Source organism: Notamacropus eugenii, chromosome 5, assembly GCF_028372415.1.
Source record: "Notamacropus eugenii isolate mMacEug1 chromosome 5, mMacEug1.pri_v2, whole genome shotgun sequence".
In the NCBI taxonomy this organism is placed as follows: domain Eukaryota; kingdom Metazoa; phylum Chordata; class Mammalia; order Diprotodontia; family Macropodidae; genus Notamacropus; species Notamacropus eugenii.
Genome location: NC_092876.1, coordinates 278,568,053 through 278,640,141, shown reverse-complemented (window position 1 = coordinate 278,640,141; position 72,089 = coordinate 278,568,053).

Genomic DNA, 72,089 nt, shown 5'->3' with positions numbered 1-72,089 from the left:
AGAAAGTTTTTTTATGTACTCTGAATAAAGATTTTAAAAGAATGATGCTCAACCAGCTGTATTGAAGTGTTTTTCCTCTTTATTCCATAACCACCCCTCCAATCCCTCCTCCCTCACCTCAACAACTCCCATTAGCCTTCCTTCTCCTATTTACCAGAGTGAATGGATTTCAAATTGCAGAGATAGGTCTTGAGTGATGAAACTGCAGAAGCTCAACATCTGTGGTAACACAAAGGCGAAAGGGTCAGAAAGGGTTTTCTGTCAGTAGAGGATATGCAGACTCTAATTATTTCTTCTTAAATGGATCCATCTTTATTCAAGTGCCACAGGAGATAAGCAGGAGAAACCTGGGTAGAAAGGCAAGCAGGATGGTGGGAATCAGGGTTCCTGCATTGTGAGCCTATTTCCCCAAAGGAAAAGTGTCATTTTTCTTTGGTGGCCTCTGTTTGTATAGTTGTAAAGTGGAGACATGGTTTGTACACCTCTTGATGAGCTGTATGTACTACTTGGTTTCCTTGTGCAGTTGAGGTCCTCTGATGAGGTAATGTCATCTCTCCTTCTGGCTCAGGGCAAGACATTTTAGGCATGTGGGGATAGCCTCTGCAAAAGAATGGAAGCAGAAGGTGTTATGTTGTGTGAATCCTCACAGAGCATGTATCAGTATGGATGAGCAAGTGATGATGAATTTCTAATATAAAAACCAGTCTGGTATTGCCAATATAAATTATGCCACTGAGTTTGGAAATCACCCAAAGTTGGAACAGGTGGCTAGGAGTCATTAGTGGACTCCCCCTTCCCTAAGAACTTTAAAAAATGGGATAGATTCCATTTGTCTATCCTAGGAAGATTTAATAGGGTTGAAATTCCTTATATTTTTGTCATCAGATAATGTTATTATTCAGGTATCCCACCTCCTCCAATGTCAACTAGTTGGTCAATCAATCAAGTATTTATTAAGTATCTACTAAGTGACAGACAGCCACTGTTTTAGGTACTGAGAATACAAATACAAAAATGAAACAGGTCTTTCTCTCAAGAAGCACTACATTCTGTTAGGAGAATACATATCTATAGGTAAGTAAGTAAATACGTAGTGTGTGTGTGTGTGTGTGTGTGTGTGTGTGTGTGTGTGTGTGTGTGTGTGTGTGTGTGTGTTCGTGGAGCAGTTCTCTAGCCACTGGTGGCAATGGGATACAAGGCTGGAGAATACCATGGGGCGATTGTAGACTGCCTGATGATCCCGGGTATCTCTCCCACTCTGATTCCAGCCTTTCCCAGAATGTTGACTCAGCTGCTGTGCCTCTGGTTGCCATTGGCCTCTTTTGTCTTTTTTTGGGGGGGTGGGGTTTGCAGGATGGAGGGACAGCTCGATGGCTTAGCGGATAGAGTGCCAAGCCTGGAGTTAGGAGACTCATCTTTCTGAGTTGAAATCTGGTTTCAGACACTTACTAACTGTGTGACCTTGGGCAAGTCACTTAACCCTGTTTGTCTCAATTTCCTAGTCTGTAAAATGAGATGGAGAGAAAAATGGTAAACCACTCCAGTAACTTTGCCATGAAAACTCCAAATGGGGTCATAAAGAGTCAGACAAAACTGAAATGACTCTACAACATCTGTATCTCTCTCTCTCTCTCTCTCTCTCTCCATATATGTGTGTGTGTGTATACATATATATATACTCAACAACACATATAAACCCACATATATATGTGTATATATAATATTATATCTGTTTGCCTCAGTTTCCTGTTTGTCTCAGTTTCCTGTTTACCTCGGTTTCCTCACCTGTAAAATAAGCTGGAGAAGGAAATGGTGAACCACTCCAGTGTCTGTGCCAAGAAAAACCCAAATGGAGTCATGAAGAGTTGTACACGACTGAACAACTTCCTGACTCCAAATCCAGCACTCTATCTATTTTGCCACTACCTGCCTATGTATGTGCATAGATAAGTGTATGCATATACATATATACACATATGTACCTATATGTAGATATAGGTATAGAAGATCTAAATAGAGATATAGGTATAGATATAGATACCAATATGTATATGGATACAAGTATGGAATGTATATGGATATGGATATAAATATGGATATATGAATACAGATATAGATACTACTATAACTCCAGCTACATATGTAGGCATAGCTATCTGAAGCCTACAAGCAAATGAACTCCCTCTACTCTTGCTGCTCAGGTAGGATGGAAGCTCCACATGTCTAGGTAGCAATACAATCCAGTGGTCACTATAATTATCACTATAATTGTCACTATAATTAATTATAATTATTCTGATGCCACAGTATCAGGAAATTAGGACTCTGTGGGCCTGGGAGATGAAAATTGAGTACAACTTCTGCCATGCACAATGGGAAAGAAGCTGCTTTTGAATATCCCCATCAATACTGGAAGCAGCTGAGGTGAGTGGAAGCAGCAAGCCAAGGTCCTCCCACTCTATTATTTAGAGATGTAAGAGAGTAAAAAAAAAACGCTGGTGCTTAGATCCTGCAAATCATGGTCTGGCCAACATATTGGAAGTACAGAGGGGTGAGCAGAGCATATGGTAATTCTTATGAGAACAGAGTAGATTCTTTTTTGGGGGATGCTCTAAGAGTGAATACTAAAGGAGAAATGGAGAAGTTAACAGGTTTTGGGTGAGGGCAGCATCAACAACAGAAACCCTAATTTGGGGTCACCATTGTGAAAGTGTGTGCATAGCCACAGATGTGAATATCAGTCCGGTTCATACTGCCCCCACCTCTACCCCAAAGTACACATATGTGTGTGTGTATATATAATATATAATAATATTTATAATATATAATATGTGATAATATATAATATGGGGGAACAAAGATAATGAGCCTATGATATCCAGATCAGTTCAGAATTGCCCATATGAATCTTGTCCATAGAACAGGATGGAGCTATGGCAGTAGTGGCACTGGGCAGTCATCACTAAGTCTGTCTAACAATAAGCCCCACCAAGGCACACCTATAATGCTTCTAATTTTTGCTTATTCTATGTCCTCCTTTCCCCAAGCCTCAGCTCAAGTGCCACCACCTACCTGAGGCCTTTGTTGATGCTCCCATTTCTTAGGAAACTCTTCACTCCACAGTCTTTACTATATAGAGATATTTGGTATTTGCTTATCTGTGTACAGTTTCCCCCTCCCCCCAGGAGAATACAAGCTCTTTGGAGGGGTGACTTTTTGTTCTTGTCTGCATCTCTAGTGCCTAGTAGAGTTCCTGGTACAGAATAACACCTAATAAATGCCTACTGGATGAGTAAGTATTAAAGGGTTTTCTCAGAGAGGAAACTTGATAGTGTCTAGGGCTTTGTAGGAATGAACCTTTTCTTTCCTTGTATGAGTCACACATCCTGTATGCTCTTTGCTAGTAGCCATGCTCTGTCCTATTTTGTTCTCAGGAGACAAGATTCCCTTGAAGGGCCTGGATAGTATATGTACATTAGTGGAGGGGAGGGTGCAACTAGGTTGGCACAGTGGATAGAGCATTAGACCTGAAGTCAGGGAAACTCATCTTCCTGAGTTCAAATCTGGTTTTGGTCACTTACTAGCTGTGGGACCCTGGAAAAGTCTCAGTTCCTCATCTGTAAAATGAGGTGGAGACGGAAATGGCAAGGAAATGTGCCAATAAAACCTCAAATGGGGTCACAAAGAGTTAGACACAACTAAACAACCAAATGACAACAATCAGTAAAAGGCTAGAAGGAACATACTCCTGGTCCTGGGTTAGTTTGAGTCATTGGTGATCTGGTGGCTTCTGATGAATAAGGGTTCTCAGATTAGTCTTCCTTAGCTTCCTGTCTGAGATATAGTGTTTAGAAGATCTTTCCTCATATATGAGTAGAGAGAGTTGAATGAGAAAGAAGCTGTCACGTGCATAACACAGAATCCTTTTAAAATTAAGGTAGGGGCAAGTCTGGCTAACGAGGGTCAAACTACCCCATAACTATCCCTTGTCTAACTTGGAGAGCCTCTGTCAGGTTAGCCCAGCCCTCTTTTAGAAGCTCTTGGCTATTGTTATAGATTTTGTCTCTACTTGGTACTTTGCTAGTTATTTTCCTATCTGTTCCCCATCCCAGCTCTATCCTTTGGTCCTGTTAAGAAGCCTTATGTCATATCTTGACCTGAATCAAACTTGCTGCCTCTCTTCCCTCATACTCCCTATTCATTCAGCTTGAACTTCCTAGGTTTGATGCACAGATACAGAATGTTCCCTTGTCTATACCCTGTAAGAACCATTTACTGGTACCCCAGTATAGAGGATACTGGTACTCTTGCTCCATCTCAACAGCCCTTTCAAACCATGATCACTAATGTCTGAATGTTTTGCCAGAGTAGAATTCCTTAGGGATCTTTTCCTACTCAACAACTTATTCTAGGCAGGTGGTGTAAGCAAAAAGGTTGTGCAAAAGAAAAAAGATAAATATATAAAAATAATTTTAAAAAACTTCAATGCCACCAGTGGTCAATTCCTTGGGAAGGGCACAAGAGCTAGCAAAACAAATGTGGCCTGAAAATAGTAGTAATGAACCAGATTGAGAAAGGGTAAATAAAATGCTGGGGTAAACATCAGTAAAAGAAATGAAACCAGAGAAAGCAAATAAGAGAGATGCTGAGCAAGGGGTCTTTGGGGAATGAATACACCCATGAGGAAGCCGTGAAAGGAGACTTGGCTATGCATCAGAATGGCAATTAACGGAACTCATTCAATATGCCACAAACACTCATTAAGTGGCTACAATTGTGATACACTATACTGGATACTGGAGGAAACACAGAGATCTATGAGAAACAATCCCTGTATACATGGAACTTACACTCTAGTAGAAAGATGTGAAGCTTATGGAAAATGATGAGATAAGCTAGTGATCTCATTCCCCTGGGTGGAGATGGGAGTGAAGAAGGGGGACAAAATGGTAGATAGATTGTAGGGATGGAATTTTGTGAGTGGGAAAGAACATTGAATTGAGAGTTGGAGGGCCAGGATTTCAATCTAGCTTTGGTTCCTTGCTATTAAGGCAGTTATGTTGCTCAGTGGATAGAGCACTGAGGAGGAGACAGCAAGACCTCAGTTCAAATCTGATCCCAGACACTTCCTAGCTATGTCCTTGGGTAAGTCACTTAAGATCTGCTTATCTCAGTTTCCTCCTCTGGAGAATGGTGATAATAATAGCACCCATTTTCTGAAGGTTGTTGTGAAGACCAACTGAGATATTTGTAAAGTGTTTAGCATAGGGTTTGGTATGTGGTATGTGCTTAATAAATCTTGGTTCCCTTTCCATAAGCCTTTTTTTTCTCTAGACTAAGTATCTCCAATTCTTTCATATGTTATGGTCTGAAGACCCTTCACCAAATAGTTGTGTCCTCAGCCCCATATCATCAACTGACTTATTGTCAATAGGTTGTTTTTCTTTAAAATATGGTTTTAAATAAACACAATACCTGAGATATGGTCTGATTGTCAAAATGTTCAGTAGGAGTAATCACTTCCCTCATTCTTATAGGAAATTAAAATTACTTCAGGAAATCTGAGGGTTAAAGTTCATAGTGAAAATTTAGGGACATTGTCATCATGAAGGGCAACCCCCTCTTGTACAACATGCCACTTACATGTACCTCTATCAGAGACACAACCCTATTCTAGATGTACTATAGGGTCAGTCCCACATGAACATATGTCCTTATACAATTTTTATGGGAGCATGGATACTTAGGAAGCAGTTAGTCTCTTGAGAAGATGTTAAGGAAGGTTCTCTGTGCCCTAACTAGGGACTGCTGATTTGATACCACCAGTGGCAGTGATCCATGTCCCATTGAGTTGAGATCCTGGAAAGAAACATCCATCTGATAACTTGGCTGGCTTATTCGTTTCCATTCAGTGTCCTCCCTGGAAGCTGGATTTTATCTTCATTAGGGAGGAAAAGAGACATTTTGTATTCTGGGTTGCAGGACACCTTCACCTTCATCCTACCTTTTGTCATTCCATGCTCACTATTTCTAGGACCAAGGCATGAGGAACAGGGTGGTAAAGGGTAGGCAGCCCAGGCTATAGGCAAAATGTGGTGTGTGTGTGTGTGTGTGTGTGTGTGTGTGTGTGTGAGACTGTGGGTGGGGGAAGTGATAGAGATATTATTTATATCACAGATGTTTTTACTAAGTTTTAAAAGTAATAGTTCCAAAGAAGAAAGCTGAGGAGAGGGCATGTATGTAGAAGAAGGTGAGGAAAACCCTTGGAGGAATGGTCTTGAATAGTGATATATGATCGGGTCTTTATGATTAATACGTGAATAAGGGTGACTAATGACATTGGAAGCAGAATGAAGCCATGCCCCCTTGGCCCCTCACTGCTTAGCTGAAGACCCCCCCTCCCAGGTCTTTGTACAGGGGGTGGGGGGGCTTGTACATGTTGTGAACTGTTTCATGTGAGTCCTCAGTTGCTTTGGTGAAAACATTCTTCAAAGCCCCTAACCCTGGGAAGGAATCATAGGAGTCAGAACTTAGGGTGAGAGATCACCCAGTTAAACCCTGAATTTGGCAGATTAGAAAAGTGAAGTTTAAAGAGATGAAGAGATTGGTCTGAGGTCATCTAGCTAGTAAGTAAACAGTTGATCTTTGATTTCGAACAGAGGTTCTCCGTCTCCAATCAATCAATGAACAACTATTTATTTAGTGTCTAATATGTCCCAGGCATTGTGTTAGGCACTAAGGATACAAATAGAAAAATGAGACAGCCCTTGCTCCTAAGGTTCTTACATTTGACTGTCCTGAGCCAATGCTATCCTCCCAGGCAGTCAGATTATTGTTACCTTGCAATAGGCTTCTTGGGAATCCTAGTTTCTATTCATAGGTTGTTGTTGTGTTCATCCTTCATTCTCTAAGAGGACCACGACATCAGAGAAATGATGACACGACTTGCACTTGACTTTGTTTTGAGTGAGGGAGGGCTGTGCAAGGTCAACAGCCTCAGTTTCTCCTTTTGAGCCATCTGAATCCAGTGACCAGATATTCCTCAGGATGACTGGAGACAGCCCAGGATACAATGGGAGACCTTGGCCTTTTAGGCTAAGGCCTTTTCAAGTACTCACTTAAAGTGAGGTAATGTCTATTCAGTGAATAGGCCTCTTTAAAAGGTAGTCAGGGGGATGACCCCTTTAATAGAAAAAAAAAAGATAAATCACTCTGGAAGGGGCGGGAGCTTCAGGGTTGTTGTTTAGAAGAGAAACTGTTACTATTGACATCCACTCTAAGCCAGGAGGGTCCAAAACCAGCCACTGAGTGGAGGTTGGGAAGGGACCCTTTGCTGTTCAATCCATGGGCTTCAGAGTGGACAGGGAAGACAAGATATAGTAGTTGCTTAATCAATGCTTATTTCTTACCTTGCTCTCTAGGATATAAGGCTGAGATGGTGGAAGGACTTCGCCTTGCTTTTGAAGTCAAGTGATGCTGATCCCTTCCATTCCCTTATTCTGGTCACAGGGAATGGTTTCCTTTGTCTTCTCCAGGCTCAAGCTTGATCACTCAGCCTGCACTGGGGATCGCACAGGGCCCTGGTTTCTGTGATGCTGCATTTGTTAATGTATGGAATATTAATGCTCCAGCAGAAATATGAACTTAAATAGCAATGAGAAAGAATTGCTGAATCGCTTCTTTGGTGACCCTGGTCATGCCAGTCTTCTGGTGAGCAGCTGGGCTCAAAGCCAGTGGGAGGGGAGCTTAGTGGGTGAGAGCAGTGTGGGGGAACAGGCAGGGCTGAGCTGTGGGGTCCAGAGCACACGCTAGGACTATGTTCTCAACTTCATTCCTAGGAGCTATCCCCTAACCAACCCTTAACCCTCCCAAGGACTAACCCTTAACCCCAGGGGATCACTGGGTCTTTTAATCCACTTTCAGCTGAGCAGTTACAAACAATCAAAGGGCTGAAATATATCCAGTACAAGAAAGAGATCATCTGTCTTTAAGCTCCTCAATGCCTAGCCCACCATCATGGTCACTACAACCACATTTGTGTTATGGACCTAGTTGTGAGGGGCACTGGAGTCAGGTGGTAGCTACCTGGGTGACTGCAGGGCACTGAGAGAGGTATGTTAGTGTCAGAGAAACCTGGAAGTGGCGCGGTCTTAGAATGGAGAAAGAACAGAGTCTTAAGATTCCAGAAGTTCTCTTAACCTTAGATTTCCTCTGCTCATCTTCCTGATGTTTTATTGCTTCCAGACAGAAATGCAGTAAGGAAAGAGGACACCCTGAAGGTCTAGCTCTTAGAATCTCCTCAGGGAAAGGAATCTTGGAAGAAAACTTTCCTTGACCTGTCCCTTCTCCTTATCTCCTATTGGCTTCTTTTACTTCCTTTGTGAGTTCCTTGGCTCATGTGATTGGTCTTGTTACATCCTTCCCTCACCTCACCTTTTAGCCTTTATAGTTATCTGTATGGGGGGGGTGGTATTAGAGGTGGGGAATAACAGGGAGCTCATTGGGTCACAGAATTAAAGTTGGAAGAGTCAGAAGTCACCTAGTCCAGATACTTTGTTTCCCAGATTTGACCAAGGAAGTTCAGTGACTTGCCCAAAGATCAATAAGTGACAGAGTTGGTACCTAAATCTAGACCCTTTGTCTCCAAATCTGCCACTCTTTCTAAAGGACAGTCTGAATGCCACAACATATGAATACTAAAAGGCCAAGAGAAAGTCATGGAAATCGCATGGAGGATTGAAAAGAAGACAAGAGCAGCATAGTATGAGAAGGCATGACCACAGGGTCATGGGTGTAGAGCTTGAAGGGACTTTAGGGGTCAAGTCCATGTCCTTCATTTTACAAATGAGGAAACTGAGTCTCAGAGTAAATAAGAGCCTTGCCTAAAGTCAAACTAAATATAAAAGTCTAAGACAGGATTTGAACCCAGATTTTCCTGACTCTGAGTTTAGTGTTCTGTACACTATGATGCCTATCAATAAATTGTGGATGGGTTGTTATCTGAACCATATATCAATGAGACCATGGAACAATTGAAAATGTTCATAGATGGAAAGAGTCCACAGAAGTAACTAGTGGAACTGGAATTTGAATTCAGGTGCTTTGATTCTAAATCTTGCACTTTTTCTAATGAAATTGATTTAGATTTGAGAGACACCATGTTGCTGTTTGGTCAGTCATTCAGTTATGTCCAACTCTATGTGACCTCATGGGCTTTTTTGTACATGGTGTTTTCTTGGCACAGACACTGGAGTGGTTTGCCATTTCTTTCTCCAGTATGTCCCCCTTTTACAGAGAAGCAACTGAGGCAACATTAAGTGACTTGCCCAGGGTTACACAGCTAGTAAGTGTCTGAGGTTGGATTTGAACTTCGATCTTTCTGGCTCCAGATCTGGTGCTTTATTCATTGCACCACCCATCTGCCCTGCCTGGCACATGGCAAATGCTTAATTAATGCACATTGACATGAATGGTCCTGCACTGTAGAACTCCAGAAGACCTAATGTACCTACTAGTCAGAAACCTAGAACCCAACAGAACTGGTGTATTTTAGAGCCATGATTCTTTGCTGACTCTTTATCCTCTGTTATCCCCTTCCTTTTTTCCATCATCTGAGTTCACTGAAAGGATGTGCAGAGGATCCCAGGGGCTGCAAAGAGCCAGGCTTCTCAGCCTGGAAGAGAGCCTGGTTCCCTCCCCTCCTCTCCCCTCTCTGCTCTCCTTTCCTCCTCCTCCTCCTCCTCCTCCTCCTCCTCCTCATTCCATCATCACTTGCCTGGACACAGCCACTACCCAAACTAACCCCATCAGGGAAGGGTTGATGAAATGGCCCTGCTGAGTTAATACAAAACCTCACATCACTACAGCACAGGGCAGAGAGAAGGAGGCAGCAGTAACAAGAGAGGAAATTACAGATAAGAGAGGAGAAACAGCTCCAGCAAGATGAAGGGAAGGCAGAAGCCCGCAGAAAACAAACCAAGGTGTCAAGATGGAATCAATAACCATCAGTGACTGGGCGAAGAAGATGGGATTCATTAGAGGGAGGGTAAAACAGACATTCCCCAGACTGCCGAAGCTGCTTGCCGAAGAAGTGGAGAAACTTTCAACTCTGGCAAGTGCTGACAATGGAAATACTTGACAACATGGCAAAGTCCAACTTGTCAGAGAGAGTCTTTGGAAAAGAATTTGTGTCTTCTTGGTGGATAGGCCTTGATCTGCTGAGCCAACAATGTTGGCTTATGGAGGCCTAGTGTTCAGGCCAATTTACCCAGCCCACAGATAAGGGTCAGGACTCCTGCAAACATATAATGAGGGGAAGAGGGTCACTTATTCCTTCTGGGAACCTCCTTTATTTTCTGTCGCATTCATCCCTGGGAGATAGGCAGGGTGGAGGCAATTATTCTCATTTGACAAATAGGGAGATTGGGGTACACAGGTGTTGAATGACTTGGTTATAGGAGACCCAGTGATTCAATGCTAAAAATATGACCATAGCCTGTGGTGAGGAAGAAAGAGGAATATTTTTGGAGTCATAAGTCCTGGGTTCAAATAATAGTCTCTCACTTACACCCCGTGTAATTTTTAGGGAAGTTGTTTAACCTTTCTGGGGTCTAATTATCCTCATCTATAAAATGAGAATGTTGGGCTCAATGACCTCAAAGGACCCTCCCAACTCTAAATATTTGGGAGTAAATGTGTTCTTATGACCTTGATTTTTAGTTCAACACTTTTTCTCTGAGTCCTTTATCATCATTCATACCATTGGCTGGACTGTTGGTTAGTGCTTGGGGATCATCTAACAAAGGTGGTTAGGATCATAAAATTAAAGTATTAGTCAATCAACCCACATTTATTAACCACTTACTATCAAACAGGCCCTATCCTAGGTACTAGAGACCAAGAAAAACATGAGAGTCAACTGCATGTTCTATTAGGATATGGGGAATGCATTTTATTGGATACTGGTAACAAAAAACCAAAAAAAAAAAAAAACAAAACAAAACCAAAAAACAGTGGAAGGAAGTTGATTGCAAGGTCTCCAAAACACAAGGGACAAAGTACAAAAGCCCTGAGAGGTGTTTGCTTTAGCTGAACTTGCCTGAAGGGTTCTGAGAGCAGCACTTTTCATGGGTATTTAAACCATGTACCTGTCATGGTCAGTCTGGTATGTGAGGCACCAGCAGGACCAGGGAAATTAACATATGGTCTTCTTAATGCTCTGATCCCATTGTGTCTGCTTTAACAAAGGAAAAAGGGAGCTCTCAAGGCTATGAGATTTCCAGTTTCAGCATTGGGTTCCTTTCCTCAGGAGAATTTCATATCCTCCCTGACTTGACAGAACTGCAACTGAACTTGTTCATCCAGTCTTGAACTCTGAACTTCTTCTACATGTGTAACCTGACTTCTTGCTCCATCGTAAGCCTTTGGTTTTCAGTGAAGATGGAGAATTTAACAGATTTCTATGTGGTATTAGTATCATTGTTGTTTGTTCTTCATTCTCAAACAGGATGTAACATCAGGAAGGTGATGCCATGACATGCAAATGAGTTGGATTTAAGTGAGGGAGGGCTGTGCAAGATCACCAACCTCATTATCTCCTCTGGAGTCATTTGGGTCCAGTGGCAAGATATAGATTAGGATGACTGGAGATAGCCTTTCCATGTGGTATGGACGTAACACAAGGAATACTGGACTTGTAGATTCAGATTTAGAGCTGGAAAGGACTTTAGGGGCTATCTACTCCAGCACTCTCATTTTGTAGATGAGGAAACTAAGACCAAGGGGATTAAGTGAATTGCCAAAAGTCTCATATGCATTAAACGTCAGAAGCAGCATCCGAATCCCGGTCATCTGGCTTAAAAATTATGATTCAGTCTCCCCTTAGATCTCTTTTGAGTTCCTCCTATGTTATATCCCAGCTTACGTGGCACAGTTATGGTGCTGAATGTTTCAGTGGAGGATCAGGGAATTTTCTGGGCAAAAGATGAATGAACCTTTGTTTGAAACTTTGATTTTCTTCTCTTTATTTCCTATTTTCTGTTTCTCTGTGTCCTTCATGTTTCTCTGCACCTCCCATCACACTTCTCTCTCTGTCTCTATTTCCCTATCTCTGACTTTTGCCTTTTCTTTGTCTATTTCTGTGTGCCTCTATCTCTCTATCTCATTGTCTCTCTCTGTGTCTCTTTCTTTTTTTCTTCTTCCTGTCTTTATACATCTTTGTCTCTTTCTCTGTATACCTCTCTGAGTTATCAGAGGCAGCGTAAAATTCAGATGATGAGGTCTTTTCTCCCTGGCCGTATAGGAAGACTTTATAGTATACAAACCTCCCAGAAAGTCCCTTTAAACTCCAGTATTCTATGAGTTAAATGTTCAGTCACTTTTCAGTTATGTCTGACTCTTCAGGACCCCATTTGGGGTTTCCTTGGCAAAGATACTGAAGTGGTTTGCCATTTCCTTTTCTAGTTTGCTTTACAGAAAAGGGAGTTAAGGCAAAGAGGGCTGAGTAACTTGCCCAGGGCCACACAACTAGTTAGCATCTGAGACCAGATTTGAACTCAGGAAGATGAGTCTTTCTACCTCCAGGCATGATACTCTATCCATTGTGACATCTAGCTACCCTCGTGAATCTAAATAGCCAAACTGTATTTACCAGGTCTAATCCTCACTGCCTAATGACTATTTTTTCCTCTTTTCTGGTCCAAGTCCAAGCAAAGTCTTGGTGGACAAAGGGAAATAATCAGAAGAGTTGTCATAGGAATTGATGTGTTAGGGGTTTATTTCACACATAGCCAGGATGGAAATAGTTTCTTTCTTCCCTAGACTTAAGTATGGAATGAAAGAATAGGATAAAGACAAAACACACACAAAGAGTCATAGAGAAAGAGAGAGAGAGGGAGAAAGACTCATACATAGATGGTAGAGAATTAGCAATTGAGGCAGAGACAGAGTGAGATAAAGAAACAGATATGGAAAGTTAAATCAGAGATAGAGAGAAAGAAAAATATGGAGAGTCACAGAATGTTAAAGCTGCTAGGATCCTTAGAGATTATCTATTCCAATCCTAACATTTTATGTAGAAAACTTAGGCTCAGAGCAACAGATGACACAAAATAGAGATACAAAGAAAGAGACAGAGTACATGATCTCCTTTTATCATGGTTTACATTCACCAAAGAGACCCATGGAAAGAGTATTCTCCGTCTTGTGGTAGGAAGAGCTCATGGTTTGTGATCAGAGCTCTCCTTGTTATGTAGAAGTAATGGCATTTCTTGATGGGTAGATGTTTACTAGCTGTGTGACCCTGTTTGCCTCAGTTTCTTCATCTGTAGAATGGTGCTCCCCAGCTATCTGTTTCATTCCTTCATTCCTTCCTCTATAAACTTGTACTTTTCTACTAGAAGTACATTCTTCCCTACTAGAAGTTCATTCCCGGAACTACTCTGGGGTCTGGTAGGTGAACTTTTGCTTTATCTTTCCAGGATTCAGGTCTTTATCACATTTCCAAGCTATCTACAGACCTTGTTCCTATGAACCCCCACCCCCACTCCCCAGCATATTTTATGTATTGTTTTCCCTCGTTAGATTGTAAACTCCCAGAAAGCCTGAATGGTCTTACCTGAATTTGTATGAAAAATGCTTAGTTCAGTGCTTGACTTTCAGTAAGTACTTAATAAACGAGCTCTCTCTCTCTCTCTCTCTCTCTCTCTCTCTCTTTCTCTCTCTCTCTCTCTCTCTCTGTCTTTTGTCTTTTCTCTCTCTTACTCTTTTTCTTTGTCTCTATATATGTGTCTGGGTCTCTCTATATGTCTCTTTCTATATGTCTGTCTCTGGGTCTCTCTGTGTCTCTCTCCCTCTCTCTCGTAGTCTGATACACTAGAAAGAACCCTTGATTTGAGTCAGAAGACCTGAGTTTGAATCCCAACTCCACCATCTACTAGCTATATGTCCTTGAGCAAGATACTGTATCCTTGATTTATCTCATTTTCCACATATGTAAAATAAGGGGTTTGGACTAGGTGAGCTCTGTTTCCTTCCCTAACATTCTGTGATTCTAGGGTGTGAGTGCCCCACTAAAATTTAATCCCAGCTGTCCGAGTTGGGTCAGATGCTAGCCTACTCTCCATCTGGGTCATGGGTGAAATGATCTCCTTTCATGTACATGATTTGACAATTTCCCAAGATTCTAACTAGGCCTTTCTTTTCATATATACTCCTCTAGGCTCTCCATCCCCAATGCCCTAATTACATTTTCTGAGCATTCCTTCTCTTTTAGAGGATGAGGAGCCTGCAGCAACCTTCAGTGGTTAATCCTTGATTAAGTATTTGATGGTTCTGATTAAGTGTCAAGGGAGGGTGCCAGATGGCACAAGACAAGAATGCTGGTGAGATATGGCTAAGTCAAGAGGTGATCAGAAAGAGGGCAGAAGGGGAATTAGGATGGGGCCAAGTCCATAGGAGATGCGCAATGAATATTTGATGATGATGGTGGTGCAGTTGATTCCATCCTCTCCTTCATAGGCCAATCCTGGACCCCAGAGACAAATTCAAAGGTCTTAACCCACCAGTTTCATCTGACTCAGCGGAATTATTCTATGCCAGCTGCACAGGACCATAGAGAGACTTGATAGGAGGGTTTCTATGGTTTTGTGGAAGGGTTGTAAAAAGTTCAGCACTTCTCAGTAATTCACTGTCACTTAAGATGGAGTATTGTCTGGAACTTTGGGGGAGGGGAGCTCTGACACATTTACACATTCCCCTAACCAAAATGAGATTTTTCCGACCAGTGGTTTGCAGTCAGATAGAAACAGCAGATGAGGCATCTGTCACAGCTCTAGTGTAGGCAATGAATATGGTGGGGGAGAGACATGTATGGAATGAGCATTGGAAGGGGAATAGCTGTGCGTGGAGAATGGTTATGTATGAGGGAGGAGTTATGGGGGGGGGAACATATGAAACTATATTACTGCAACAACCTGGGCTTGATTCTCCCTGCCTTAAGTATCTCTTCATTGCCTTCTATTCAGCAGCCAGAATGTTCTTTCTAAAGTACAAATTTGACCATATCACTCTCCTACTCAGTAAACTCCAGTGGCTCCCTATTATCTCCGGGATCAACTATCAAATCCTCTTTGTGGCATTCAAAGCCTTTTATAACCTGGTCCTTTATGACTTTTCCAGTCTTTCTTACACTTTACTCTCCTGCACAGTCCAATGAGACTGTCCTTCCTGTTCTTCCTCAAATACAACACTCCATACAGTAACTGTACTTTTTCTACTCTATGTCCTCTCTGCCTGGAATACTCTTCCTTCTCCTCCTCCTCCTCCAATCTACTTCCTAGCTTCCTTCCGGACTCAGCTCAAATTCAGATTTCTGTAGATCTTCCTTAGTCCCCAGCCCTGCTCGTGCCCTCCCAGTGAGATTACCTGTATGTATTTACTAGTATATGTCTCAATTAGTCATAGTTGTTTTGTTTTCATGTTATCTTTCTCTTAGTGTAAGTTTCTTGAAGGCAAGAGTCATGTTTTTATCTTTCCTTGTATCTCTAGGGCTTAGCACATTGCTGGCATATACTATGTTCTTAACAAATACTGGTTGACTTAAAAGAATGGACAAGTATATGGATGTAACTGGGGGTGGAGAGTAGATGTATACACAGAATGAATTGTGAGTGTGCGTGGGGGAGGTTGAATGTGCAGGGAGAATAATCATGTATGAAAGAGAGAACCAGCAGAGAATGGGCAATATGGGGGAATAGATGAAGGAACACTAGCTGGTAAGTATACAGGTTCATGCCTATACTCCCCAGAGAAACTAAGGCTGGTGAATAGCTTGAGTGCAGAATATCTGAGCTTGAGTGGGCTAAGCCCCTCAAGGTATCTATACTGTTTTGCACCAATATAGAGGTGGAAGTACTGGAGAGAAGAAGGTGGGTGCAGGCAGCAAGCTGCTTAAGAAGGAGTGATGTGGTCCATATAGGAAGCAGAGCACACCAAAGCTTCCATGTAAATCAGTAGTGGGACTGGGCTCATGAGTGGCTGCTACACTTTCCGTCTGGGAAAAATTAGAGGTCCAGTCTCGACCCCCTCCCCCCAAAAGAAACCCAAACACTTCCCCAACAACCCCCACGCCCTGCCAACAAAAACAAAAACAAACCACTAGCAGGTGCCATGCCAGAGATCCCCAAGCAGCTTGGGAAATACACAGAAATGACTGGAGAAGGGGGAGCAGACCTAGTTGATGGGAGAGATATTTAAGAAAGTCTTTAAGGACAAAGATGGCTATAGATGAAGCAGAGTGGCAGTGGATGAGCTGAGAACCAAAGAAACATCTGCCTGTGAAATGGCAATTGGAAATGTGGGGGAGGGCACCCAGCTCTCAGTGCTCTTATCCATTATTTCATTTGTTCCTCACAATAACAGTTTGAAGTCATCAGTGAATATTGTCACCATTTCACAGAGGAGGAAACCGAGTCTCCAAGAGATAAGATGATAGCTAGTACTTAACATATACCAAACTGAATTCATTATCTTTTCCTTCAAATCCTCCCTTCTCCCAAAGTTCCTTATTTTTGTCCAGGGTACCACCATCCTCCCAGGCTCCGAGGTCCACAACTTTGGGTGATATTCAACTCTTCATTCTTTGTCACTCCACATATTCAATGACTTTCCCAATCTTGCTCTTTTTGCCTCTCTAGCATCTTGTTTCGACCCATTCTCTCCACATACACAGCTACCATCTTAGTTCAGCCTAGATTATTACAACAGTTTTTTAACTGATACCCTAGCCTCAAGGCTCTCTCCAGTCTAGTCTGTCTTCTATCTGCTGCAAAAGTAATTTTCCTTGAGCACAATTGGACCAAGTGTAAGCTGGAGCAAAGAGGGATTTTTGTTGCTTTCTTTTTTGGAGTTCAGTTTCCTAGGTGCAGACTAAATTGAAAACACCTGATGGATAATTCACAGCTACGCTGAGTCACATGAGTTGTGATGCCTTCTAGCTCTGAGCCTGTTAGTTGAAAACTATATATACTGGGAGGCTGGTATTTTACTTTGGGGGTTCACTTACGAGAAGGATCTTTTGATTCCCTGGATGGGACTCTGAGGCCCCTCCCACTCCTCAGATATCATTAGTGCTCCCGCATCTGGTGGTGTACGTAAGTGATCATATTACCTTGTCAGACAGTTGGAGCCCTGTCTGTTGATCTTTGTGCTAATTTCCCTGCTTGTATTTTCACTGTTAGTATTTTCTCCATGTTCAGGGGGTTAAGCTTTCCCCTGAACTAGTGAATGCAATTAAAGTAGATTGTTGATTCCTGTAAAATTTGCCTTTCCTTTAAGAAAAGCAGATTAAAGGACCTGTGCTAGCAGGTCATTCTGGGTGTGCTAGGGTGCTTGCTATTATACCAAGTTACTTCCACCTTAATCACCTCCAGAAGTTCTCTTTCACCTCTAGGATAAAATGTAAACTCCTTTGTTGGCATTTAAAGTCCTTCACCATTTACTGTCTTTTCATTTTATTTTTTCTCAATTATATGTAAACAAAAAAATTAACATTCTTTAAAAAAACATTCTATACATACTTCTATTTATCAGTTCTTTCTCTGGGTGCAGATAGCATCTTCCTTCAAATGTCCTTTTTAGTTAATTCGGATGTTTATAATAGTCAAAATGACTTATTTGCTCAAAGTTGTTCTTAAAACAATATTGCTGTTACTGTATACAATGTTCTCTTGATTTTGCTCATTTCTTTTGTCAATTTAGTGTTAATAAATGCTGAAGAATTCTGTAAAGACCTAGATATGAACTACATAAAGAACTAGATAAATAAAAAAGAACTGATAAATAAAAGTATGTATAAGAGAATTGTACACGTCTGTGTGTCTAATGGTAGCAATAGGGAGGGGAGGCAGAAGGACAAAAAAGAAACTTACTCTATCCAGTTTGATTCCCAAACTTGATAATCTATTACCCAACCAAACTGGCCATCTATCGCTGTTTCTGAGAAGTGATGATCATCCCCCATCTACATGCCTTTGCTTTGACTCTCCCCATGCTTGGAATATACTTCCTCCTCACCTCTGGCTCATACCATATCCCTGTCTTCCTTCAAGATGCATCTCAAGCATTTCCTTCTTCCTAAAGCCTCTCCTGCTCCTCCCCCTGGCTGAAGGCAGCTTGAACCAGAGCTGGAGAGCCAATTGTTTAATTTTCAGTGAGTGCATTTACACCTCAGAAATGCTACATATTGGGACTTGATTTGTGGTTTAATTGATTTTTTTCAATTTAAGGAAGAGATGGAGAAAATGTTAATAATGCAGATTAAACTTAAAATTGTGTCTTGCATACATTTCCCCCCAGAGAGCTGATTACTGAGCATTTGCCAGAACGCTACTACCTCCCTCCCAAACTATGTGGTATTTAACTACTTTGAATTGATTTGCATTGTTTTTATATTTATCCTACATATGCTTATACGCGTACTTGTTGTCCCCTTCATTAGAATGCAAGCTCCCAAGTGATTGTTTCATTCCTTGTTTTTGTATCTCCAGAACTTGTAACTGTGGCTAGCACATGGTAAGTACTTAATAAATGTATGTTGATTGGTTGATAGGTTTGAACTTGAAGTCAGTTGCTTTGGATTCCAGTTCTTTCCACTATTCTGGGCTGACTATTCTGGCTGACCCTTCCGTCTAATAGGAAGGATCACAGTGATGCTACATCAAAAGGATATGGAGAAAAAAGAGGTCTTGTCCTGGAAATCCATGGCCCCAACCTTCTGCTTGGAACTGGACTAGATCTTGGTTGCCACTCATTGCCTCACCTAGGAATTTTGGAATTTAGCTCATGTCTAGGTTTTAAATTTTTTCATTAATTTTATTCTGAACCTTAGAAATAAAACAAGCATTTCCATAACATAGCAGAATTGAAAAAAAGATAATTGTACTTGAAATTGCAAATCTATTATGTATAACTGGCTATTCCCTTTAAATGTATAATAAAGCTATCATGAAACTTTTTTTCCCCTTTTTTTCTGCCTCCTCTCCCCGTTGCTACCATTAGACACAAGCATGTGTACAACCATTCTATACATTTATCAGTTTTTTTTATTTATCTAGTTCTCTGTATAGTTCCTATCTATGTCTTTACAGAATTCTTTAGCATTTATTAAGTTCTTAACTATGTGTTGGACACTGAACTAGGAACTGGAGGCACAAAGGCAATAATGCCTCTGCCCTCAAAACATGCGCATTTTATTGGGGTAACAACATACACACATCTCAATATAGATATGTATGTGCATATATATATACATATGCATATATATGTATATATGTGCACATGTATATAAGAAATACACATAGATACAAAGTAATTGGAGGGAGGACCTTAACAACCGGGGAAGGTTTGAGTTGAGGGGAGGAGGAAAGGGGATCAGGGAAGGCTTTATGTAAAAAGTAGCTGAGCCTTGAAGGGGGGGAAAGGGGGATTTTAATAAGCTTGAAACTCGCAGAGTGAGCATTCCAAATAAGGAGTTGAACAGTCATTGCCAAGGCACAGAGATGACAAGGAATGTGTGGCTGGACCTGAGAGTGTTTGGACTAATATATAATAAGGCCAGAAAAATAGTTCGGAGTTAGGATGAAAAGGAGTTTAAATGTCAAATGGAGGAGTTTATATATGATGCTAGAAGCAAGAGGTGGCTGGTAGAATTTATTGACTATGGAAATGATGTAGTCAGACCTGTGCTTTAGGAAAATCACTTTGGCAGCTCTCTGGAGGATAGACTGGAGATAGAGACTTGAGGCAGGAAAACCAGGTAGGAGGCTCTTAAAATGTTCCAGATGAGAGGTAATGAAGGTCTGAATTAGGTTGGATGGCCCTGGGAGTAGAGAGAGGGACAGAAATGAGAGATACTATAAAGGTAGAAACAACAAGATGGGCAATTAATTGGATAAGTGTGATGACAGAGAGAGATGGGCTGAGGATAACACTGAAGTTAAGCTCTGGGTGACAAGAAGGATGATACTGTCTTAAAATAGAAATGGTGGGGTTAAAGAGGGGTGGTTTGGGGCAAGGTAAATCAGTATTGTTTTGCACGTATTGGATTGGAAATTACCTCAGGACCTTCAGTTTGAAATGTTCAAGGGGCAGTTGGTCGTGCCAGATTGGTGTCCAGGAGAGAGACTAGAATTGAAGATATAGATCTGGAAATCATCTGTGGGGGGACAGACATTGTTGGTGGGTGTAGCATAGATGAAGATACAACAAAAGAGACTAAGGAGAAGAAGGAGACAAGGAGAAGAATTAAGAGAGATGGTGTCACAAAGCCCTAGAGGGGAGGCGGTATCCTGGTGCAGAAGGTAATCAGTAGCATCCAGTACTGCAAAGAGGTCAAGATGGGGGAAGATGGAGAAAAGGTCATTCAATATGGAGACAAGAAATCATTGCTAACTGTGGAGAGAGCAGTTTCAGTTGAGTGATGAGGAAGGAAGCTAAATTTCACTGGTTAGAATCAACCAAAAGAAGAGGAAGTGGAGGCATCAGGTATAGGCAATTTTTTCCCTTGCGAGTTTGGCTGTGAGTGGGAGGAGAGATATAGGATGATAGGTTGAGGGGGTGGATGGTGTGATTTGGTGAATATTTTTGCAGCATTCAGGAGACTTAGGAATATTTGTAGGTAACAAGCAAGGAACCACTGGATAGGGAGAGATGGAAGATTAGAATGAATGGATGAATGAATGAATGAAGCATTTTAAAAGTGCTACCTAGGGTGAGGGTGAAGAATAGTTTTTTTAATTATTTGTTTATTTATTTTTAGTTTTCAACATTCTCTTTTATAAGATTCTGAGTTCTAAATTTTTCCTCCCCCCCATTCCCCCCCCTTCTCAAGACGACAGGCAATAGGATATAGGATACACATGAACAATCATATCAAACATACATCCACATTAGTCAATTGTAAAAGAAGAATCAGAACAAAAGGGAAAAGCAATGAGAGAGCAAAAAAGAGAGAAAATAGCATGCTTCGATGTGCATTCAGACTCCATAGCTTTCTCTAGATGTGGGTGGCATTTTCTATCGTGAGGAATTGTCTTAGATCATTGCGTTGTTCAGAAGAGCTAAGTCTAACAAAGGCGGTCATTGTGCAATGTTGTTACTGTATACAATGTTCTCCTGGTTCTGCTCATTTAGCATCAGTTCATGTAAGTCCAACTGTTTTTTTTTTGTTGTTTCTGAAGTCCACCTGCTCACCATTTCTTACGGAGCAATAGTATTCCATCACATTCATATACCACAACTTGTTTAGTCATTCCCTGATTGATGGGCATTCCCTCAGTTTCCAATTCTTGGCCACCACAAAAAGAACTGCTATTTTTTGTGTATGTGGATCCTTTTCTCTTTTTTCTGATCTCTTTGGGAAATGGACCTAGTCTTGGTATTGCTGAATCAAAGAGAATACAGTTTCATAGCTCTTTTGAGTATAGTTCCAAATTGCTTTCCAGAATGGTTGAATCAATTCACAACTTCACCAACAATACAATTAGTGTTCCAATTTTCTCACATCATTTCCACCATTTATCATTTTCTTGTTTTGTCATGTTAGTCAATATAGTAGGTGTGATGTGGTACCTCAGAGTTATTTTAATTTCCATTTCTCTAATCAATGGTGATTTAGAGCATTTTTTTCATATGATTATAGATAACTTTAATTGATGAAGAATAGGTCTGAGTGGAGTAGGTATAGGAAGAGAACAAGTTATGATCAGGTAAAGCAATTTTAGAATTTTTGATCATGGAAATGAAACTCTCAGGGGTTCAGCCATTCTTGTGTGAGGCTAAGTTGGAGTCAAGAATTAGATCATGGAAGTCAAGGAGGCCAAGTGAGGGTATTTGAGGGAGTGTTATGGAAATGCTAATTTTATTCCATAAACTAAAAATGAAATAAATTAAATTAAAAAAAAACTGAGCTAGATACTGAGCTCATGAGAAAGGAGGGAGAATGACCTGGTGGCTGGTGGATAACTGTTACTAGACTATGGATTGGATAAAAAAAAATGAGATAGAGTGAACTGGAAAGGAAAATAGATTTCTGAGTAATGATGGGAAGGGAAATGTGGAAATGTCAGTGAGGAACAAGATGTTGATTTCTCCTCCTAGCACAGCGTGTGAGGAGCATAGCGAAGGTGCATCTGACATTGGAGAGGTTGTCCCAGGGATACGGTGTCTGGGAGAGGAGAAAGGCTATGGATGGGGGAGAGGTAGCTAAGGCTCAGTGAGTCCCAGTAGTTAGAAAGAACCGGAAAGAAAGGAGTCTGAAATGAAAGGGAGTTTGCAAATTCTGGAACTATCACACTAAATGGATAAAAGGACCTTCAGTCTCCTATGCAAACACTTACGCTAAAAATATTTATTCAATTTTGGATAGCTTTTATTTCACCCCAGAGGAAATGCGAAGTACTAAGGATTTTCTCTCTAGTCCAAAAACACGTGCTGGGCAACTCATCTTTTTAGAGAGGTCTACTACCGCAGGGTCCAATATGGTGTGGTTGAGGCTCCTCTGAAAAAAGGATACACTCAAAGGTTCTAGAGTCAGCTTTTCTTATTCCTGTACCTGCATGGCTCCTGTAATTCACTGGAGTGGTGGAGAGCCAGGTCTAGAGCTGCAACCTTTGCGTCTGTCCTGTGCTGTTACACTATATCCTGGATCATGTTGTTAACCCATTTTTCTCCAGAAGCAGAGTCATTTGAGCAGTGTTTCCTGTCTTCTCTCCACGAGATGTGGCCTAGGCACAACTTCACTGTGTTATTGCTGTTCTTGGCTACCGTCTTGTTACTTCCTCTCTATGGTAGGATAGGGGCAGCTCTTCATGGGAGCAGCTAGGTGGTGCAGTGGAGAGTGCTGGAGCTGAAGTCGGTAAGATTCATTTTCTAAGTTCAAATCTGGCCTCAGACACTTACTAGCTCTGTGACCCCAGGCAAGTCATTTAATCCTGTTTGTCTCAGTTTCCTCATCTGCAAAATGAGCTGCAGAAGGAAATGACAAACCACTCCAGTATCTTTGCTAAGACAACTTCAGATGGGGTCACAAAGAGTCAGACATGACTGAAACAACTGAACAACTCCATGGCTACCACTTCTGAGGCCTGAAGATTTCTTTCAAAAACTGTGGGGAAAAGCATGCCTTCTCAACCCTCCCTGGAGACTCATGCTGGTTCTTACTACACCTTTCTCAGTTCCATTTCTGTCTATGCTCAACTCTCTCAGTTTTGGTTTTCTGGTCTCCTGGGAGCTACTGCTGACATTGAAAGGCCAAGACCAAGGGTATAGGCAGCTCAGACAGTTGTGTACTTAAATATTAGCCAAACAGTAGCCATGACTTAATCAGACATCTTCAATGGGACAATGGATGTTCAGTGTGAGTCTCCACCCTATCATGGAGATAACTTAAAGTTTCAAATTTTGTTAATAGACATGTCTACTGACTTTAAGGAGGCACAGAGTCTCAGCCAAGTCCCAAAATTCCACAGGCCACTCTCGGTCTTGGTCTGTCTGTGTCTGTCTGCTCTTCTCCCTCTCCCTCTCCCTCTCTCTCTCCCTCTCCCTCCCTTCCTTCCTCCCTCCCTCCCTCCCTCCTTCTCTCTCTCTCTTGCTCTCTCTCTCTCTCTCTCTCACACACACACACACACACACACACACAATAAATAGATTGATTTATATAGGTACAGTTATTGACATAAAGACAGATATAGACAAAAATAGATATTTGATAGATTTTTTTTTCTATTACCATCTCTGCAGGGTTGGAGGAACTGTTTCTTTGCTGCATCTGGTTCTTTTTAGCCATACCTACATGTGCACACAGGCAGCAAACGGAGCCAGTAGGAGCCTTTCAAGTAATACAAACAACATTATATAGCAGGGACTGGGCTTTGAGATGTTTTCCCAGGAGCAGTGAAGGATGGGCTGTAAGAATAATAATGATAACAAAAATGTATACAGCCTCTTAAATATTGCAGAGGACATTCCTCACAGTAACCCTGTATGGCAATGCAAGTGTTCTCTTCACTCTCTTGTAAATGGAAACTGAGGCTCTAAGGGCTGTGACTCAGCCATCATCATGTACTCCATGCATGTCTGAGCCAGGATCTGAGCTCAGGTCTCCTGTTCTCATGCTCTCTCCACTCTATCCTTTCCACTTCTAGGAGAGTGCCAGCATACTCTCCTTCTGCGTCCTTGTGACCAACAGCACACACAGGAGACAGCTGCTTGGGTCCAGGGTGTGGTCTCTGTCCAGGACAAAGCTAACCAGCTTCATTCTGGAGTGACTGAATCCGGTTCCTTGATCTCATTAGCCTGAGACTCTAACCAGCTGCACCTCTAGAGTCAGAGACAGATGTACAGCAGGGGAAAATGGAATGGATTGGAAGCCAGAAGCCTGGCTTTCCGTCCTGGCTTACTACATCCATAGGCTTAATCAAGTCTCTTCTTTACTATAAACCTCAACTTCCTCATCTGTAAATACCAGCCCTGCTGTCTCATATCATCGTTTTGAGGATCAAGTGAGATAATAATGCTTGTAAAGTGTCTTGTAAGCTGTCATGTGCTGCATGAATTCCAGTTATCATTATAATTGAGGTATCTCTCAGTTAGCTTTCTTTCTTCCTTTTTTTGAAGGCAGTCAGAGTTAAGTGACTTGTCCAGGGTCACACAACTAGTAAATGTCTGAAGTCCAATTTGAACTCAGGTCCTCCTGGTTCCAGTGGTTCCATAGGGCCAGTGCTCTATCTACCGTGCCACCTAGCTGTCCCTAATTAACTTTCTGTGAGTACTTCTGGGGCAGCTAGGTGATACAGTTTTGGGCAAAGCATTAGGCCTGCAGTCAGGAGGATCTGAGTTCAAATCTGGTCACAGACATTTACTATCTGTGTGACCTTGGGCAAATCACTTAACCCCAATTTGCCTCAGTTCCTCATGTGCAAAATGAGGACGTACTGGAGAAAGAATTGGCAAACCACTTCAGTATCTTTGTCAGAAAAACTGTCCATGGGGTCACATAGTGTTGGACCCAATTGAACAACAATGAAATGATTGTTCCTAGATCCTAAGAGAGCTGGAAGAGCCTCTAGAGATCATCTAGTGTAACTCCCTGCAGCCTTTTGAAGATGAGGAAACTGAGGCTAATTGAGACCAACTGAGGTTAACTGTTTTTCCCCATGTTGCACAGTCACTTAAATGATAAAGGCAGAACTGGAAATAGGGTTTCCTAACCCTCAGCCAGTGTTTGTGCCATTTCACCATGTGCTCTCTCTGGGTGTGATTGGAAGGGACCAGGTGGAAGAGTTGGGGAGATTATAGTCTGTGAAAGATCTGGAAAGGATTTCGATTTATTTCCTTCTGCCTTCTTCTAAACAGGACTGTTTACAACTCAATACAATACAATGTAATGCAACGTGGCACAATATAATACAACGCAAACCCACCCAACACAATATAGTATAACACAACACAACATAGTACAGTACATACCATCTCATACCATACCATACAATACAGTACAATACCATACAAGATTTCTACAAATCCTACTCCACTGCTTTCTCATTGCTCAAAGTCAACCTTGAAGGCTATGAGCTCTGCCAGACTTCACCATGCTGAAAAGGTTTCAAGTAGGCTTCTATAAACAGACTGTGTTTTGAGAGGATCAGCCTATCTCAGTATACAAAGGTTCATTCCCAGTAGACTGGTGTTGAATTATTTGGTAATAGGAATCTACAAGACCAAGAAAATTGCTGCTAAAGAAAAACTACCAAATGACCCTTTATCCTGTGAAGCTCTGTTTCTCCCCTTTTGCAGTGATGATGGAGCAGAGAAAGAGGGAACTGAATCATACAAGCTCTCCGAACAAAAACTTACCTAATGGTCTTCCAAATGTGAGATCCTTAGCCAGTCACTGACATCTTATTATCTGAAAGATGGAATCACATCAATTTGGACTTTGCCCCATAAATGAATCTAGAAGACAAAGGGAAGTCCCAGCTAAATGGAAAGCTGGCTTATGGTTTTCTTTGGAAGGAAAAGTAAAGGAGGAGGTAGTGTTGATTTTGTTATGAGTCCAACGGAGATGTGAAATATCCCTTTATAGGACTGGGTCATAACTTGGATCACTCTGGAGCAGTGTGAGGCTGATGACTTTGTGTAGCTTTGCCCTACTCCTATTGAATCTACCTGAAAGTCCAAGACATGGCCTTCGTGATGTCTTTGGTTCTCTGAGAATGAAGGATGAACAACGACAACATTCTGTAAGGCAGTGCTGATGATGAGCCTTTGCAAAAAAGACTATCACAGGGATAATTGCAGCTTATGCTTCAACATATATTGCAGAGGATGAGGAGGCAGAGAAATTAAGGGAAAGACTTGATAAGACCCTCTAGGCTCAATTATATCCAGTGATTTCATTGCAAAGGTGGGCATAGGAAAGGATGGTGAAAAAAAGGTTGGAAAATGCAGTACATTATGCTGATTTCATCAAGCCCAGGAACATTATGGAGCCTTGGAAATGAAATCCGTAATCTCTCAAAAAAAAGTTTGGCCTATCTGTATAGGATAAAAATAACGCAATAATTCCATAATAGCTGATATTTATATAGACCTTTAATGTCTGCAACTTGCTTTGCATACATTTTCTGACCAGAGTCTTGCAATAATCTTATGAGATAGATAATACTGCAGGTACTGTATCCATATTTTATAAAGGAGGAAACTGAGTCTGCTTGTCACATGGTTAGTAAATTTTAGAGACAGCATGGGAACCCTGGTCTTTTTGGCTTTAAATTCATATCCAAGAGGATAAAGAATAACTGTTGAACAGATTATGATTAGCAGATTAATGGAGAATCAGACCATAAGTACATGTATCTTACATAGACACGGCTGATGGGCAATGATATGGGCTCAGAATTGGAAAGGAGAAGAAGAACCAGCTGATTGCACTTGGAAAATTGCTCATTACTTTTAATGATCCCACACTTCTCCCAGAAACAAAGGCCCATCTTTTAAACATCTGAAGCAGGGATCCTAGACTAGAAGCAGTGGTGCCGTAAGATATACTCAGGGATAATCGCACCACTGTGCATTGGCTTGGCTCCTGTTAACATTCTCTCTGGGTTCAAGGCAGTCTAGAGGGTGTGCTCTGAAATATACTCAGGAATTAGCAAAATTAAAAAAATTCTCTCTCTCTCTCTTTTTCACATACACACACACACACACACACACACACACACATTGCTTCAGAATACCCATGGACTAGTTTCATCCACCATAAATCCCCATACTAATAAGATCAGAAAAATATTGTTAATGGCCATACATTATCAAATAACATAGAAATACATTAAACAATGTGTAATAAGATTTCAGCCACAGTTAATTCTTCTTTTCCTTCTCAACCTTCCCCCAAATAAGTTTGAGGGAGCTACTGAAGAAAAGGAATTGAGATCTAAAACTTAGGTAGAAATTTCCTCAACTCTGTGTTTCTGGGGATGAAGGGAAGAAATGAGTGGGGGCTCAGCAACTCAAGCTCTGTTGCTGATGACCCATCCCTGGCTCATGCAGATTTGGTCCTGGACTGTCTTCTTCTTCTGTGATCAACACCTTGCATCTATATGCTATTCTCTTCCTTGCTTGTAGCTGCTGGGCAAAGTGGTTCACACCATTACTCTTCTCCCACTTGTATATTGTAACTAGAGTCCCAGAGTTTTACTCTTTCTACTTTCTGCCACATTACCTCTAATACCTGGATGGAAACTTCTTTCAATGGAAGACCATTGGAAACTCATGGCTTTCCTGTATACTTGTGCAGTCTAGTCCTGTGATCCCCTATCATTTCTGTAACAATGTCTCTGGGGAAGGAGGATCAGTACCAACAAGGTTATGCCAATATTCTACTAGTGATGCTATATGACCGTGAATCATGGAATACCTGTCTCCAAAGGATTAAAGTTGAAAGTCACCCACAGAGCAGTAGAGTGGAGCAGAGCATGGTGAATGTAAGTGGGGCTCAATGTATTATCAGTGAACCACTGGACAGAAGCACACATGGCATAAAGGATATCATCAGGAAAATGTGTGACCAGAAAAGAAGATGGCGTGGTTATATAGGGAACATGAAGGATAATCATTGGCTAGCCTATGTACTCCATTAGTGTCCATGTAATATCACGGAAAATCAGAGTTCCAATCCTGCCTCTGACATTTACCATGATCCTGGACTAGCTGCTTAACTTCTCTCTGTTTCAGTTTCCCCATCTGTACAATGGAGATAATGAGAGCACCTACTTCACAGGGCCAATGTGAGAATTAAAAGAGAGAACCTATGTAAAGTTATTTCCAAACCTTAACTTGCTATGGAAATGCTAGATATATAAAAAAAGACGTTTGGCACGTTGTATGGACCTCCAGGGGAGGATTGTTGGGAGGTCATGGACAAAGTTTGCACAGGATGGTGATGCATAGATGAATTCTGTTTTGCAAATACAACTAGATTTCAGTTCTCTTCATATCAAGTTGACTTGATGAAGAAAACTTTGATAGAGTAATATCCTTATCAAATAAAAAGCCCTTGCCTCTCCTCCTAATTTATCTTAAAGCAGGAAGCTGAATGTCCATTAGCTGCTCTGGGGGAATTCTAACTGAATTTAGAAAGAAAGGAAGGAAACAAATGTTTATCAGGTTTATTAGGTGCTACATGCAGCACTGTGTTAAGTGCTAGGAATGCAAAAGCAAGCAAAAAGAAACAGTCCCTGCTTACGCAAAGGGGAGCTAGAACGCATGGGGCTGAGGGTTCTCATGGAGACGAAGGTACCCAGAACGGTGTGCAATTTTAAAGACAGGAACAGAGCCAGGAAAGGAATGAAAATTGGTCAGCCTGAGACCATCCAAAAACATGATGGCACCAGGAGGAAGTCACCAATGGGAGAAGAAGGCTGGCTTTGCAGAGAGTTATCTTAGGGTGAGAATGTAGCAAGGATAGTTGGATAATAAAGGAAGTGGTGACCCCAGGTTCTTGTGGAAATTCTAGCTGAGATTTGGTCTTAAAGTCTGCAGTCAAGAGTAGAGCTAAAAGGGGAATAAAGTTTTAGAAAGTATTTTATCAACAAATGTAAAATGTTAGGGCAGAGATGAGATTCCTATGTTCTGGGAGGATATCAAGTAGAGAAGTGGTCATAGTGGGATGGAGTTAACTAGAAAAGATTTCATAGAGCAGGTAAATCACTCCAGGTTGTGAATAAGAAGATATAGATTGGTAGAGAGGAGGGGAAGATATCCCAAGCAATGGAGAAGGGGACAAAGAACCAAGCTGGGAGGAAGGAGGCCTTCGTCTTAGTTTTAATATTGCCACTGGCTACGTAGAACTCAGGTGAGTGATTTCTCTTCTCTGTGTACCAGATTCCTTATTTATAATGTAAAGGGTTGGGTTAGTTCAACTACAAAGTCCCTTTGAGTTCTATGAATATAGGAATGTGATGGACAGAGCTATGGACAGAGGTGGGAATGAGCAAGTCATGTGTAAGCGACCAGATTAGCTTGACTAGAAGGAGAAAGAAACAAGGGGTGGTGGTATGCTTCTGTGTTTCCTTCTAGGGCCCAGAGATATCTGGGTAACTCTTGGACACCTTGAAATCAACATTTCTACCATTCACTCATTCAGCAAATATTTATTAATCAATCAACCAATAACCATTTAAGTACCTATTATGTTCCAGACACTGTTTTAAAGCCAGGGATGCAAAAATAAAAGTGTGCAATTTTTTGCTTTTTAAGACCTTCAGGATAGACATTCATATGCATGCATATATATAACTCTGTACATATATATTTATATACACATATATATATACACACATACACACACACATATACAAAATAAATACAAGATAATTCCAAGGGGGGAATGTTAGTAACTAGGGAGGTAAACTCAGAAAAAGCTTTATATAGACAGTAGTCCTTGATGGAAACTAATTCTAACTGGCAGAGATGATGGGGAAGAGTTTATTCTAGTCATAGAATACAGCCAATGCAAAGGTATGGTGATGGGAGATGGAGATGAGAGATGGACTGTCATGGAGCAGTAATAGTAAGAAAGCCACTTTGGCCAGACCATTAATATAGTATTGTGTGTATATATAAATATATATAACAAAGTGTGTAATACATAATCTAAATAATATTATTTATAAATAATATAGTAAGAATGCTACAATGCAGGTTTTTAAAGAATATAATATATAATAAGGTTGAGAAATTAGTCTGGGGGCAAGTTAAGAAGTACACTGTGCTAGGTTTAGGTTTGGGGGCGATGACACCAACATGTAGATGATCCATAGCCTCTGCTCTTGAGCATTTTAGTCTGCTACTAATAATAGCTCACAAGTACAAAGCACTTTGAAGTAAACAAAGAACTTAACAAATATAATTTCATTTGGTGGTCCTGTTATCTTAATTTTTATAGACATGAACATTAAGGGAAAGACAGGTTAAGTATCTTGCCCAAGGTCCCACAAGATCAGAAGCAGGATTTGAATTCAATTCTTGGTGACTCCAAGTTAGGGCTCTATCCACTACACTAAACTCCCTCCCTTGGAGTTTGCTGCTGCTGCAAAATCTAGATTAGTGCCCATGTCTTGGAGGCCTGAAGAACTTGAGGACACTTTAGCCATCCTCCATTGCCCGCCTCTCATATCTCTTAGTCAGCTGCCTGTGTCCCGGGGCATGAGAAGGACCAAAGGAAGCGTATTTCCTGCAGTCTGAAATCAGACGTGACTCGACTCAACTGCCACCTCCCCGCCTCACCATAAGGAACACTGACCAATGGCTAGACCTGACACATGTGACTCTGAGTGACGGCTTCAATTTTGATTTTTTTCTCTAATCCAAGGCTGGAGAGCCAGTTACTTTAAAACTGTCCCTGGATCATAGATCAGCCCAAAGAGACTCAGTCCAGGACAGCTAATAACCCTCTGGAAATGCTATCAATCATGGTGGGGGGGAGGAGGGAAGGAGACACACCTCATAGCAAACTCTATAGTGCTTTCTGTGCCTACTGCTGTCAGAGATGGATGGGTCTGCAGTTCTTTGCAGTGGCTCTCAGACCCTGTTCTGCATTTGCTTCCTTCCCTCTCGCAGCCCCCAGAACTCATATCCTATCAAAGATAATCTAGGTGGGCCCTGTGCTTTGTGAATAGGAACAGTGAATAGGAAATTGGAGGCAGATCAGAGGTCACTTATAGAGAGACCTCAAGCAAACTGGTGAGACTATTTTTTCTTGACAAGACTCTCTGTCTCCCTTCCTGATCCTAGACTAAAATAGTTTTGGACTTCAACCAGAACTTTAGGATCCAAATTTTCTGATTTCTAGGGCCAGCTCAGCTGCTATCTCCCCTGTCACATGCCTCCTATCCTAGTCACCACCACCCTTTCCTTTGGGAAGAAGGACATTCCTTGTAAGCTGTTTCCATGAAGCATTGCTCATCTATTCAAAGGAGCATAGACCACAGAACTAGAAAAGATGTTAGAGGTTATTTAGTCTAATGCACTCATGTTTTAGATGAGGAAACTTTAGTGAAGGGTTTGGAAATCACTTTACCAGGGTCATACAGGTAGTAAGTACCAGAGCCAAGATCTGAATTTGCAGACATATTCAGGCTTTGCACTAAACCATGTTCCAAGGAAAAAGAAGAGATTACCTATTGGCTGACTGTTGCACGTCTGATTATTTTTCTCTCGTGGTGCCTGGCTTCAGGGTCACTTTGGCCTTCACTTTGGAAGGAATCTGGCTTCAGCTTGTATGTCCAGTGACTTTCTTCATAGCCCTACTATTGCAGGAGTCTCCTAACTGCTTTCTCTTCCTTAGGTGTCTTCTCATCTCCAGTCCACTCTGCACACAATTGCCAAAGGAATCTTTCCAAAACACTTTCATTCTTTGCCCAGAGAAATTTCAGTGGCTCTGTGTTGTCTATGGGCTTCATAGCCCGGCATTCAATGTTCTCTACAACATGGTACCAACCTAACCTTCCAGTCTCTTCTTTTGCTACTCCTTTACTTTGTCTCTCCACTAAGGCTGTGAGGAGACAGATGCCTCCCTCTCCCCCTACACGGTGAGGGAAGCCACGCCTGGATTCAAATATTCTAGCAATTGATTTTCAAGTAAACTAAAAAGGTGACAATGTCTGTAATCTTTGACCCATGCATTCCAATGCTAGGCATAGCGTTGTTGTTCAGTTGTGTCTAACTCTTTGGGACTCCATTCTTCTTGGAAAAGGTCCTGGAATAGTTTTGCCCTTTCCTTCTGTAGTTTATTTTACAGATGAGGAAACTGAGGTAAATAGGGTAAAGTGACTTACCCAGGATCACAAGGCTAGGAAGTGTCTGCGGTCAGAATTGAACTCAGGTCTTCCTGACTCCAGATCTGGTGCTCTATCTACTTCACCACCTAGTTTCCCCACCTGCAAAGCATATCAAGATGGTAAACAGGAATGTGCTGGTAAATGTTTAACAACCTGCTTTTTGGGAGTGGGGCTGGGGGAAACACTGCAAACACAACACAGTTTTAAGTCTAGTCTTCATTATTAATATTTTCTCTACTACTTAAGTATAAACCATCAACAAAATAATAAATCCAACCCTGATTTGTAGTGTTTGCCTATTTCTAAAGTGTAAATGCTTACACTGAAAATTTAACAACTGGCTTTTAACAGCCTATTCTGTCTGGTTCTAGTATACTCCTGGATTTCAAATATATAGTTAGAAGGTATCTCAAAAGTCTTAGTTAGCTGGTAAATAGCTGAACAAGGACTTTTGAGATATTATGTATTTAAGTATGCATATGTATATAAATATGCACATACGTAAATGTCCTATCATATACTGAGTGTGTGTGTGTGTGTGTGTGTGTGTGTGTCTGTGTGTGTCTGTGTGAAATATTCATAGCCTCACTCTTTCAATAACAAAGAGCTGAAATCAAAGGGAATGCCCGATGATTGAGGTATGGCTAGACCAAATAGTGGTACATGAATGTAATGGACTAATACAGCGCCATAAGCAATGATGAATGTGAAGGGTTCAGGGAAATATGGGATGACATATGAACTGATCTAGAGAGTGGTAAGCAGAACCAGGAAAACATTATCCACAATGACTGCAGCAATGTGAAAGGAAAAAGCAATAAAAACAGAACTTGACTCTATGTCATTATAATGAACATGCTTGGTCCCAGGAAAGGGTTGAAGGTGAAGGATTATGAATGGGGAATATTGCACCCATGGTAAGATTAGGATCTATGTGATATCTGTTTTTTTCCAGAACAGTTTGTTTTTCTGTTCAGTTGTTTTTCAGTCATGTCCAACTCTTCATGATCCCATTGGGGGAGTAATTTCCTGTTTTCTTCTCCAGCTCATTTTACAGATGAGGAAACTGAGGCAAATAGATTTAAGTGACTTGCCCAGGGTTATATATAATTAGCAAGTGTCTAAGACCAGATTTTAACTCAAGAAGATGTGTCTTCCTGATTCCAAGCCCAGTCTAACTCTACATGCTCACTTTATCCACTGTGCCACCAACCTGTTTGTTTTCATTCTTCTTTTAAAATATGCATTATAAAAGAAGTCTTGCTAGGTTAGGGAGGGAAAAAGAATATATTAGGAAATCAATGTATTATTTAAACAAAAAACATAAATTAAAAGCATATACAGCTATAATAGCAATGAGAAAAATATCTTCCCACATTCTGCCATACTAGCCAGCTCAGTGTCTTCCTAACACACTGTTCATCCACCCCACTCCCTTTCCTAAAATGCCCTCCTTTTCTTTTCTCCCTTTCCCAAATCTCTTCATAAGTGGAGTGCTAATTGTCTCATCTTTGCCCCTGGGTTCTCAGAACTAGAGACCCCAGAGACCAGGGTAAGGAACTCAAGGCCTGGAGACCATCTAAAATAGAGCCCCTTTTTTACAGATGAGGAAGCTGAGACCCAGAGAGGTAAACTGATCTGACTAAAGTCCCACAGATAGTAAATATCACAGCTGGGATTTGAATCCAACTCTTCTCACATCAAATCCTGCTTTCCATTGTGTCTTGGAAGATGGAAGCTGGGGTGTTCAAATGGATTCTATGCATGATTTGGGGGCAAAAACAAGGCCCAAGAGGAGGAGGAGGGGGAACCTACTTAAGGAAAGGAGGTGGGTCTAAATCACAATCTGAGAACAACCAAATCCGTGGGAGAGGGGGAGAGGAAGAGGCAGGAAACAGGAACTGCCTTTGTAGCCTGAACAGAATCAGGAATTATACCCTACAAAGGGCAAGTCTATGCCAAAGGCCAAAGAAGTGGAGACAATCTGAGTAATTTTGTATAATATATGTAATATATTACACAGGAGAAGGAGAGAGAGAGAGACAGAGACGGAGACACAGAGAGAGACAGAGAAAGAGAAGGAGGAAAAGGAGGAGAATGGGGAGGAGATAGACTGCTTTGTATTGTTAATTTTTTTTTAACTCATCTGAAGATCCCTGAATTGCAGAGGCTGAGTCTTACCAATCTTTGTATACTCGTACGGTACCTAATATGACACCATGTATATAGTAGGTGCTTAATAACCCCTTGTTTATATCTATGATATAGTGAAGAAAGTTAGGTATAGAGACTGAGGTTCTGGGTCAGAATCCAAGCCGCAATTCATTAGCAGTGCAACCTTCAACAAATCACTTCTTTGGACCTCTGTTTCCTCAACTACCAAATGAAGAAGTTGGACTACTAAAATCCATCCCTAAATCTCATGATCCAAGAAGCAAATGATCGGAGTTGGTGGGTTGGAGAGAGAAGGGGGAGAGGTAGTATAGTTTTAACCCATCTCCACCCAATGAGGCCTGAACAGAATAAAATGAAATCTGCTTCAGCAGGAAGGATAGGGGATAGAAACATAAAGAACTCTCTAATAGTGAGGGATGTCTAGTTCTACCATAGGTTACTGAGAGAAGTTATAGCTTCTCCATCCCTGCCTGTATTTAAGGTGTTTTTTCCCCTCAATTTGAATCTATAAAAATAAAAAAATGAATTATAAAAATAATCCTATATAGTCAGGTAATAGATTTTGGCATTAGCTTGATGAAATATAATCAGTTAGAATTTTTCTCATTTTAATCACATATTCATTTTTTATTAAATATTTTTTGTCCTGAACTTAATAAGGGCCAAATAAAATGAGCATTTTCACATACAAAAAAAGAACAGAAAAAAAGATTGTATGCGAAACTGTGTGAATCTTTATTGTGAAAGCTTCTTTTTCCCTGTAAGTATGTATAAGTTCAACATAGAACTTTCAAATCTGTCCTGATTGCCTGGGTTTCCTTTGCACCTTCCTTCTGCTCTCTTCTGTGCATTTTTAAAAAATACTTTAATATGTTTAAATTTGAAAGTTAACCTCTTCTGCTTTGAATGGATCAGAAAGCGGGGGGATGGATGAAATGACCTCTGAAGAGCCCTTCTTTGCTTTTTTATCTTGTGGTTGTGCCTTTCATTCTCAGGACTTGCTTTAATACTATCCTGAACAAATCGACAGTAGGTCATTCTCGCCTCTCTTCCTGATTTGGAGCAAACCCCAGCAAAATGGAAGGAGTAAGGTAAAGACAGTGTTTATCCAAGTGCTGTTAAGAACATAGAAATATAAACATTGAGAGCTGGAAGAGACCACCTTTTATGGATCAGAAGTAAAGTCTGGGGCTAGGTTTGAATCTCAGATCTGGCATTTACTTACTAGCTGTGTGACACTGGGCAAATCACTTCCCCACTATGGAGCTCAGTTTTTTCACCTACAAAATATGGAGATTGGGTTAGATGATCACTCTTTTCCCTTTGGATTTAACTCCAATGATCCCAAGACTACAAATCTCCCCATTGTTCTCCAATATTCTGTCTAGACTCACCTTTAAAAAGCCTCTGGATTCTACTGCAGGTCTCTGTGCCCAACAGCCCTCTTCCCCTCTGCCAGCCATTCGGTGCCTACCAGGCAATTTGGTCATTTCAGAACCTTCCTGTGAAGCATCCTGAGCCACACTGGCCAGATAGAACCTTGGGTCCAAGGTAGAGGTGGCAGCCTCAGCAGTAGCACCAATAGCAGCTCCTGGCTCTCTCTGCGCACTGATCCAAATTAGGGCCAGACAGATTGCAACAGAAAGTAGCCTTTGAGCTTCTGCTGTCTGGGGGGCAGAAGGAAGGGTAGTTAGGAAGCAGAAAGTAGGGGCAGATAGAGGTGGACTGGAAAATGGGAAGCCGGGAATCTGGTAACTCTTGCTCTCCTGTACCATTGTCTGGTTCTTTTTAGGCTTTTAGTCCTAGGATTTGCCTTGAATTCAAGGTTTATAATAGCAATAATGACAGGAGGATTTGGTTTTCAAAAAGACTCTCTTCTCAGAGGCTCTAATTCCCACAGCCAAATCAGCTCTGCTCTCCTCCCCTCTTCCACGACCTGGATGGAGAACACGGAACTGAATGACTTCCTGGACAGTGACTTAACAGACCCAGAATTAGAGAAAGGATAGAACAGGCGTCACATACATGTCTTACTGATGTCCTGGTTCTGGATTAAAATATATCCTTATCTGCCCTCCTGGAGGAGAGGAAAGAATGAGCCAAATAAATACGACATAATCCCTACTATAGGGCAATCTTACACACACACACACACACACACACACACACACACACACACACACATGTGCGCACACACACACACTCTCACACACACATACACATACACACACATACACAGAGGTGGTGAGTTTTAGTGGGAAGATTGTGAAAAAGTAATTTAAACTCTTAGTGATTGTTTTCCCTTTAAAATGGAGATAATATGTAGAACACCTACTTCACAACATTGTTGTTAGGAAAGAGCTTGGTACACTGATGAGTGCTATGTAGAAATGTTAGGTGGGGCTGGTTGTACAGGTTGTCTCAAAAGTCTTAGTGCAGGTTTAAGCTAATAAAATTTAAACCTGCATTAAGACATTTGAGGAGAACCTTACATATACATACATGCTTAAATATATATCTATATAACCATACACAAACAATCATGAGTATACATGTGTGTGCACGGGTGTTTATCAGACTTGTGATTTCACTGGTTCAGGGAACTTTGATAAGGAATCTCACTCCACCAACAAGTGCTCACAACCTTGGAGAATTTCCTAAAAGGGAGGTCATTCATAGGTTTTTCCAGGAGTACTATTGATTTTAAGCTTAAGGGACCTTCCGAGGTTATTTAGTTAAAATCTGTCATTTTACAGATGAACAAACTGAGACTTGCCCAGGGACATACAAGTAGTAAATGGCAAAGCCGGAGCTCAAAACCAGCTCTGACTCTGTATCAAGCTTTCTGTTTGTTAGAACATATCTGTGCTGCACAGCCGGTGTGGGTCAGAAGCAATACCTGGACTATTTGAACCCTGAGCACACTCGGCAGTTTCTTTTTTTCTGTTTCTCTCTCTCTCTGTCTCTCTCTTTCAGTGTGTGGTGTGTGTGTGTGTGTGTGTGTGTGTGTGTGTGTGTCTCCCTCTCTGTATCTTTCTCTCTCCCTTTCTTTCTCTGGCTCTTTGTCTCTCCCTCTCTCTGCACTCTCTTTTTCTCTCTCTGCTTCTCTCTTCTCTCTGTCTCTCCCCCCCACATATGTGCTGCAAATATATACATGAATGTATACTCATGTATATATGTAGAGAAATACATACATGCATGTGTGTGAAAGCAAATACATGAAGGCTCTGTGACTTCATTAGCACAGAGAGCTTTTCATCAATGCAGTTCACATACTATCTATGGCTTAGACATGCAGAAATGTGACTAGCAATCCTGGTATCTAGGGCAAGCATCACAAACATTCCAGGGGCAAGTTCGGGTGAAGGGAAAAGGTGGGAGAGAGGCTAGAGGAGAAAGACAGAGATCCCAGGATACTGGCCCTTTTGTCAAGAGACACTGGACATATCACGAAACTGGTGTTGGGGAAATTGTTATGGAGGGGATGGGGGCGAGGTGGGGGTGGGGCTCGAAGGGTGAGGAGATAACCTACATTGAGTATGTTGTGGGGGGAAGAGAGGAAAGAAGCCAACATCTTCTAGTTATCTATTTTAACTAATTGTCCTTGGCTAAGTAAGTCCCAAATACAGCTGGTTTTGTCTGCAATAAAAAATGCCCAAAATGTTTGGGCCTGGGGACAAAGTTCTGATTGCCATGGCCTCACTGAACCAAATCTTAGGGAACTGTCTTAGGCACATAGAGGTCAATCCGCTTGCTCAGCTCCTGAACTTTCTCCTTTCCTTCCTCTAAAGTCCTAACAATGCCACATTGTAGTATGGAGATCATCCTGTGGTCTCAAAGGTTGTATGAGTGACACAGAAGCTCTGGCAGATCCTCTCAAGCTGGAAGGCCTATAGCCAGAATCTGGGGATAGGCAGTGTGTTTAGGTCACTGTGGGGCAATCTAACTAATTTCAGAGAGGTTTGTCAGCAGAACCATGGTTACGAGGTGCCACAGGACACTTTGTCATGTCCTTGTGTGTATTGTGTCAACTTGTGTGGATGGAATGCTCCAAGTTGGGTTGGAAGAGACTAATCACAGTGTGCGTGTGTGTGTGTGTGTGAGCGTGTGTGTGTGAGCATGTGTATAATATAACCATCATCATCATATCATGTACATAGCACTTTAAAATTTGCAAAGTGCTTTACAAACAGTGTCTCATTTGATCCTCACAACAACCCTTGGAGGTAGATACTATAATTTTACAGTTGAGGAAACTGAGGTTGACAGGGCTTAAGTGACTTGCTTTGGGACACAGAGCTAGCAAGTATCTGAAGTGGAATTTGAACTCAGGTCTTTCTGACTCCAAGACCAGGGCTCTATCCACCATACCACCTAGCTGCCTTCTTTAATAAAATATGTAACAGATGTGTATAGGTCTATGTAGTATGGAAAATCTATACTTGGCATTTCTTTTTCCTGTTTTCAAGTCTTTTTCTAGTTTTTATATTTCATTTTTTCAATATTCTTCTCTGAACTTAATTTCTCAAGCAACCCACTAAAGGTGATGTTGTTCAGCGAAAAGGGCACTGGATTAAGAGTCAGAGGCTTTGGGTTCAAAGCCTAGCTCTGCCACTTCCCTAAATCTCTCTAGATTCCAGTTTCCTTATCTGCAAAGTGAGAGGATTGGACTAGAGGCCCCAAGATCCCTTTTAGCCCTAAATCCTGGGTCCCAGGGGACCCTCAAGCTCTGTTTGGCTTCTACCTGTTGCTGTTACATTATTTATTCATCCATCTATCTATCCATTTATTTGTTTATAAAAAGTTTTCAAGTTCACAAAATGATTTATACACATTATCTCTTTTGAACTTCACAACCACCTGTAACAGCAAGCACCCTGGCACCCAGGAGGGCCTGCTGTATAGGTTCTTAGATCTGCTTTTCTAAAAGGAAAGCAACTTTTGAGGGGTCAACAATCTACTTTAATCAAGCACATGTATCATTCACTTAATTCAGGAATAAAAGTCAACACCCTGAACTTCAGAGAAAATACAGACAGAAATTACAAACAGAAAGGCCAGCAGGGCTTCCAGTTGTCTGACCATACACCATACATACATTGTTACCACAGAGAGAAGTGCCAGCATCTGGGTTTTCAAAGCCAGAGGGCTCCTTTGTGACTACCCAGAGTCTCATCTGGCCTAATCACACAAATACTCTTCCAATGGTTTGAGCCCCAAAGCAAACCTGCCCTGGGAGTATATATTTACACTTTTCAGAGCTGGAGGGCAGGACCCTCTTGGCTCAATGCCTCATCAGCAATCAGCAAAAGGTGTTGGCCTTCATATAAAACAAGTCTCTCCTAATCAAGCTTCCCTTAATAATCCTACCTGAGGCTTATAAATGGACAAGGAAGATTTTTAACTTTCATTACACCATCCTGAAAGGTAGTTTATAACATTTATTATTCTCCTCATTTTACAGATGGGGAAACTGAGGCTTATAGAGGCTAAATGACTTGCCCAGGATCACAGAAATAATGGCTCAAAGGTGGTTTGGAACCTGGTTCCAAGTTGACACTCTTTGCTATACTACGATGCCTTTGTTTTGTCTGTGTCTAACATCAAGATCAAGATCAACAGAGACAACTTAGTCAAATTCTCTCATTTTACAGATGAGAAAACTGAGACTCAAAGAACGAAATAACATGCATGATGTGCATACATCTCATCTCCCCTCATGGACAAAGAATTCTCAGCACAGAGACCACGTTCTGTTACGTTCTTCCTCTATCCCTCCTCAGCATTTAGTGCTCCTGTCTGATCACAGCTGAGGCTCATTCGGCTCAATGCCACTTTCTCTAATACCTTACTTTCTGTAGAACTCAAAAGCCTTTTCCTACCTTGACAGCTAGATGATACAGTGGATAGAGTCCTGGACCTGGAGTCAAGAAGATTTTAGTTCAAATCCTGCCCCAGACACTTACTAGCTGTGCCACTCTGGACCAGTCACAACTTCACGCAAGCTCAGTTCTTTTTTTTTTTTTAATCCATAAAATAGAGATAATAACAGTATGTTCCTCACAGGGCCATTGTGGGGACTAAATGAGATTGTTTGTAAAGTGTTTTGCAAACCTTAAGGCACCATATAAATGCTAGCTCCTCCTCCTTCTCCAACTATCCAACTGTAGTGGTACAACTACCCCCCCAGCCCTCATCCATGAGGTTTGAAAGGGTAGCTGTGGTTGCTAGACTTTTAATAAGGGTGAAAGTCAATTGATCCACTTGATTCCTTTACTCTGTCCCACTTAACATATGCAGCAAAATCTTATACTTTGATATCTTTGGAAGGCAGATGAAAACACTATTGAATGAATGAATCAATCATAAGTTATATAGAGTAAGAATAAAAAAGAAGTTCTTAATTAGTTTAGATGTCCTTGAAAGCCACTGGCTGAATTAGAATGATATTGTACAAAAAGTAGACTTGTTTTGGTTGAGGAAATTTGGTCATGCCCTGTAGTCATTTATAAAGCAGTGGATGAGTTTGGAACCCAAAGCTAGGGTGCCCGGTGCAAAGAGGATAAAAAGCTCTTTCTGAGAAGGATTTTTAGGGGGAGAAGGGAGGAGGAATGCTTGGTCTTTGTCTTCCTCTCCTTTCTCCCTTCTTGGTCAGAGAAGGACCCCATGAACTCCAGAAGACTGAGGGATTTGAACTTTTTCATCATTGTCCTAATCCTAGCAGTATCTGGAAGACTGTTCACATTGGCTGGTGAGGACAAATTAGATGCATTAAGAAAAGACATCTTCCAGATGCCTCAAGGAACCCAGCACAAGGCTAAAACCATACCTAAGGCGAACTTCATGGGTTCCCCATGACGGAGAGGAAAGAATTTCCTCAATCAGGAGCTGTGTTGGCCACATGTCCCAAGTCTGAATCCATTATTCCATGGAATGCATATTTATTGGTGAGGGAGAATATCATAGACTTGAGGGGATGTTTCATACCAATTTTTCTTACTATTCCAGCTTAGTAAACGTTTTTTTCTAAAAGCTAATTAAATCTGGCTAACTGATATAAACTGATAACCAATGCGGGGAAACACACTGGTGGGAGCTCATGAGCTATAGCACTAGGGGACCGTCGTATAAGACCTGGCATTGTTCCTCCAACCCAAGTTCTATCGTGAGTCCTTGATACTATCTCTGTCCCAGGGCCAAAGACAAGATTTATACCCCACTCCTGATGCTAATTTATATTCTTACCCTGATAGAAATCAACATATGTGACATTCTCTGCTGTTGTGATGGAGAAGAATGAGTTACTGCCTAGAACATCCCTTTGGAAAATAGATTGTACAGATAAAAACATTGGACTAGAAGTTGTAGAGCTCATTTTCCTATCTAAAGAAAAGAACAAAGTAAACATATATTGAGTACCTACTGTGTGCTGGGTACTAGGGAGATACAAATTTCAGATACAGTAATCCCTGACCTATAGACTAATAAGTCTGAGTCATTAAGAAAAACATTGGTGCTTCATCATTTCAGATTCCCAGGAAGATTCCATAATGCCTACTTCTCCCCTTCAAATATACCCATGTGTTCTGGTCCCTGATGATATTAAGTATCAGAAAGTCCTGCTAATTGTCTGACCTCCATTCTGCCTGCTCCATTAGCTCCTTTCTCTTATTCTGAAAGACACTCCTGGTAGTCTCTCCTGCACAGGCTGGTGTGTGCAGCAGAGTCAGCTCTGCCAAAATGTCTGCTGGTGCCTATCCCTGGCGCTGAGTGAGTGCCTGATCTTGGCTTTGTCTCTCCAGGCTGAGCTGGGAAAACACTTGTCTCTGTCTGGAGGCCACACCTGTAAACAAAGTGGGGGATAAAAGAGGGCTTACTGTTTTTCAAATGGTGACAGGCACTTCCTGGTAAATTACCTTTATGCCTTTTTAATAGAAATAAAAAGGTTTGGGTGGATTGCGTTGACTAATACAGAAGTACTTTTTCGTCATTTGAGGCTGCTATAAATGGGATAATGAAGGCATTTTATCACTGTCTCTAAACAAAACACAAAAAGCCTGTAGATAGGGGAACTTTCCTTGTTTGCTTTTCTAGGAAGAGACTAAGGAAGGGGGTGGGACAGCATTTCAGGCCTTATCTCACCTTCTGCCAGAGAATCCAACTTCATAGGGCAAAGAGGCCTCATTTTCACACCACCTCAGAGGTAAAACTAGGGTGTTTAGAAGTCATCTGGCCTGGCCTGTACTTGAACAGCAACCCCTTCTATGACATTGCCCACTAGGAAACATTGAGATTCCAGGGAGGGGGACTTAACTACCTTTTGAAAATAGTTTACTGTTAGGATGTTTATTAGCAGTGGCTATAGTAGCACAGGGGCTAGACGGCCAGCCCTGGAGTCGGGAGGTCCTGAGTTCAAATTCAGCCTCAGACATTTGTTTTAGTCACTGTGGGACTCTGGGCAAGTTACTTAATCACCCTGTTTCCTTCAGTTTCCTCCTCTGTAAAATGAGTTGGAAAAGGAAATGGCAAACCACTTCAACATCTTTTAAGAAAACCCCAAATAGGGTCACATAGAGACAGACATGACTGAAAATGACTCAGCAATAGGAAGGAAGTTTGTCAGGGGCAACCCAGTCTTGTGGGAAAGTATGACGGCCCTCTCTCCATCACTGTGCTCTTGCTCACATCCTCCCTGTACCTGAACCGTACTCCCTCCCTCTCTTCACCTGTTTGATGCCAGCCTGTTCTTTAAAATCCAACTCAAACGCATCTCCTCCAAGAAGCCTTTTCTGATAGCCAAGAAAACAGTGGATAGAGTGCTAAATTTGTCTTTAGGAAGACTTGAGTTCAAATGCTTCTACTTCAAACACTCAAGAACTTGGCCTAATGATCCTGGGCAAATCACTTACGCTCACTCAGCCTCAGTTTCCTCATTTGTAAAATGGGAATAATAACAGCACTTATTATGGTTGTCATGGGGGGAGGGGCAAAATAAGATAATATTTGTAAAGTGTTTTGCAAATCTTAAAGAAATATGTAAATGCTAGCTGTTAATATGAGCAATTATCCTTCTCAGAAATGGTCTTCCCCTTAGGGCTGACATGGTACTTTGTCTGAACCTCCTTAGTACACTTTTCATGTATGAGTGTGTATGATAGTAACAAAGGGCAGGGAGAGACACAAGACCAGCCAAGACACAACACCAGGGCGCAATTAGGGGAACGTATGAGGATAGTGATCCTGCTTCTGAAAATTTGAGAGGATGCAGAATGGAAGCACCCAGCTTTTTACTTCTCTGCATGCATAGGTATTCTCTGACTTCCTCAGGCACTTACTGCAGGATGAAGAAAAACCCTTTTGATTAGCTACTGAGCAGGAGGGAAAGAGGGTTGGCTTCACCACTGGGGCTTTTTGTATGCACTTGTCTCACCCTAACCAGACTGTAAGCTCCATAGGGGCAGATACTGTCTTATCTAGACTTTATATCTCTCCCACCATCTAGCACTATGCTCTGTATATAGTAGGTACTGATCTAGGTCTTATCTAAACTTTCTGTATCTCCCAGCAGCTAGCAAAATGCCCTGCACAGTAAGTGCTTAATATTAGCTGAATAAATGAATACCAGTGCATGAACTTGGAGTCAGAAGATCTGAATTTCAAACTTTGCTCTGTTACCTACTACCTCTATGAGGTTTTGGTCGTTCAGTCGTATTCAGTCATATCTGAGTCTTTGTAATCTCATTTGTGGTTTTCTTGCTATTTCTTTCTCTAGCTCATTTTACAGAAACTGAGGCAAACAGGGCTAAGTGACTTGCCCAGTGTCTGAGGCTGGATTTGAACTCACGAAGAGGAGTCTTCCTGACTGCAGACCCAGCACTCTGTCTATCTGCTGTGGCTCCTAGCTATCTATGAATGTAGGTAATTCACTTCATTTCTTGACTTATTTCCTCACCTATAAAATGAAAGAGTTAGATTACAGGAGCTCCAAGGTGTCTTTCAGCTCTGATGATCTATTTCCAAATAAGGAAACTGAGGCTGAGGAAGGTTAAGTGACCATCTTTAAGGTCACATAAATAATTAACATCACAAGACAGGGTCCAAATTTCAACTTCTTCAACTTCCTAACTTTAGTTCATTTTCTTCCTGTTATATCATGTTACCTTCCTCTGCCTCTAACGAGATTTTATTTTTTAAATGACTTCTTAAAATGATTTTTATGCATACCTTAAAAATGTACCTCTTGGGTGGAAGAATCTCCCACCTGGACAACCACACCAGTTATAGTGAAAGGGTAGTGATTAGTAGCTATTTCCTGAAAAATCTTGGAGACATTTTTCTTCCAGGGCATGCCCTTTATCCACAGGAGACCAGCAGGAGTGTGTGAAAGGGAAGCTGAAGGCTGAATCCAAGGACACCCAGATCCCGTCTTGCTGCTGACTTACTTCTCTAAGTTCTTGGAGAATATGAATTCTGTTCCAGATGGAGCTGTATTTCTCTAGGAAATACAGTCCACCTGGGAATATGGTTCACTCCTGAAAATACGATGGCAGATTTTCTTCTCCACCAAATGCTGTTGAAAATAAAAAGCAATGGCCACTCTTATACCTGGCAAGAAACCAGCCACATAAGTAGTTTCTTCAGCCTCTCCACTGTACTAATAACAAAAACAACAGCAAACACCATACAGAAGTACCAGTTATGGACACAGACTCCATAAGAAGGGTAACTGAGGCTCCATCTGGGAGAAACCTTGGGATGACTGTGGTTTCTATGGGATGGCCATGGTTTCTAAAGTCTAAGGCTGTGGAGGATGAGCTCTGTGAGCAGGACTTACCTACAAAGCTAGAAAGGCTTAAAATTCAGGATCAGTGACAGATTGTGTATGATGGCTTCTAAGGCTCCTTCCAGCTGTCAATCTATAATCCCATCACCAGTCTAGATAATTATGGTGGGACTTATTCCCAGAGGGTTTAGCCACAATACCTCTGAAGAACATCTCTAAAGCATGGAGAAGCTAGGATTTGTATTGTTGGGAAAAACCACCCTCATCAATGAGATCTTAGATTTTTGATGCTTGAATTTATTTTTGAATGATTCTTGAACTGATCAATGATTCTTGACGATCATTGAAGAAAATGAGACAAGAACATGTAGGCCTTTAGGGAAGTTACATCAGATATTGCACAGTCCTTACCTTCCAGAAGATTTGAGTCTAGTTGGGAAATTCCATTTACCAAACACCTATGGATTATGGGCAGGCCACTGGCGTTCTCTGGGACTCAATTTCATCATTCCTAAGATGAAAGAATTAGACTAGGTGAGTTCTAAGGTCCATTTCAGCATAAATTTATGATGTAATCATAGGCTATCTGCCCCAAAAAATTCAGCACTAAAGTATATAGAATGAGAGCATTCGAGATAATCTGTCAAAGGCCAAGGCTCAGTGCTGCCTTCCCTCAGCCCTGGTTGATAGTGTTTTCTACTCTGGCTCGCACTGCTTGGGCATCTTGTCTGGGTCCCTATATTAGAGGCAGTCAGTCTGTCAGCTAACAAGCACTCATTAAACCCATGATATGTGTCAGGCATTGTCCTATGTACTGGAGACACAAAGAAAGGGGTATAAAACAATTTTGCACGTCAAAGCTTACATTCTAGTAGGGGAGACATTAAGTAAATCATTGTTGTTGTTCAGTCTTTTCAATGGTGTTTGACTCTTTGTGACCCCATTTGAGATTTTCTTGGCAGAGACACTGGAGTGGCTTGCCGTTTCCTTTTTCAGATCATTTTCAGATGAGGAAACTGAGGCAAACAGAGTTAAGTGACTTACTTGCCCAGGATCACCATATAGTAAGTGTCTGAGGCTGGATTTGAACTCGAGAAGATGAGTCTTCCTGACTTTAGACTTAGCACTCAATCAACTGCAGCATATACCTTATAAAAGATTGTTCTCATTGGTCCTTTGTGTAGTTGGAAGGTGATCTCAGAGAAGGCACAAGAAGTAGGAGGATTAGGAAAAGCCTCCTAAGTAAAGTGTGAGCCATGGTTTGGCTCTGGCCCTACTCACTCAAGGTCAAGCCTGTTATAGTTTAACTTCCTCAGGATTCTCCAGGACCCTGAGGAATATGTAATTGTTTCTTTTCTGCCATTGGCTCAAGCCCCACGCTGGCTGGTGTTCTCTCCAATTTAGCTAGCACCTCAGCTGCATCGTGTAGTGAATGGAGAGCTGGTCTTGGATTCATGATCTGAATTCAGATCTTGCCCAGGCTTCTACTAGTTTATGACCCTGGCAAGTCATTTAAACTCTCAGCCTTAATTTCCTAATCTGCAAAGTAGGAATGACAAGGATAGCACCTGCCTCCCAAAAGTTGTTGTGACGATTGAATGAGAATATCTGCAAAGCACTTTGCAGACCTTAAGGCATTATATAAATGCTAGTTCTTCTGGCATCAGATTTATGTGTGTCCATGTAAAATTCCTTGTGACATTATTCCCTCTCCTGCCTCACTCTTTTGTCAGCCTTGTCATCATTTCTGTTCAGCAGGAGTTGCAAAGGAAAGAGGCTCCCTTTGTTTGAATGAAGACTCCCATCCTAGGCTAGATCGATGATCTCATCTGGGTGGGTACTCCCTCTACTGTGCAGATGATAATTCCGCCACCTCTTTTCATCCTGGGCAAAACTTGTTCATGTTTCTGTAAATCCTCTATGGAGGATCTGCCCAACATGCTGCGAGCCTTCCACTGATTTTTTAAAAATCTATTTCAGAGGTAGAAAATATTAGAAGACATAATACTGAACGCAATGTAATTTTGTTTTCAAGGAAGATGTGAACCTGATAGCAAGTGAGTTAAGAGGAAAGAAATGAGTAGCTCTGTGTCGGCTGGTGCTATTTATCAGCCTGCAAGGTCCACTCAGCTGATGGAGTGATTTCTTAAAACCCAGGTCCAAATATGTGTCACACACACATACCTACACACATATACACATACACACACATACATGCACACACATACCTATCCACATACACACACCTTCACACCCACACAATACCTACATACATATACATCTACATGCACACATGCCTACACATATACATACATACACATATACATCTACTGGATACACATACACACACGTATCTACACAATATATCTACACACATACACACCTGCATACACACATACATGCATACATATACATACCCACACACATGCACATACCTACATACATAAATATACACATATATACATACCTACATACATACATACACACACACACACACACACACACACCCCTATACACACACATATGCCCCACCCTGCAATAAACTCCAGTGAATCCATATCACTGCCAGGATCAAATATAAAATTTGTCCAGTATTCAAAGACCTTCATAACCTAATGCCCTCCCCTGCTCCCCATATACACTTTTCTAATCTTCCTATACTTCCCCCTTCCCTCCCCACATTTTCTTGGATCCAGCGACACTGGCCTCCTGGCTGTTCCTCAAACAAGACATGCAGTCTCAGCTCCAGCATTTTCCCCGGCTGTACCCCATGCTTAGAATGGGCTTCCTCCTTTGTCTCATAGTTTTTCTGGCTTCCTTCAAGTCCCACCTAAAATCCCACCTTCTCTGGAAAGCTTTTCCCAATCACCCTTAATTCTAGTGGTTTCCTGCTGCTGATTGATTATTCTTTATTTATCCTGTATATGGCTTGTTTGCATGTTGTCTCCCCCATCAGATTGTGAGCTCCTCAAGGGCAGGGACAGGCTTTTGCCTTTCTTTGTATCTCCAATGCTTAGCATAGTGCCTGGTACACTTAATAAGTGCTTATTAACTGACCGACTAAAGCATTGTTTCCAAAAAGGAGTCTGCAAGAAGGACAAACTGGGGTAGGAGGGGAAAAGGAAAGCTCATCAGAGTTGGATCTCTGCACTGCAGGTTGGTTACTTTGTCAGAAGACATAAAATCTGGCAGCTCGATTGCATGGTGGATTCTGGCCTTAGAGTCAGGAAGACCTGAGTTCAGAACCAACCTCAGACATGCTTGGACATGTGTGACTCTAGGCAAGTCACTTAACCCCAATTGGCTTCTAAAATCCCCAAAAACCAAACAAAAAAGAAGACCTTAAATCATAGGGATCTGGATTTGGAGGTGGAGATGATTGTTAGAGATAATCCAGTCGAAGCTGCTCATTTTGCAAATGAAATGAAGGTTCAAATTGGGTAGCTGATGTACCCAAGGTAACATAGATCATAAGCAGAAGACCCAAGCAGAATAGTAGCTAGCAATTTCTGCACCTAGGGAAAGTGGGGTTGATGGTGGACGGAATAAGGATGGGTATCTGGGTGAGGGGTTGAAAACCCTTAAAAATTTTAAGAGATGGTGTTCATGGATTGCTATGCCTGAACAATGTGATGATGAGTCCCTGCAAATTTATCTACCTTGATGATTCAGAGCTGCTGGTGATGGAGGCAGGCCTCTGGCACAAAGCAGCTGCTGTCAGGGACATGGGACACTGGCCAGAGGAGGAGGCATCCTTAACACAGTGCTATTGGTGGCCACTAAATTTCCTGCCCTTGGAAAAAAGCCCCACTCACCCCATCCTAGTTGCAACTCTGGAGACAGTATTATAAACTTCCTGAGTATTACGTCCACCCATATTCAAACGGAAGGACAGAAACACATTCTGTGGCCAAATGAAAATGAGTTTTGGATTATCCCCAGTTCAGGCTTCTCTGTGCTATGCTTCCTGGGATTAACTCTAGTCATGGATAGTTGCTGGGATGCCTGGTTGGTTTAACCCCTCATATCCTTCTTTTTGATTCTTTCCCAAGATTTTACAATGAACATAGGGAGGTCCCAGCAGGCCTCCTGCTTTCTGAAATGGAAATGTGTTTACAATGTGAGAAAAATTATTCTGAGCAGTGGAGTTGGCAAAAAGAGATAAAGGGGATTTGGTTAGGAGTGAGAGTTAAATGATAGTAAAGGTCTAGAGAAGCTATGATCGATAAATATAAAGTTCAACCTCATTGCCTTCTGCCACTAAGGAGGGTGAGCTAAGGCCTGCATTCCAGGGCTGCAGGCTGAAGGTGCTGGAGATGTGTTCAGCTGATGAAACTCCAAACACTCACATTCATTTGGCTAAAATCCCATCCTTTCCAGTGAAAAGGCTCAGATCTGGCTTTGCTGTCCTGCTACTCTTGCTGGCCAAATAGAGCACGTCCTTAAGCAGAGATCTGAAGCGATGACCTTGGGTCCCATATGGTACAATTTGGAGGTGGTATGGAGCAAGGGATGATGGAAATAGAGTTAGAAGTTGTGGGTTCAAATTCGGGCTCAGTCTCTTGTCCTCTGTTAACTTGAGTACTTCTCTGAGACTAGAATAAGAGGAGTGAAATTTGTAGCACAGGTCACAAAACTCTCCAGTGTGAGCCAGAACCAGATTAAGATGCAACTGGGAAATATTTAACAAAATAAATAAAAATAGACAAAATGGACAATGTTAATTTTTAGTGTTCCAAGTCATTAACATGTGATCACCAGAGATCTCTTTGTAGTTGAGTTTGACACCCCTGAACAGATGAGGAAACTAAGAGAAACAGGGTCAAATATCTAGTAAGTGTCTGAGGCTGGAATTGAGTATGATACCACTAGACCAGATGACCCTTAAGGTATCTTCCAATTTTAAATCTATCATCCTATGAACTCATCCCCACTGGAGGACCAACACTTGGTCTTCTTGAAATATCCTCTAAGATTGTCCAAGTGCCTTCTACTATGACACCAATTTTAGAGACAGAGAAGCTTAATCTCACAGAAAAATAGAAGGCTAGTACTTAAGGGAATTTAGAGACTCTCCTTATTTGACAGATAATGAAAACAAGGCCCAGAAAGGTTAAGTATCCTTCCTGGAGTCACACAGTTAATTTCAGAGCTAGAACTCAGGTCTCCAGATTTTTGGTCAAATGATCAGAAAGGAGATTTCTATAACCTTCAATCATATAATCACAGGAGTGGAAGGGACCTTAGAGATTACTTATCCAAGACATAACTGAAGCAGAAATCCCACTGATAGCATCCTTAAATCATTACTTAGCCTGTTTGAAGACCTCCAGTGACAGGGAACTTACTACCATATTCTCAAACAGCCTATGTCACATGAGGACAACTTGAGCTATTGTGTAATTTAAATGAGATAACATACAAAAAATATTTTGCAAACCAAGCAAAAATCTGCCTCTAGGTCACTTCCACCCAAGAAGACCTGGTGTCCGTGAAATGGTCCTGACCTTCACCTCATTACCCCTCTAAGCATTAGATGCGTCCACGATGGGGGAAAGGCATTTACTTTTTATTGTTGATCAAAGGAAGGTGTCAGGTAATCTCCTATTTGAGTTAGCTGCTGGTGAAATGGATAGAGACTGGGGCTGGAGTGAGGAAAACTGAAGTTCCAGTCTGGGCTAAGACACGTACTAGCTGGTTGATCCTGGCAAGTGTCTTAACCTCCATTTCCCTCAGTTTCTTCATCCATAAAATGGGATAATATTAGCACACCCCTACCCCTGGGTTGTTGTAAAGATCAAATGAGATAATAAGTATAAAGCACTTAGCACAGTGCCTGGCACATAATAAGTACTATATAACTGTTAGCTGTTTTATTATTATCTTTAATACATCTATAAATAAAGGGAATAGGAAGCCAGAGAAAGGTTTAGAGGAATCAGCAAGAAGAACTCTCAAAGTCCTGTCCATTCCACCTCTGAAGCACCCCTTACATTTGGTCCATCCTCTCTGTAGCCTTGGTGATTTCTACAGTACAGACATCCTTGCCACCCATTTGGACTCCAAAGTGGCCTCCAACCAAGTCATAGGATCGTAGACAGCTGGGGGCCATCAAATCCAACCTTTCATTTTTATTGATGAGGAAATGAAGGCTAAGGGGGATTCAGTAACTTGGCCAAGGTCAAACATTCAGCCATCAGAAGGGGCAGGATCTGAACAGACCTCTGCTGGCAGATGGCTCTTCTTCTGTACCAAAATGGCCCTCTTCCCTCCACTCCACCATCCCCAATCTCTTTCCCCTCTAATCTATTCTTAATGTCAATGACGGAGCAATCTTTCCAGCACACGGAACTGGTCATTCTGCCTCCTCTATTTAGAAATCTCCAGAGGTTTTCTCCTATCTAGAAAGTTCAGATTCCTTCATCTGGTATTCACGGCTCCTGACAATGGGATCCCAGCCTCTTCTGGGGCACGACTCTCTCATTCCTGATTTAGCCTCTATAACTTTTTGGTCAATGAAACCAACAAGAATTTATTAAGTGCCTACAGTGTTCCAGGAACTGTGTTAAGCGGTTGGAATACAAAGAAAGGTAAAATCTCAGTCCTCCGGGAGTTTAAAGAGACAGTATGCAAAGAACTATTTACAAATAAACTGTCTACTGGATCTACAGGATTAATTGGAGCTAATCCTCAGAGGGTTGCGGTTGAGTCCTTTCAGTCTGACCTTTAGTGACACCACTTGAGAGTTTCCTAAAGAGATACCGGAGTGGTTTGCCTTTTCTTTCTCTAGCTTCTTTTACAGATCAGGAAACTGAGGCAAACAGGGTTACGTGACTTGCCCAGGGTCACCAAACTAGTGAGTGTCTGAGTTCAAATTTAAACTCAGATCTTTCTGACTCCAGGCATGGTGCTCCATTCACTGCGCTACCTAACTGCCTCGAATGTGCTCTACCATGCTGGACACTGTGACTGAAAGCACCAGTGGTTGTTTTCATTCCTTCATTTACCTGTTTTGACTTAGATGGAATCTGACCTAGAGGCAGAGGAATAAAGAGGATGGATTTAGAATGGCCCTTAGAGTCTCTGAGTAATCATACTGCTCTCTGTTTCCCCGATCTTATTGTTTTGATAGCACTGTGTGTATTTCTATCTCTCTCTGTGTTTGTACATGTTGGTGGAGGGATGCTGTGTAGAGAACAGGAGGGCAGTATGGCATTCTCTGCTCTTCCATTCTCATGGGTCACAGGTAGACAGAAGGGAAAATAATATCAGAGTCTCCAATGATTGACATGTCTCTTCGAGGAGAGCGACAGACTAATAAATGGAGTAGTGAGAGCAGGGAGACCAGGTGGGCAGGATATTGCTTCCCCATCTCTTGTCTGTGGCAGCATCTCTGCAGACAGCTGTGGCAAGAGGACAGTGACCTGCCTGGACGATATACTGGGAGTGATCAGAAGTGATTTCACTCTCTCTTCCCTCCATCCCTGACCTGTTCTTCAAAACCAGATGGGGTGGGGGAAGGGGAAGGCAGAGGAAGGACTATTTGATATGTTCTTTAGGAGTCAGTGGGGGTCAAAGGCCAATGAGCCAGGACTGGCACATGTGGACATTGCTTCTGATGAATATGCTTTTGGTCTCTGTGACATTTCACCTTCCCTAGGGAGTTGCCATTGTAGGTTTGGAAGTGGATAGGGCGGGAATTAGCTCAAGGAGGTTGTGAGACAGCCTCAAGGCCACAGGGGAGCTGGTGGGTTGTAGGCCAGGCCTCTGCTTGTTTCGCATGCTTCACAGAAGTACAGTCTGAAGCAGATGGGGGAGATGAGCTAGCAGACACAAAAGACTCAACCCTGGGAAGGGTTAACTCAGGAGGATTAACCAAGGGGCATAGCCCTCCCCAAAGAATACAGCTCTGGGGAGTACAAAGGGTTAAGTCAGCTTTTGATGGGGAAAAGGAAAAAAAGGTAAGATTCTATAACAATTCAGATAATGGGACATGGTGGTGGACCTTAAGTCCACAAGAGCTGAGTTCAAATCCTACCTGCGTTACTAAATCTTACCTTAGGACAAATCACTGAAACTGTGTCCTCATCTGCAAAATATGAATAGTAATGCCTACTTCACAGAACAGTATGGCTTAAATGAGAAAATGGATGGCATTTTTTTACACTAGTTTTAAAGTTCTACATACTTGGCAGTTACTTTTATCTATGTTTATTATTATCTACATGCTCAGGGACAGTGGAACGAGAAGGTGCAATCCAGAGACCCAAATAACTTGTGAGAACATAAGTTGGGAAGCAGGTGCCAATCTGCCTTGGTAGAAGATATGAGGATTTTCCTTAGGTGCAGATCCCTATACCAATGAAATCCCAGATCTGGTATGAAAAATTTCTTGTAGATTATAGTGAATTCAATTCATCATGCTACTCATGAATATCTCTTTGAATAAGATCCTTTGTTAGGTACTACTGGAGTAGCTAGGTGAGAAAATAGGACACAGCTCTTGGCCTGAGGTCAGGAAGAAGATGTGAGTTCAAATCCAGGGTCAGATAACTTCCTAGCTGTGTGACCCTGGGCAAGTCACTTAACCCAGTTTGCCTCAGTTTCCTCATCTGTAAAATAAGCTGGTAAAGGAAATGGCAAACCACTCCAGTATCTTTGCCAAGAAAACCCCAAATGGGGTCACAAAGGGTTGCACATGAATGAAATGATTCAATAACAACTGGGCATAGATGAATAAAACATAGTCCCTGCCCTCAAGGCACTTGTAGCCTAATATGGGGTATAGGATTTATACAAAAATGTAATGGGGGAGTTGATCAAGTAGGGTTCATTCCTTGGAAGATGCCTAATACTTGGTATCTGCATGCTCACATGGAGGTCTGGTGAGCCTGCTTCCATAAATGCATTATGGGAGGTCCCTTTTCTTCCCTACTTCAGCACATGTTCGGGTATCTTATGACTGATTCTTGTTGGCTTACCACATAGTGACAAAAAGTCTTTTAATCGGATGCTGAACCAGAATTGAGTGTGTATACAAAAGATTCAAACAGATGAAATCTTTCTCCTCTCTGGTGGTAAATGAAGCAAGATCTACTGCTGTGAGCTGCTGGGTGGAGCAGGTTACCATATGACAGTGAATGCATGGTGCCGATGTTTTTCTGTCTTTGTTGTGTTCATTCTTTCCTTCTTATCTTAGGTGGATGAGTATTAGAAATGAAACGACCAGGTTACAATTTTGTGCCCTTCAAAATGTCAGAAGTGCCACCGGATGTCCAGCAGCTAGGCTCTGTAATACACTAGGGACCAAGGTGGTAGAGAAGAAATGTTTTCATTTTGAGAGACTGAAATACTTCAGTTCCTGCTATACCTTTTCAATAAATACCCCTTTGTAAAAACTAATCAATACTAATTGATTAATTTATATTAGAGAGATATCTAATTAATATTAACTGGTCAATTGATATTGAGTAGATGGTAACTGGTGATTGATAATGGAGAGAACATGCAATATGGCAGCTCATAAGTGACAGTATTATACACCTCTCAGTCCCTCAGGGTTACTATAGAGCTTTGAGGAGAATTGTAACCAGCAATCCTCTAGGACCCTGACTTAAATGAGGGGCTTGGCTCAGCAGCTCCAGAATTGATGCATTATACAAGCAAATAGAGAATGAGGTGGATTGTAACAAATATCCTAAGTGATCTATGAAGTACCTGGTATAGCAGAAGGTGCGTTTGATTTGGGATCAGGGGACCTGGCTTCAAATCCTGCTTCTGTCATGATAAAAATCTGCAATAAAGAGAAACTGAGGCACAGAGTTCCAAGCATCATCAATATATTAGCAAAGCTAGCAATTGCCAATAAAAAGGGATCCAAGTTTCCTCAGTAGCCAAGGATGACTCTGGGGGATTTACAGAACATTTTCATAGTCATAAAGAGGAACCAAAAGTTACAGAAGCTTGAGTAACCTGTCTTGATTGATATTGACTAGGGTTAGATAAGATTGGAACGAGAAATTTGAGTGATTCATAATATTGAGTTGTTGAGTGTATCACGGGCAGCTGTAAACACTCTTTCTATCTGATTGGTTATAGCATCGCAAAAGAGATGGCAGGTGGAATAATTTTAAACTTTAAGAGAGTCTTTAGAGCTAGTGGAAAGTAGAGGAACTAAAAGAGAGTGTGGAATTTAATTTTAAAGAACAGGGACCTTTACTCACACAACATAGGGAACTGGGTGTGTCAGCTTTGCACAAGCTCAGCTCAGCTGTGCAGGAGCTCAGTTCTGCAGAAATGGGAAAGTTAATGCTTTACTATAGCAGCTATAATTCTTAATCCAAGTTATCTTAATTAGGTCTTATAAGCTAAGGTGAATCAATAGGATAATCAATGCTAACTTAATTAAGAATTGTTTCTTTTACATCTGATACTACTTGTCATATAACTATAAATGTCATTTCACTTGTAAAATGAGGAATTGACCATATGGTTTCTATGGCCTTTTTAACTCTAAACTGATCCCATGGAACTGAATGTCCTGGGTTTCAGAGGAGGGTGGGATTCCTTCTGCATAGGAGAGACCCAGAAGAAGAGATGGCAGATTTACTGGGCCTTCAAGGATTTTGATGGACTGAGGTGAGCTCATTCCAGGCAATAGGATGATCATGAACAATGACTGGTGAAGTAATGTGCCTGGAGAATAATGCATGTTTCAATTTGGTTAGAGCAAAGATTATATGTAAATTAACAAGGTAGCAAGCACTTATTAAGTGATTACTATATGCCAAGCACCATGCTAATTACTGGAGGCATAAACACAAGCAACAAGACAGTCCCTGTCCTCAAGGAGTTCACATTTGAATAAGGGACGATGACACTTGAACAACTGATTGGTTGGTTGGCCATTGTCCTTCATTCTCAAAGAGGACCAAAATGACAGCACTCTGCTAGAATCAAGTTTCAGGTGTCTGACTGTGGCCGATCAGAACGAGCTCAGAGTGCTCTATCTTTGGTCAGGCACAAATCATCTGTGTGAACATTTGGGGTAGATGGTCTAAACTTGCACATCCTGAATTTCCTTTGAGCTGTTTCAATTCTGCTTTGTTCACAGAGCACAGTACCTTTTCTTATGTAGGCATGCCATGTTGAGCCAAAAGGTATATTCATTCAGGGCCACGATGGCATGGTCAGGAGGGGAATGAAGCAAGACTGACCTGGACTTGTCCTCATAATGGAGGCCTTTGGAAGGAACTCACCAGTGGGAAAAGGGTGTTGACATGGAGGGATGTTCTAGAGTGAGAAGTTAACTGAGTCACGTTGACAAAGTCCTGAGAGAGGCAGAAACACAGAATGTAGCATGGCTGTTTTGGAAGTGTTCCCAAAATGGAAGCCTCCAAAAGGGACTTGCCAACAGGAGAAAGGGGCTAGCATGGAAGAGGGATGATCCAGGTTTAGGAGGCAACTGAGTCATGATGGTAAAGTTTGGCCAGAAGCACAGTTAAGAGGGGAAGATGAATGGCAAGAAATAGCAAAAAAAATTGGTTTGGGCCAAATTACAAAGAGCCTTGTATGCCCCACTAAGGAATTAGGGTGTGTGTAGTAGGCATTCAGTTCAGTCCTTTTCAGTCATGAAAAGCTCACTCTTTGTGATCCCATCTAGCGTTTTCTTGGCAGAGATACTGGAGTGGTTTGAGATTTCTTTTTCCAACTAATTTTACAGATGAGGAACTGAGGCAAACAAGGTTAAGTGACTTGTCCAGGGTCAAATAGCTGGTAAACATTTGAGGCCAGATTTAAACTCAGAAAGGTCAATCTTCTTGACTCCAGATCCTGTGCCCTACCCACTATGCCACCTAGCTGCCTGCCTAGTAAACATTAGAGAACCATTGAAGATAACTGAGCAGAGAAATGACATAACTAGAGGTATGAATTAGGAAGATTATCCTGGCAATGCTGCATAGGAAATAAACCAAAGGGAGAAAAAGCTAAAGATGAGCAGACAAATAAAGAGACAGATTATCATAAAAGTATAGGGGTAAAGTAATGAGGACCTGACCCAGGTGGTAGAATTGGGAGGTAAAGAAAAGGCTAGATATTTGGAGATACTGTGAAGACATCATGGGAACAAGCAATAGGAGTTGTCAACTACGAAAGCAGAGGGAGAGGGGGGCATCAAAATGGTCTCAAGACATTGAGTCTGGCACATAAAGAGCTAGTGGTGTCATCAAAAAGGACTGGGTCATCAGAAGGAGAAACACATTTGAGGGACAGTATATGGAAAGGAACTATTGCTGAATTTGACTCACTAGAGGGTCAACCAGGTGACAGCAACCAACAAACCATTGAAGAGATAGGTCTGGTGCTTCAGAGAGAGGTTGGGGCTGGAGAGTAATCTACATAGACATGACAAGTAAAATCATGGCAGAACTGAGATTGCTAAAGGAGGAAGTAGAGAGAATGAAGAAGAAATAACAGGCAATCCAAAAACAATCTCAATTTGGCAACAGATTCTAATTTTGAACTTGCATCTGAAAATGGGTCTACCTGATGTTCTGGGAATTCACAACTCATCAGACCAAATGATAATATCACAGTGTGCAGCCCCAAACTGGGAAATGTTCGAAAGCTGTCCTTTCCTGGGAACAGAGCCTGGAATCAAGGGAGAAGCATGACATCTTCTCTTCCAAATTCAAAGAATGTTGACAAAAGCACTGAATTTAGAGTCAGAAGAACTCAGTTCGAATCCCAGATACATGATTTACTATTTGTTTGGTCTTAGGTAAATAAATTCATTTTTTCAGCCCTCACTTTCCTGTTCTATAAAAAAGAAAGGATTGACCTAGATATTCTCCAAGCCCCTTCCAGTTCTTAATCCTATAAATATAAACACTAGACACGGCACCTCTTTCCTATAGTATACAATTAGTAAATTCTTAATTGGATTCCTGCACCATTAATGTATATACTGTCTTTACTTTTGAGGTATTTTCACAGACATTTATTTTATTTTTAACAAACGGTAATAAAGGAAATAGGGACAACTAAGGCAAGCCAAAGTTTCAGGGCTGGTATTCCCCTTGGTATGCTAGCAAAATACTTAACAACCACCTCTCTGAAAACAGCAGGACACACTTTTAAGTTTAATTTGCATTATTAGCATTTTCTCCGTCACTATGTCTTTACAATCAACAAAACAATAAATCAAACCTTGATGTATAGTTTTGCCAATTTCTGAGGTATAAATGCTCATGCTGAAAATTTAACAATCACTCCAGTTGGCTGCCTTTAGCACATCCTGCTCAGGAGGTGGAAGAATTCTGGAAGGAATTTCTGGGAAAACTCTAAAGGCTTCTTTTTTTTCTACAAGTTTCTTGAAGAGCTTTCACCCATGTTGTCCCATCCACTTTTCTGGAGATATGTAATCACTTGAGAGAACTGAGAAAGGGATATGGATATATACCATGAGGGACGTCATACCTCTCCAATTTGCTCTCACGTTGAATCTAGAAGTGATCTAAACCAGGGATATCAAATTCAGATATCTGGGGGCTATATATTGACTTCGAAATCCAAAAAATCACATTATCTGTGCTGTGCCCTATTTTTATTTATTTTGTTAACCGTTTTGCAATTTCCTGGTGGCAGAGGAGTGGTGCAGTTTTGACATTTTATGATAAATCAATTGGCCTCTCATTCAGTGAAACTGGTGGAATTAGAGTCAGAAGACTTTGTTCAAATCCTGCCATTGACAATAACTAGCTGTGAGACCCTAGGCATCATTCTTTTTATGAGTTTTAGTTTCCTCATCTCTAAAATGGGTTAATACTTGCCTTGCCTAGCTTCACAGGGTGGTTGTGAGAAAAATGCTTTATAAACTTTCATGTGCTGTAGCAAGAGAAGATTAGCATTATTCCATTTCTTGTAGGGAACCTATCTTGAGGGACTGCTCACTGAGTCACCTCAACACTGATTTCTAGACACCATAACTAGACTAAGAGGATGAGAGAGTGGAGGCATTTGCCTGAAAACCTTCTTGGTGTCTTTTTCATTCCCCACCCCCCATTTCTTTGCATCTCTATGCATGTCCCTTAGGATAAGATTGGGGTGAGATACTGCTTCCCTTTCCCCCCAGCGGTCTACCCAGCAACCACAGCTGCCTCACATCCTTGCCTGTGGCTGGCATCTGGAGACAAGGCTGTCAGATCAAATCACATCGTCTTTCTTTGGGTCTGTTCCAGCCTGGTGAAATGACCTTGTGAGCTGGGAGGGGGCATCCGAAGGGGGAAGAAATAAACAACATGGCCTGGTTGAACCTTTACAGACTGACCCAACTTTTTCAGCCTTGCATAGCTACTTTCTGCTGGCTGAAATGACTCCCATAGGGCCATATCTCTTCCTGCACCTTCTTGATGTGAGGTGAGGCTCATAGGGCCTCACAGGAAACATCACTACTGACTTTGAACTTGAACCTTGAACAGACTAATCACCTCCCTCCTTCAACAGACCTCTTTCCAGCTACTGATATTCTGCCTGGACTCATTCCTCAGTGCATAGTATACCCTCTTAAATTCACCCCATCTCAGTGACTCTGAACTCTGGCCGCCAATCTCCAAACCCCATTCCCCATACCCAGCTGCCTTCTCCCTCCCTTCCATCTCCCTCTCCATCCAATGCCCCTTTCAATTCTCCCAGCACTGGTCATTGTACTCTCTGGAATGCCTGTTTCATAATAAACAAATTTGCTTTCATCTTCCTTTCTCACTCTCCATCTTCTGGCACTCAGTGATATTTAGCTCCCTCATGAATCATGGCCTAAAGAGAGTATGCAGGAGGAGAGGGCTATTGACATTTGTCAAAGACCACAGAGAGGTCAGAAAAGATGAGGATTGGGGAAAGGCCTTCAAATGTGGTCATTGAGAAATCATGAGGAACTTTGAAGAGTTGCACTTTTACTTATATACCCTACCTCACTTGTATTGGAGGATTCACAATAATCCTTGGTCCCCGTGGCCACTGTCAGACTCTTTTTCTACCATAATCACTCTGCAGCCTCTCCTATTGTGAGATTCATGAAATACAAATTTACCGTTAAATCCAGATCTCAGTGACTGTTATCTATTGACATCACCCCACACCCCTCAGAATATTCTCCAACCTGGCTCATAATGTTTCCCCTTTACCTTAACTCCTCAGTTCCTCAATTTACTCAAATCCCATGACCTCTTCTTCATCAATTTCACTTTAGCTACCCACTAAGATGGTCATATCCTTGGTCTTGTCATAACCTACAAGGGGTCAACTTCCATGTTCACAAACTTTAAAATTCCTTTGCTCATCATAATCTTTTATCATTACATTTCCCCAAAACTTATGACTCTAAATTCCGTTCCATGTTCTCACTGTGACCTCCAGTTCCTTCAAAGGTCATCACCCCTGCAGTGATTCTCCTCCCTTCCCTTATCTCTACCCCTTTGGTGAACCAGTTCAGTACTACACTGGAATCCCTTGATCCCTTGTCCTGTTGCCAATCATATTTTGGTAAATCTCAATGTTGATTAATTCCCATTGATTCTTTTCACTTACTGCTGAATGGAGTGGGAGAACATCATGAGATTATGCGGATAGGATCAACTATAAATTTATGTTAAGTAATCTAGGCCTTAGATGCAGCCAGGATATCTTTTTATGCCTCCACCATCAATTTGTTAATTTACTTAACACAAAGGTTATTCAAAACCTTTTTATCCTTCTTCAAGTACTACCTATCATCTCACAATACACATCTCTTTTCTCACTATCTCAACTGAGAACCTCCCATTTACTTTGCCGAAAACCCTGAAGTCATTTTCTGAGAGCTCCCTTTTTCCCTTTCCTCCTCTTCCGATATCACTCATGAATCTTATCCAATCATCTCCATCTTTACCTCTGCCTCATATGAAGGAGTGGTCTTTCTCTTTGACAAAGCAAAGCTATTTTACATTCACCCTTGATCCCTTCCCTCCTGATTTCTCTAGCAGAGTGACCCCTTTATCATTACTGTCTCCCCTTTTCTCTAACCTACAATATCTTCCTAACTACTGCCTTCTTCTCTACTACCTACAAATAAATCTGTTTCTTCACAATCCTTAAAAACTCTCATTTCATCCAACCATCTTTAGTGGCTATCATCCTATGTCTCCCCTAGTCCTTCACCCAACTTCTCAGCCAAACTTGAGAAAGCTAAATGTCTTGACTTCCTCTCCTCTCACTTTAAAAAAAAAATCCTTTGCAATCTGGTTTCCAAACCCAACATTTTACTGAAACTGCTGTCTCTAAAATCACCAATGATCTTGTAATTCCCAGCTTTCAGGGTCTTTTCGGAATCCACAGCAGCCTTTGACACTGTGAATCCTTTTCTTCTGAACAACAAATATCTAGTGTGTAGCATAAGATCTGGCACACAGTAGATGCTTAATTGTCCTTCTATTGAGAACTAGCTAGATGGTACAGAGTACTGGACTTGATGTGAGAAAGACCTGAGTTTGAATCCTACCTCAGAAACTTGTTGTATAACCCTAAGCAAGTCATGTAACCTCATTCGGTCTCAGTTTCCTCATTTGTAAAATTAGGATGATAATAACATCCACATCACAAGGTTTTTGCGAGGATCAAATGAGAAAACATATGTGAAGAGTTCTGTAAACCTTAGATGCCATGTATTATTTTTGATGGATTTCAGCTTCCTTTTTTTAAAGTCATCATTTATTTGTCTTTTTCTTCTTTCCTTTTTTCTAGATTATTTGTACATAGACATTGTGGAGAATGAAGATTATTTAAATGAGCTGCCTAATCTAGGCCAACTTCTTGGAAGAGGTGGGCAGGAAGAAGACTGGACAGATGGGAAATGAGAGGCTGCTTTGAATGCCAGGAAGAAGGGTACAGAGGTGGGAGGATGAGGAGGACAGATTGTAAGGAGGTTTGAGTGGAAAGAATGGCGACGCCCTTTCTGTCTCTGACTGATGAATGGATCCTGGTTGCTGGAGCTCTAGCTCAGTGATGTCTCAGTCATCTGTTTCCTTGGCACGAGGGTTCTCCCCCACATTTTCTCTTCCTCTTTGGTACCATTGTAGCAGAATGAATTTTAATCAAACTTTTGGGAAAAACTCCCTAAGTCTTCAGCTAAGTGTTGTCTTGGATGGATTTAGCTCTTTCAGTGGGATTATAACATGACCCTTTCCTCACTTCTTGCAATTATGTTCGGCCTGAATTGCTCCCTTCCTGCCCTTTCCGTTTGTTTCCTTCCCCCAGTCATCTGTGGGCTTCCCTGGTGCAGAGTAATCACTGCGCTGAGGGCGCCTCAAAGATCGAAGGGTGGGGCAGCGCTGGTACAGGGGCTACAGTGACATAATCTCGAGAAAGCTCCATCTGTCATCTTTGGCCTTTTACTGCTAAAACAGCACTTATGGTCCCAGCCAACTGCTGAGGAATCTGTCTGTGGTTTAATTAGCCTATAACTCCCAGTCTCTCCATGTAAAAAGCAATAAACAGCTTCCATCTACTTAGTGGAACTGGGAAGCCATGGCTTGAGCCCCTGGAGGATTTGGATTATTTGGGGCCTCAGGGGAGGACTGGGAGCTTTGGGATACAGGGAAAACAGCTCTGTGCCTGTGTTTTCCCAGTCCTCAAATGGCCTAATCAACAATGGCAGAACTGTGGAGAAATCCGGTGGTAGGTGCAACAAAGTAAGGCAGTGGGTCACAGAGAAACCAATGAGTACTTCGGTGAATGGAATCTGCCTCTTCTGCCCAACTTTGATTTGGAGAGAATCTCTAGCAGTGAAATGAAGAGGAATGAATGGATAGCGTTCGTTGCTAGCATGTGAATGTGTCTTCTTAGTCTACTGTGTTGGGTAGTCAGGTGGGAGAGGACTAGAGGGGAAACCAGAAGTGGTAGCGAATATGAGCAGAGCTCATGCAATTGTGTTAGCTTGGTAAAGAATGAAGGATTTCTGGAGGAAAGAAACATGAATGAAGTGCCCACTATGTGCTGAACAATGTGCCAAGCGCTTTATATATATTATCTCATTTGGTCTGAAAGGTAAGTACTATTATTATCCCCATTTTATAGTTGAGGAAACTGAGGAAAACAGAGGTGAAGTGACTTGCCCAGAGTCACACACCAGTAAGTATCTGGGGCTGGATATCTGACTCCAGGAGCAGTGCTATACTCACTGCATCACCCAGCTGCCTTTGTCATACTATCCTCCACTCAAAGACCTAGATATAGCAAGTAATGTGTTAAGGATGATTGCTAATGCCCATAATTAATGTATATTTTGCATATATTACTTAGTGTATATTTTAAATATATTTCTCTATGTATGTACTGTCCCCCCCTGCCTATTGGATAGAAGCTCCTTGAGGGCAGGAGCTATTTCCATTTTTTTTGTATCATTAGTATGTAGCCAACATTAGTCACTCAATACATACTTGTTGAAGGAATGAAAAAATAAGGGAATGAATGAACAGAGCAACTTCAGATTCAACTCTATCTTCAAAGCCCTGTATCTTCATTTGAGGATCTCCAGGAAACCTATGTTCATGAATGAGTCATGGCTATGAGGTCACCTGCAAAATCCATAGAAGGAGAGTGATTGATGTGTCAAAGGATGAGGTGGGTATAAGACTAGAAAGGGGACTTGGGAGGTCTGACTCTCCAGGTCCTGCTTCAGTCCCCTGTGCCATAGGAGAATTGGGTTATAGGAGAATCAAAAGAATACGAAACTAATGTTCCTTCTCCAAGCTAATTCCTTTTCACTTGCAAAATCTGAGTCTTCCCTCACATTCTACTACCTTTGTTTGCCTGATTCTACCACCTTATAGCTTGTGATGGATGCCCTGTAATGTGGAAGGACAATTCGATCTGAATTTCCAATATCCTCTAGATGCACTGCAGCCAAAATACAATACCCAATTACAGGGACACAATACATCAGTGATCACAAAGTGAGAGAGACACCATTTGGACACAAAAACCAATGTCTGATCTATAGTGCTATGGTTGTGGTCTGACCAGAACCTGTCTATTTCCCTCTTCATGGCCAGTGTCCATCAGAGCAAGATTCTCCCATTGGTCTTTGGGAAGAGATTGGTGATGAGAGGTGCTTTCTTAAGTACTGGAGGATAGGAAAGGGAGGGAGGGCAACATTGGCTCAGTAATGAAGAGTCCAGGTGCTTCATGGAAAATGGGCTGTTTGAAGGAGAAACTGAAGTGATCTGTAAGAGATATTCTCATTGCCTTCCCTAATAATCAACGACAGCAAATTGCACTAAGAATGTCTGAAAAGTATATGAAATATAGTTAAAAATATTACCCATCTCAGGAGAAGCATTTGTCCTGACTCTCTGAAACCAGAGATACTTCACCTCCTTTTGCTCCTTTGGTTGTCACAGAAGTCTTAGGTCTATAGGGAGAATAGAATGGCAAGCAAAGAATTGGATTTATTAGAGAAAGGCTAGGATTAGGGCTTCTCCTCTACTAAGTGGATGTTTACAATGTTGAGTGTGAGGAATTATTCTGATGGATCTTGAAAAAGACAATGGGATGTGGTGGAAAAGGAACCTGGAGTCATGTCCCAGTGAGAGGTCCATAGGTGTTACACAGTGAACCTCTTTTTAGTTTTTCAATGTATTAACCAGTTGTGCTGATTTCTATCTTCCAGAGAGCCATTTCATAAGGCAAATAATTTTTAAAGAGGAAAAAAGTCAGCACAACTACTAAATAAACTGATAAAACTGAAACAAACTAAATAAACTGAAAAACTCTGAAAAGATATACAATATGAAATACCTGTGGACTTCCCACCTCCACAAAAGGGGTAGGTTAAGGGTATCTTTTCATATCTCTTCATTTGAGTCATATTTGATCTTTATGATTTTGTTACATTGACTTTCTATTTTTTTGGTGTCATTCTTTCCATTAGCATTTTTGTAGTTACTGTGTATAACAGTAACTTTTGGCTCTGTTTACTTCATTCTGCATCAGTTAATAAAATCTTTGAATACTTCTCTGTATTCATCACACATCATTTCTTATGGTAATATTCCATGACATTCACTCACCACAATTTAATTATCCCCAGTTGATGGTCATCTACTTTGTTTCTAATTCTCAGCTTTTTCAAAAAGTGCTGCTATAAATATTTTGTAGTACATGGGAACGTTTTTCTCATCAGTGGCTTCATTGGGGTATAAACTCAGTAATGGAGTCTCTAGTTCAAAAGGCATGAACATTTTAGTCACTTTACTTGAATAATTGCAAATTGCTTTCCAAAGCAGTTATACCATTTTACAGTTCCAACAATAATGTATTAGTATGTATCTTTCTACAACCCCTCCAATATTAACTGTTGTCATTTTTGCCAGTTTACAAGGTGTGAAGGGAAACGTCAAAGTTCTTTTGATTTGCATTTCTCTTATTATTAGTGATAACGGAGAATTTTTTTATGTGTCTGATATGTTTTGTAGTTCTTTTGAGATTTTTTTCATATCTTTTGACAATTTATCTACTTAGAAATGGCTATTAGTCATATAAATACAGATAGTTTATACATCTTGTCTATAAATTGTTTATATATACCCTTAACTGAGAAATACGATACAAAGATTTTCTTTTCCCATTTGACCACTTCCCTTCCTATCCTACATGCATTAGTATGGTTTGTTCAGAAGCCTTTCAGTTTCAAGTTTCTTCTTTTGCTATAAATATTATGTTCCTTCAGTTACAGTACTTTAATCTTTTTTTAAAAGTGTTTTTGTTCCCATTAGCTCTCTTCCCCTCACTCTGATTCCTTCTTGTTTGCTATCCCTTTCCTTCAGGGTTTTGTTTATTAGTTTCTCTCTTCTGTTATTATCTGATTATATATTTCTTCCTCCTCTCTCTTCCTCTCAGTTAGTCAAGAAAGATTCCCTTTTCCTTTTCTACCTTTCAGCTAGTCCTGTTGCTTAGCTTTTAAATTTCTTTTTTTTTTTTTTTTACAATTTTTCCAAAAAAAGATTTTTCTCATTCTCTTCTTTCTGTTTACTTGTTATGCCACCCTTCTCTGATTCATGACTACTGCAGTTATCCGGTCTCTTTCTTTTCTCTGTATTCTTCTTTCAATCAAAGTTTTCAGGGTATCCATTCTAGGCTCTCCCCTCTACCTACTTTCTGCCAGTGCCCAGTAAAACTTTCCCCATGGAGTCCCCCTTTCCATTATGCCTCACTTCCCAAACACTGCCAATTATTGCAGATGAGAGAGAACACTAGCTCATGGTAGGGCCCCTCCCCCACTGTGTCTCTGACTGTGGAATCTATGAGTGACTTATATACTCTTGTTATTTTTTTTACATTAACTTTACATTACATTTATATTACACTTTTTACATGGTAGCACTGTAAGTGGCAAAGGATTACTGAGTGAGCTCAGGGTCAGTGACATCAGTTCTTTTTTTTTTTTTTTTATGTTTTTACCTTCTTTAGGATTCTGGGTATCCTAGGTAATGGAGACAGTGAAGTTCCTTTATCTTTAGTGGATAATTTTTCTTTTGGAGAAGTTTGCGAGGTCATGGTGATTAGAGAAAATATCTAGTGTGCCATCTAGTTGGCTGGGCAACCTGGAAGTTTCTGCTCCCTTAAATATTGTTAGTCTAAGGGATTTCAGTTTAAAACTAAACTTCTGATAGCTGGTTCTTAATGGAGAAAGGGGACACCAAGCTTTATATCCAAAATTGACTCTCTTTCCACCAAACATCAGTTCCACAATGAACTCACATAGTAATTAGCAAAGAAATTCATTTTTCCAACAGAAATCTGAGAAGGTATACACAGGGAAATATATACCAACAACACAAAATGAAGGAGAGGAGAGGAAGGGAAAGGGAAGAGGGGAGGGGAGAAAGGGGAGGGGGGAGAGGGGAGGGGAGGAAGAAATAGACTGAGTCCCAGTTACCACTGGAGGGGAAATTCCCTGAAGTCACTAGTGAAGCAAGCTAGGACATGGATATGATGGAGATTGCCAGCTCCTCTGGTGCCAGCTTCTTCTCAAGATCTTTTCCTTCAGTAGCCTTAAGTGAGGGTTGGCATCTTCCATTTTTTCTCTCAAAGCTGGAAGCTGAAGAGCCTGAAGAGACTTCAAGGAAGTCCACAGATTTGAAGAGACTCTAGAGCTGCAAGAAGATAATCCTCCCCTCCCTGTGGCCAACTCCACCCCTTACACAGGAGCAGTCACTGATTTCCACCAGTGAAGAGAGAGTCCTATTCCAACAGGCTTTGGGATTTTTAACTAGAGGAGATGTCATTCTCTTTAGTCTCATGAACTTATGCCCTTTCCAAGGCCTTTTTCTCATTCTAATTGGAATGATTTTTATTTGCATACATATTTCATCGCCCTCCTCCTAAACTATAAACTTTCAGAGGGCAGAGAATTTGACATTTCATGGGGTCTTACACTTAGTAGGTTCTTAAGAAAAGGTTTATTTAATCAAAACAAATTGTTGATGTGACTGGAACTCAATTTAAGGCTAAGAAACCAGTAACATTCATCTCAAATCACCTTTGTTGAGCTTTGAAACAGTGAGTTCAAAGATAATTCTGTGAATAAAACAGTTTCTTTTTTTAACTCAATGAGTGCATTTGGAAATCAATCTCTATTTTAAAAAACCTTACTATTAGCACAACAAAGATGTATTTTTATTAACTTAATTGCTTTTGGATGGACTGTTTTTGAACTCTTTTCCATTCAGCTGAACAAGGGTCAGGCCATGAGAGACCTGTTAGATAGGAATGAAGCTGGTTAAATTACAAAACTGAGCCATCCTTATGACTAGATGAGGATGATCATTGGATAAGCTTCCTGTAGTGTGAACAGTTAAATTCAACACAACAAGTATTTATTAGTACTGGGCTGAAGAGCAATTTGACAGGCGTTGGGGAAGATGCAAATGCAGATAAAACATAGTCTTTGACCTCATGAACCTTCCAGTGTAGTAGGGGGATAATATAGATAAATCATACATATTAATATATAATACACAAATAATAATATAAATAAGTAAAATAATGTGTGGAGTGGGGGGAAATGATGTCACCAGAGAATTATACGAGGTCCAAGAAATGAACTGAAACAGTCAGAATAGGTTTTCTTCAGAAGATGGGGTTTGAGATGGGATTTAAAGGGAGGGGAAGATTCCAACAGGCAGAGAGAGGTTGGGGAGGTTAGTCATGGGAAACAGCATGGAAAAAGGCATTTAAGAGGCAGAAAAGTGCCAGGCATGTGTGATGACTCAGCAGAGTCCAGGTAGAATGGCATTGGATTGTAGAAAGCCTTGAATTCTAGGGGTTCAGATTTAATTCAGGAGAAAACAGAGCCCCATTTAAGGTGCCCTATTGAAGCAGAAGAGTATGATTACCAAACCCATGCATAAAAAATGGGACAAGGGGAATAGGGACTGGTGAGTTCATTGGCATAGGAAGAAACTCCCTCTAGCAATTCAGGCCAGTGCTTTCTCTGCAATTGTAGTCTTAGAAATTTAGCTGGGGCAGTGAGAGGATAAGCATTGTCTAGAGTCACACCACCAGTATGTGTTAGAGGCAGGATGAGTGAAGAAAACACGTTAATTTTTTAATTATTATTTTTAAAGCCTGGAATTTGTGGTTTTGGGGAAGGACCCTCCACTAATGTAGATTGTAATCCCCCCAAACTCAGCAGTTGAACTTCATGTGTTTCCACAGCTAAAACTACTCATGACACTGTGGCCCATCCTTTACTGATGAATCTCTGCTAACTTATCTAGGTTGGTCTTTATATGCTAGGAACATAGTTAAGTACTGGGCCTTGACACAAAGACTTTCTAGTTTGGAAGGACCCTTACAGGGGAATCTAGGTGTTGAGGATCAGCTAGGTGGTGCAGTGAGTGCACGGAGTGTAGGGCATGCAGTCAGGAAGTCTCATCTTCTTCAGTTCAAATCTGGCCCTCAGATACTTCTTAGCAGTGTGAACCTGGGCAAGTCACTTAACCCTGTGTGCCTGCAAAATAAACTGGAGAAGGAAATAGTAAACTACTCCAGTATCTTTGCCAAGAAAACTCCACATGGAATCACAAAGAGTTGGACATGACTGAACTTCAGCAACATCAATCCAGAGCTCGAGCAGTTAGAATCAAAGGTGGTCTTCATACTAGGATTTTAGCAGAGAAATTTGTCATCGTTTAGGATTATTTGAGAATGGATCTATTTTTGTATAGGGGTCTTAGCACATATATCTAGTGTACTCATGGGTTGAGTGCCCCAAAAGATGACTAACCCACATTCAAGGTATTCTGTGGGTCTAAACTCAGGGTTCTTTCCATGAACCTAAAGAAGATGAGCTTACATCTCATTATTTTTATTCTATTAGGAAAGGCAGTTATTTTATCCGTCTATGTAATAGTACATAGAACATTGAAAATAAAAAAATAATAGGGTAGTGGCTTGTCTATCTGAACTTCATTAGACAAGATGAGAAAAATGGGATAAAAATGACAGTTTATGTTCATAGAACACTTTAAGATTTACAAAGTGCTTCACACTGATCCTCGCAACAACTCTGGGAAGTAAATGCTATAGTATCCCCATTTTGCTGGTGGGGAAACTGAGGCACAGAGAAGTTTGTGTTTTTTTTTTAAGTGACTTATCCTGGATCACATAGTCTAGGAAGTATCAGAGGCAGGATTTGAATTCAAGTATTTCTACTCTGAGTCCAACACTAAATCCACAGCATTTCTCCATGACTATATACATGTACCCATAAAAATACCACACACAAGTTTGAAGATATCTAAAATTAAAATCCCCTACCAGATTTTCTTAGGCACAGGGAAATGCCCTTCAGACCTAATGCCTACCACCTGGGCATTGATTCCAGTAAAACTACCTCCTTTCTAGAGGAAAGCCATACTTTCTTCTTCTATCCATAAAGCATCTGGGAGATGTCATTTCCCACCAAAAAAATCTACCACAAAAAACCTCAACCCTTGAAGGCAATGGAGGCAGGGAAGCATTCCCGAGATGGGCTGATAAATACTGTAGCTATTCAGCCCTGCTAAGATGGCCTGATCTCTTTTGAACCACCTAATCTACTTATCTAATTATTACTATTTTCCCTTTAAGGTTTGCCTCTCTCTTTTCTTCTCCCTCTTCTTTCCTCATCACAACGTGACACTTCAGAAAGTCTCGAAGGAATTTCAAGGAGCTGGCTGGTGCCTCAGCAGAGTACACCGCATTATCTCATTATACTCTTGCCTGGCGATCGGATTCCGTTAGCTGACTCTCTTTATTAGCAGGCAAAGGCAAAGTTATGAAATACCTTTAAACCTGGATTTCCTTAACAATACATCATTGGGGAACTGGCAGTTCTCGCTCGCTTTTCTCTGCCAGAAAGAATTAAGATTGTTCCTAATTTAATCTCTCTTCCGCATCAGAGGCGGATATTTGTGTTTCAGCAGCAAACCTGTATTAAAGGCTCTGAGGATAGGGTGGGGGGTGGGAGGCTTTGCATTGTCACATAAAAATCCCATAAATTTATTGACTGTGTGCTTTCATGGCTGGGTTCATCTTCTAAAATCAACAAGAGGGTCTTTATTAGACTTTGGTCTTGTGGCAATGGGGTTGTAACCCACTGGCCCTGTTTGTGAGAATGTTATAGAGTGTAATGGGAACTGTGAGCCACTACCCCATTATTTTTTTGCCTTGTCTTTGTAGTTTTAGAAAAGAAAATGAGATGGAGATGAGACCATGGTGCAAGAGACTTTTACAAGTACTGTTCTTCTTTGCATGTGTGAAGAAAAGTCCTCTTGTTTCTTTATCCTAGGCCTCCAGAAGCTGAAGAAGCGCTGTTCTGCATGGCTTTGTTGTGAGATCTCCTCCAGTATATCTAGTTCAGCTTTGGTTCTTCTTGGTCCTTCTTGTGTAATGGGAGGATTGACCAATGAAGGGGCCAGTTCTTGGAGCATGCTCATATTACCCTTTCCCAGGAGGTAATACAGTGTATGATCAATGTTTCCTGACTGGTTTGAATATAATTTTTTGAGGCTTAGTGAGTCTTTCTCCTAGACATGAATGATTGAAGAGGATGATAATGAGTTTTATGGTTGTCTGAGGAGCTGGAAATGAGTTTGAATACAATAATTTCAAGTGTATGATTTCTCATTCTCATCCCTGTGGCTTCCCAATGAGGAAGATTGGTGTTGAGCATTGCAAGGTGGAGGGGCATGCTGTCCACTAGAATGGCAATTTAAGTTTGAGCTGACTCTCCCTAGGATCCTTGCTTTTTCTGAGATCATGAATGTTACTTCATCTTTTTTACCTCAGCTGAAGCATAATAGATTCTTTTCCTGACCCTTATTTTAACTCTGTGTGTGTCTTTCTCTTTCAAGTGTGTTTCTTATAAACAACATATTGTTCAATTTCTAATCCATTTTGCTATCTGCTTCCATTTTATGGGTGAGTTTATTCCATTCACATTCACAGTTATGATTACTGTGTATTTCCTCTTATTCTATTTTCTTTTGTTTATCTTTCTCTCTTTCTTTTTACCCTGTCCTTCTTAAAAAATCTGTTTGCTTCTGATGATTGCCTCCCTTAATCCACTCTCCCTTTTATCATCCCCCTTTCTCTTACCCTTTTTAAGCTCCTACTTCCATGTTGGATAAGATAGATTTCTATACCCAATAGAG